This window comes from Camellia sinensis, chromosome 8 (assembly GCF_055761805.1).
Source record: "Camellia sinensis isolate YWXY chromosome 8, ASM5576180v1, whole genome shotgun sequence".
Lineage (NCBI taxonomy): Eukaryota > Viridiplantae > Streptophyta > Magnoliopsida > Ericales > Theaceae > Camellia > Camellia sinensis.
In genome coordinates, this window is record NC_138968.1 from 8,674,953 (window position 1) to 8,747,041 (window position 72,089).

General features: G+C 39.5%; 1 protein-coding gene and 1 pseudogene across 1 annotated transcript; one reads left to right on the top strand and one right to left on the bottom strand.

Moving 5' to 3' along the window:
* The first annotated feature begins 6,584 nt into the window (after positions 1–6,584).
* Positions 6,585–7,739, top strand: LOC145797475 (uncharacterized). Its single transcript, XM_082884615.1, has 3 exons — positions 6,585–6,624; positions 6,703–7,026; positions 7,312–7,739. Exons 1-3 carry the CDS (start codon positions 6,585–6,587, stop codon positions 7,737–7,739), a joined length of 792 nt encoding a protein of 263 aa, XP_082740741.1.
* A 25,346-nt stretch (positions 7,740–33,085) lies between these two features.
* LOC114308637 (pathogenesis-related thaumatin-like protein 3.5 pseudogene) lies at positions 33,086–34,635 on the bottom strand (annotated as a pseudogene).
* Positions 34,636–72,089: the final 37,454 nt, after the last annotated feature.

Below are 72,089 nucleotides of genomic sequence, written 5' to 3' on the forward strand. Positions count from 1 at the left end.
TTCAGTAGACTTTGCCATGTGTTTGTAGGACTTGGACCTTTGCCTTGATCCCGACATCCGAAGAGCTATGTGAGTGGTATTTTTAATAAAGCTATGTTATAAGGTTTTGATAAAGCTTTGCCTTGTTTTGATAAAAGTATTTGTTAAGCATGAATGATATCCCTATTTTATGTATCAAGTATAAGCTTTGTTTTGGATGACATTCTTGGAACCGTCCTTTCGTGTTAGGGGACGTTAAGCCTAAGTAACACCGTCCTTTCATGTTAGGGGACGTTAAGCCTAGGTAACATAGTCCGTACATGCCAGGGGACTTTAAACATTTGTGGCACTAGTCCGTACGTGCCAGGGGACTTTAAGCATTTGTGGCACAAGTCCGTCCGTACTAGGGGACTTTAAGCCTATGTAGCATAGTCCTTTCGTGCTAGGGGACTTTAAGCCTATGTAGCATAGTCCTTCCGTGCTAGGGGACTTTAAGCCTAGGTAGCACCGTCCTTTTTGTGCTAGGGGACGTTAAGCCTAAGTAGCACCCTTGTTAGATATCGGCCACCGACGGACTATGAACGGGTGTGCTCGATGCCAAGGTTATGCTTTTGTTTTGCCGGAATGTCATCACCCCATGTTTTAAGTTAACGTATGTTAAGTAAGTAAGTAAGTTTTGAAAGACCAAGTTCGATTGATGTTTTATTTCAAGTCAAACTAAGCTATGTTATGTATGGTTTTGATAAAGATATACTATGTATGTTTTGCAAAGATCTCGGGTATAATTTATTTAACCCCTTTATTACTTGTATCATTCACTGAGTATCCAAGCTCACCCTCCCTATGTATATATGTAGGTAACAAACAAGAAGTCGGCTACGCCGAGATGTGTGTTTTGTATGTATGTTACGTCGGCAGCGAGGATGTCGGCAATCTTGTAGATTATGTTTCTTAACCTGTAGTTCATGTGTTTTGTATACGTCGGCTTGAGAGGCCTTTGAACAAGATGTAATATGTATTTTGCTTATGTTACATTCAAGATGTAAGACCATGTTAAAGATGTATGCCAATTCATTTGACCTATGCACTGCTCTTATGGACCACTTGTATTGTAAATTATTGCTTCCGCACTTGTTAGCCCCCATATGTAATACTCTGATGGTGTGTGAATTTTGAAAGTTGACCTTCGGTAATCTCGGATTACTGGCCATCACGGCACCATTCTAATAGGGGCGGAATGGGGTCGTGATATGCCAGCAATTAGAGATGGGATAATAGAAACTCTGTTTTGAAAAACCCTCAACTCCTCCTCCCACCAAGGTCTTAATGATCATCTTAATAACTTGTCACTTACTAGCCCATTATTCCATCTTTCCACAAAACAATTCACTGAATTGTTTTTAGAGACATAGGGCATGTTTGATTAGATGGATTAGAGCATGGGATTGGGATTATTAATTCGTGAGCCCAATTATCTTATGTTTGCTTTAACATTTTGGTTTAGGATTATTAATCCAACAAATTTGTAGGATTATTAGTAATGGGGTAGGGGTAGGATTATTAATCCAATGGATAATTTATCCTATTAATCTAATTAGATAGTGAATACCACACTAATTTAATAGGATTATTAATACCTCACTATTAGTCTTGTAAATCAAACATGGCCATAGAGATTAAAAGGTCTAGGAAATTCCTCCTTCGATAAATGAGGTTGTTTGGATAAATCTTTTCAAGCACTTGACTTTTTTTTTTTCTTTTTTTTTTTTTTTTTTTTTTGAAGCAATATTTCTAACATGATCAATTCCTACACAATAGTTTCAAGAACTCGACTATCAAGAATTCAAACCCAAGTATTTCCTTCACAACCTTCAGAATTTAACCTTGCTCCGTCTCAACATGATTGCATTGGAGCTTATCATTTTAAAGAGAAAGTCCATTGAAATAACATTTAATCACAATAATGTCAGCACCATAAATAACATAATTTTTATACAAAAATTCAATCTTCACCACAAACTTCAATTCATGACATAAATCTGGGCCCAAAATCTGGATTCCCAGACTTAATGATTTTACAAACATACGATATGCCCTTGACATTCTAGCTAGTACAAATCTTGTAGAAGCTCGAAAGTAAGGGGTTACTTATTGACTTAAGTTGATCTATATCACAAAACAACATAGGATCATATGATGTACATCACAAAACAACATAGGAACATATGAATTATCAACAATGCCAGATGACCATTTTATAATTATCCTAGCATTATTAAGAAATTAGTCATATCAACGAAAGTTAGCACGGACGAATTTAATTATGGAGATACCGAAAGTAATAAAGCCAACACAGAAAGCTTTGAACGTCCATGGAGTGGTGAGGTATCTACGTCTCAGATGTGCCATAGCATCATGACAACAACGCTTGTTGTAGTCAGCTGCAGCTATGGTTGTTTTAGTGAAATAGAACTCCCCAAGAACAATTCCTTTGCAGAGATTGTTGAAGAGATCAGAGGAATCCTCACTGGCGCCTAAACAGTTTCGTATGATTCCAGCCTTTTCAAGCACTTGAACGTCTTTGGGAGTGCTTGTGAGTGTATCCATTAGGACTGCATATGATGTGAAGTAACCAGGAACACCATTGCAACACTGCTCATAAGTAATGAGATTTCTCAAGAATGGCTCGACTGACTCATAAAGGTCCAAAGTTGGGATTTTAAATTGAGTTCTATGAAAAGGACCTTGAGGTTTACAAAATTCGACTTTGTTACCCTCTTCAAACATGACTCCTGCATATTTGAGGTCTGATGCACATGGCATGACCACGCTAGGACCACCGTATCCTGGATTTGCATCGTGATGACGATAGTGGTTGTGTAGAATATCAAGGATATGATCACAGTTATTGTTTGTTGTTGTTGCCGTTGCTGTTGTTGTTCCATCGTTTTCTGATTTCCACATGTTAGGAAAATATGAAATGACATACTTACCAAGTGTATGAGTTGGAGGCGTACACGCTATATGAGCCACGGTGAGGTCAAACAACTCGTTGAGGACAAAAAAAGGAAGCTGGTTCTCAAGTAGTAGCAAGTCGTGTTGGACATAGATAGGCGTCAGAATGTTGCCGAAGATAGGATCGTTTCTGTTATCGGTCTCCTTGTGTGCAAATCTGTAGAGAAGTTCAAGTATGAAACAACCATCAATCACCAACATCTCTACATCTAGCACATCCTCAACTTCTTCCACGTAGCATTTCTTCACTTTGTCTAATGACTTTCTCATTTTCCTTACACATTCCATTAATACCTCCTTGGATTTATTAAGCTTTTCTACTTCCGATCCACCCTCCTTGGACGATATTCGACCAAAAAAGGTATATACATAACTCCTTTTGAGGTTCTGCATGAGCGAATTGAGAATGTGTTGGTCCTTGCCGTGAAGAGGCCCGATAGAGACGAAGCGAGGTGTATACGCACTTTCTTTTTGCTTACGAATCTCCTTAGGCACCCTATAAATGCAAGAGGACGAAGATTTGGATTGAGTCTTCTCTGCACCTTCTACCATTTTCTTACCAATGCCCTCTGTAAGCCTTTGAAGAGCTTCCTCACTGATACAACACTCAATGTTTTCACTCATTTTAATTGGGATTGGAAAAGAACTGTCATTGATGGAAGTCATGTGAAGAAAGTATATATATCTTCTTATATAACCATCTTAGGTAGTGATTTTGCTGAAAATGGTTTAGGAACAGCTTTATATATTGATCATCTTTATTCTTTTCTTTAACCTACGAAAGTTTTCAGCTTTAAGCCATTATTGGCATTCCCACATTGCTTGAAATTTGTGGTCAAAGTTTGATACCACTCTGTTAGAAAGAGGGACTTGATTCACACAAAAGTTCAGTTTAATTTGCCTTTGAAGTTTTATATGTATGTAATCATAGAAAAACATGGAAATTTTAGAAAATTCTTAAAAAAACAGCATTGTTGACAAATTACTCACAAGATTATCAAAAATTGAAAAAACCCCCAAATAAGAAAATCATAGCCTCCCAAAATAAGTAAATTTGTTCTACAATACATTGTCTACTAATTACCTAATTGCTAACTAGTTTGAAATTCTCAATAAAGTAAGGCAGCACTTTGCCTTGAATTGGCTATCGAAAAACTGAAAATTGTTTTGTTTTCACACCTCATGATCAATATAAACACTAGAAGGCTATTGTAAATAAATATTTCAAACTCAATTAATTCCTCCATAATCTTGTCAAGTACTCGACAACTATCCTAAAGTAAGACTTCAAAATCAAGTTTTTTTTTTTTATAAAAAAAAAAAAAAAAACTCATGCAGTTTCACTACAATCCTTTAAAGCAATTGACAAATATTTTAAAGCAATATTTAAAAATCAAGTATTAATTACTCTATAAAAGATCTTGAATCTTATTCTAAAGCAATATCACAAACTCAAGCAATTCAGCATATGGAGAGAGGGGGGTGGATACCGGTGACCCGGAAGAGAAGGCCAAGATACCAACAGATCCACTACAGGGGTGCAGGATTCATCACGGTTTTTGTCGATAATCTGTCGGAATCTATGGTGCCACGAAGTCTTTTTAATCTGTTCAGTAGCTATGGTGTGGTAAAGGACGTATTCATCCCAAATAAGAGGAGGAAAGCTACTGGTTCAAGATTTGGTTTTGTTCGGTATGACTGTGTTACAGCAGCAAGGGTAGCAGTCCAGAAAGCGAATGGAATATGGTGTGATGATAAGAGTCTGAAAGTGAGATTGGCAGAGTTTGGAAGCGATGCTCAGTATCCAAAGAAGGAAGAGGTTAGAAAAGGGAAGAGTGTACAGACGGAGCATTGGAAGCACGGTAAAACTACAACAGGGTTCAATGGTCAGAGATCTTTCGCTGATGTAGTACAAGGTACACGTAAGGAGAATACTGCGATAACCATAGATGTACAGGAAGTTGGAAATGGATGGCTTTACGAAAGTTTAGTTATTAAGCTTAAATCCTTCTTCTCTTTTAATGCTTTCAAAAAAGAATGCAGCACACGAGGCTTGACGGAGGTTTGTATAAAGGATGGTGGTGATCGTATAGCTCTTCTATCCTTCAAGTCAGTGGCACATCTGAAAGATTGGAAGGGTAGATTAGAGGAGTGGATATATGAGTGGTGCGACTCTATGGACGAATGGGTGAAGGGTAAAACCATTTAACAAGAAAGGTGTGTTTGGCTGGTTTGTCATGGCATTCCTCTTAATCTCTGGAATGTTGGCACCTTCAAGGCGGTGGGTAACATTTGGGGAGAAGTCGTTCAACTTGATGAAGCCACGAGTTCTCTGGAGTCTTTAGCGTGCGGCAAAGTAAGGATCATTACTCGCAGGTGTGAGTACATTAATCAAGTGATCATGCTAAATTGTAACGGGCAGCAGCACCCAGTAAGGGTGATTGAAGAGTTATTTTTCCCGGATAGTCTAAGATCTGGGGAATGCAGGCATCAGATTTCTGAGGGTTTACTTTCCAGTTCCGGTAGTCAGAGTGCCATGAATTCCGGCGACATAGAGGGTAGGGTGGTGGTAGGCATGGAAGGTGTTAGTAGGTCTGATGCGGCAGCTTCTAATGAGATGGTAAGTGTAGTGCAAGACACAGTTGAGGGGACTGCACACTGTATGGAAGAAAGGAACAGGAGGGTGTTTCGACCCATGGTAGGGGTGTCAGGAGCTGGCTTGGAAAATTCAAAAAAAGGGGATGGTAGTCATGATGACGCTCTGAAGTGTGTAGGCGAAGTTTCAAAAGAGGTGGCTGTGCAGCCCCAATTTCTAGTCGGAAGCAATCACATGGATGGGTTTTTGATGAGCATTAGTGGGCCTGAAACTATAAGGCCCAATTTTAATTTGGAAGTAGTGATTCCCAGAGCCCAAGGTGAAAGGCCAGCTGGGCTTTCTTTATCTAATTTGAGTGACTGCGTGGCAAGTTCATAGCTCCTTGCCGAGAGAGCCCAAGTATGTTTGCAGAATGGTGAGGGCAGGTCGGATCAGGTTAGGGGGGAAATTGCTCATATCTGTAAAGGAAAGGTTGCAGCAAGGAGGAGTGGTACCGCCAAAAAGGGTGGTACGGCTCTCCAGCAAGGTAGAATTCTACCTCAAAGCTTCAGTAGGGGGGCCATCTTCAGAGCTACAGCTGCTGCAATTTCCAGCTCACACTCGGCTATCCGTGAATCAAGCAGAAAAAAGGGCAATCTGATGAAGGAGGCTGAAGCAACAATACAACTTGGGAAAAAATTAGGCATTGATTTTGGTGGAAAGGAGGATATCGTGGCAAAACAGATTGTACAGCTGGAAACTCGAGATTTGGAAAGGATTTCAGATGGGGTTCGGGTAGATGAAGTCTGAATACCCAGTGTAGGAGTTTAGGTGTTATGAAGTCTGTCTTATGAAGATATTGTCATGGAATGTGCGTGGTCTAAGTAGGCCAGAGAAAAGGAGTAAAGTTAGAAGCATTTTAAAAGAAAGAGGGGTGGATGTGGTATTACTTCAAGAAACCAAGAGAAGTAATCTGGAGGTAAAGTTCATTAAATCTATTTGGCCTTTCGATAAAATGGAGTATATGGGAGTAGATGCCGATGGCAGGGCTGGAGGTTTACTGTGTATCTAGCACCCTGACAGATTCAAGGTTGTTGATTGTTGTGGCTCCAGAAATTTCATCATTTTAGCAGGTATTTGTGGTCAGTCCTTTGAATGCTCGGTGGTGAATGTCTATGCTCCCAACGATGTGGGTAAAAGAAGTCAATTGTGGGAATCCTTAAAGAGTCTGAAAATCTCTTACCCGACTCCCTGGTGTTTGGGTGGAGATTTTAATGAGATTAGATTCCTCAGCGAAAGGAAGGGGTGCTCCAGAAGGGAAAGAGGTATGAATGATTTTAATAAGTTGATTGATCAGTTGAATCTTGTTGATTTGCCCATGAAGGGTAGAAGATTCACGTGGTGTAATGCTCTTGACGGGGAGAGATGGAGTCGGATAGATAGGTTCCTCCTGGAGGGTAGGTGGCTTGAGCAGTTCTCCTTTAAGCAGTGGGGACTGCCCAGAACGATTTCTGATCACTGTCCTGTCATGATAAAGGAGGATGAAAGGAATTGGGGCCCTAAACCTTTCAAATTTATTAATGCTTGGCTACTTCATCCTAATTTCATATCAGCAGTGAAGAGCTCATGGGAGGTTCAAGTTCAATAGGGTTGGGCGGGGTTTAGATTGTTGAGGAAGCTTGCCTCTCTCAAAGCCAGTCTTAGAAGATGGAATGTTGAGGTGTTTGGTCATGTGGAAACAGATTTTAAGAAAGCGGAAGAGGATTTACACGCTTTGGATTTGGTGGCTGAAGAAAGAGCATTGTCAGAAACAGAAGCAAATTCAAGGAGAGTAGTCAGAGGGCTAGTTTGGAATTTGCATAGAAGGAAGGAAAGTTTGTGGCATCAAAAATCTAGAATGCTGTGGGCTAAATGTAGGGACAAGAATACTAGGTTTTTCCATTTGATGGCTAGCTCTAGGCAAAGAAGAAACCTCCTTGATTCAGTTGTGGTTGATGGGGTTAGAGTGGTGGAACCTAACCCAATGAAGCTAGCTGTGCATAGGCATTTTTTAAAATTATTCTCTGAGTCGTGGAGTTCTAGGCCTAAGCTTCTTGGCCCTTTTGCATCCATCTCTTTTGCTGGGCAGGTAGAATCCTTAGAAGCAGATTTTTCGGAACAGGAAATATGAGCGGCAGTTAAAGATTGTGATGGTAACAAGGCCCCGGGACCGGATGGTTTCAGTCTGACCTGTTTTCAGAAATGCTGGAAGATAATGAAGGGTGAAGTTCTTCAATTTATGGATGAGTTTCACTCTAATGGGAAGATTGTCTCAGGTCTTAATAGCTCTTTCATCACCCTCATTCCTAAACGGGTGGATCCTTGCGAGTTAAGTGATTTCAGACCCATTAGTCTCGTTAACTCAGTTTACAAAATTCTTGCAAAAGTGCTATCAAAAAGGTTGAAAAGAGTGCTGCCAGAAATTATTAGTGAAGTTCAAACAGCTTTTTTGGGTGGCAGATCTATTCTTGATGGTGTTCTGATCGCGAATGAAGTAGTACATTGGTAGAAAGCTACAAAAATGAGAGGCATCATTTTAAAGCTAGATTTCGAAAAGGCATATGATTCAGTTAATTGGGAGTTTCTATTTTCTATGATGAGGAATTTCGGCTTTGGGGAGAAATGGTTGGGTTGGATGAAATCATGCCTTTCATCATCCAGAGTATCCGTCCTGGTCAATGGATCTCCAACAAGAGAATTTGCTCCTTAGAGAGGGCTCAGGCAGGGAGATCCATTATCCCCTCTTTTGTTCAATATTGTAGCTGAAGGTTTGAACATTTTGATTGAAAGAGCAAAGGAGTTGGGGCTGGTTAAAGGAGCTTCTGTGGGGCCTACTGAGTTGAAATTTTCTCATCTGCAATTTACTGATGATTCAATCATATTCTGTGAGGCGGTCAGAGGTGAATTGGTGCACATTAAGAGAATTTTGCGTTGCTTTGAGGTGCTTTCCGGCTTAAAGATCAATTTCCACAAAAGCTTGTTGTGTGGTGTGGGTGTACGTGATGGTGAGGTTAACTAGTTTACCTCCATTTTCAACTGCCGTAGTCATAAGCTCCCTTTTAGTTATCTGGGTCTACCTCTAGGGGCTAACCCCAGTAGAAAAAGTACATGGCAACCTGTGATCGAGAAAGTGAAAAAGAAGCTAGCTAATTGGAAGAGGAAAGTTTTGTCTTACGCTGGCCGTTTAACTTTGATCAGGTCAGTCCTCTCTTGTATGCCCATCTATTTTCTATCAATTTTCAAAATCCCTGTGGGAGTAGCTAAACAAATTGAGAAGATTCAGGCAGCATTCTTATGGGGCAAATCTGAACTTAAGAGGAAAGTCCACTTGGTGAAATGGGCGAATTTAACAGTGGATAAGTCACAAGGGGGTCTGGGGCTTAGAAATCTAAGAGAAGTCAATGCTTGCCTCTTGTTAAAATGGTGGTGGAGGTTTGGTGTGGAGGACAGAGCTATATGGAAACAAGTAGTGAGGTGCAAATATGGTCTGGGTGCTGGTGGCTGGGTACCTTCCATTCCAGAGTCTAGTTCAGTGTCAAGAATTTGGTCTGATGTTGTTCATCTTAGGGCATCTAGTCCTGAACTGATGGAGCACTATTTATCTAATTTCAAAATTCTTGTAGGAAATGGGCAAAGAATTCTTTTTTGGGAGGATAAGTGGTTAAATAATTTATGCCTCAAGGCGGAATTTCCTAGACTATACAGGCTGTCTGTGGAAAAGGGTTGTTCACTTTTGCAGATGCATCACAATAGAGGGTCGGCACTTGAGTGGAAATTTCTGTTTAGCAGATTTCTGTTTGCTTGGGAGGAGGAGGAGGTCGCTAGGTTGCAAGGGGTTCTAAGGGGCACACTTGTTCTTACAGACCAAGCAGGGGATTCTTGTTTATGGATGGCAAATCCTTCAGGATCTTACTCCGTGGGTGTGTCTTGGAAGTGGTGGATGCTGTCAAAAGGTCCAGTCGTAAGTGTTGCTGATATGTTGTGGAAGAACTCTGCTCCACCCAAGGTGAAATTCTGCAGCTGGTTAGCTTGGAAAGAAAGACTTAAAACTTCGGTGTTTTTGAAAAGGATTGGTGTGTTGAATCCTGAAGCGAACACAGTGTGCCTGTTGTGTAAAACAGAGGAGGAGTCTTTGAATCATTTGCTGTTGTCGTGTCCTGTGGTTTGGAAACTATGGTCAGACATGGTTAAATGGTGGGATCTGGTCTGGGTGGTTCCAGGTTCAGTTGAGGGTTTGCTACATTGGTGGGCTGGCTATAAATTTAAGAAGGAGATCCAACCATTGTGGAAAGTTGTCCCTGTAGTTGTTTTGTGGTCAATTTGGAAAGCTAGGAACGATTGTCTTTTTCACCAAAAGAGTGTTGATGGGTTTGATTTGGCTGAGTTGGTGAAAGTGAGGATAGCTTTGTGGTGCAAGCATAGCTATGGTGGTTTGCAGTACTCTGTGGAGGACATTGTTTTAAATCTCGACAGTATCAAAGTCTGATTGGGGTTTGCAGGTTTGCAAGTTTTGTGTGGTTGCAGGGTCGTAGTTTGGTTTGTGTTGGTTTGCTGGGTGTAGTTTTGCAACTCTGTTTAGGTCTGGTTTTGCTGGTTTGCAGTCTGTGTTGCTGGTTTGCAGTATTCTGCACTACTGTGTTTTCTGGTTTGTCTGTTCTCCAGGTTTGCAGGTGTTGCTGTGTTGCTACAGTGTCGTTAAGTGCTGGATCTGTGGTTGTGGGCAGCAGTGAAGTTTTTGTTATGTTCTGAATTTGGGAGGATTGTATTTCAGTAGTTTGTGGGTCTCAGAAGGTTTGTTTTAGTAATTCTCAATGACAGCCATCATGTCATTGCGTGGGTGGTTCAAAATCTGGAGTCTGCTGCTAGGTAGCTCTTCTGCTGGTCTGCTTCTGATATGGTCTGCTCAGCTGTGTGTTGATCTGGATCGGCTGCTGGTTTGGTCGCTGTTTTGTTTCGAGTTTTGTCTTGCTGGGTGGTTCATTGGGTTGAATGCCAATGTGTTAGGGGGTTGGTTTTTTTTTTGGTGTCATTGGGAGGATAGTCTATGGGTTGAATGCACATGGGTTGATTGTCAATGGGTTGAATGCCCATCAGGCTCCTACCTGGTTTTTTGGTTTTTTGGCGTTCCTTTTCTCAGTTTGCTTTTGTGGCAGCATCTTTTATTTTTCTTTTTGTTGGTTCCTCACCAACAGGCACTTGGAGCTTCGTGTTAGCTCTAAGCTCCTCTTTATTGATGTTTCTAATCATACTGTGTATGTTTCATCAATAAAGATTTATTTGCCGATCAAAAAAAAACAAACTCAAGCAATTCCTGTACAATCTTTTCAAGAATGCCATGGTAAATCTAAAGTAGGATTTGAAACTTGAGCAATTCTCACACAAAAAAAATTTAGTGCTTATTCTACACAAGATTCCAAACTCTAGCAATTCCTCGACAATATTTTTAAGCAATCTATCGTATTCTGCACTAGGATTTTAAGTTTGAGCAACTCTTAAACAATTCTTCCACAATAATTTCAAGAAATCGAAAATTATTTGATCCTGGATTCCAGACTCAAGCAATTCCTAGACAATCTTTTCTAGGATTGACATTTATTTTGAAGCAAGATTTCAACCTTTTTATGGCAATTCCTGCATAATCATTTCAAGCACTTGATGATTCTGATGTAGGATTTCAAGCCCAATTGATTCCTTCATGGTCTTTCCAAGAACCCAATAGATATTCTCAAGCAAGATAATCAAGCAAGATTTCAAACTCAGCAATTCACCTATAATTTTTCAAGTAATTGATTACTATTTTGAAGCAATGCGTCGAACATGACCAATTCCTACACAATCTTTCCAAGCACTCCGGCTACTTTTTCGGAGTCCATAGCGAACTTTAAACACAAGGGCCTTTCATACATATTTAAAAATAATAATAATTATGTGCCTTTTTTTTGTTTTGGAATTTGACAGTACTCGTAAAAAGGTTATTTCCAATATATATATACATATATATATATATATATTAAATTTTAGTTAAATATGATAGAAAACTTTGCGGAACATAAACTAAAAACCATTAAGGATTCAATTCTATGCATGAAAACTATATAAATTTCTACTATATAAAATAAGTGTATACATACCTTGATCCATGATAGTATGAAAACTTCTTTTCAGAAAAAGAAATCTTGAATAGAAGACCTTGATCTTCAAGTTCTTTATTTGTCTAAGATCTTTAAACCACTTCTCTCTCTCTAGGCGATGGGAGCCTTCTTGTGGTGACAACTTGAGTTCTTGTGATGCAGAGTGTGGTTTGAGACCTTACACTATTTATAATAGTACTCTTCCCATCAAAGAATCCATTCATTCAATGAACTTCATTAAATAGATTACTGTATCTTTTACATTCATGATACATAATGCATCTTCTATGTCACACCCCAAACCCGGGTATGACCGGTCGTGACCCATAGGGCCTTAGCCCAAGGCACACGTAAGCCTAAACACGAATCCATAAACACATTGAATAACTAAACAATAGTCCAATAATAAATAACCAAAACTCAATCCAGTGACATGCCACAATTATAAATGGCAAAACCAACTGTAATCAAAACCATCCAAACTTATGGGATATAAACAGTCCACATATCAAAATAATCCTAAATGAACTCCAATAAAAATAAAAATAAATATGCACAAACTTGACATAACACTCTAAAACAAAATAAATGAACGTCCTAGAGGTCCATGTAATTGAGTCCCCGCTATGCCATGAGTCCACCCTAGGTCCTTCTAACACCTGGAATCGATAAACAACAAAGTCAGCTGATAGCTCAATGAGTAGCAACATGCATAGTATATACAATTTTGAAAACAAGGATCAATTCCAAAATAAGATATATATCACAGAAACTAGATTGGCATACAGTTTGGTAAAGACAATCTATTTCAAAAAGAAGGTTCCACAGTTCAACAGTTAAAATACTCATGTCTCTCAAGAACATGATAAATGACATTTTTTACTTAAAACGAATTACAACATGAACACCAATAATTTTCTGGGTATCAAGAATAACAAGTAACTTGCCACACAGTTCTCAAGGCTATAAGCCCGTTGGATCCAATACCGAACTAAGAGTCATCCTCAGGGTGGCAACCCAGACCTTTTCTCTAAGACGATCCGATTGAAAGTCACCTAGCCTAACCTAGGTTTTTTCCTTACAATCGTTAAGCACTAGAGTCATCACGGCCCAACCCGGATCTGTTCCCTAGTGGCCAGAGTCACCACACACAGTGAAATATTTTCCCGAGACTAAAATACACGAATGGTCCCGATAATCAATACACATCAGTTTCGCAAAGCATGGTAGTTCACCATTATAAATATGAGACAAAAAACAAATAGTTTACAGTATGCCAAGTTTACACATGTTTCATAAATAATTTAATTCCATTGATAATATAATAGATTATCAAAACAGTTTAGTCCTGAAACAACAATTTAATTTTTCCAACAGTTCAGGGTAGGTAAAAATTTATAAAAATATGTAGCATGCAACTATTCACCTGAAAACGAAATAATATAATCCTTGAATAGAGTATGAAAGTCCAACTAGTGCCTTGAACCAAGTATGAAGATTATACGTCACTACTAATTTAAAAATACTAAAGAGAATAATAAACTAAGTACCCCACACTAAAGCGTACTAACACAGCTCAACCCAACTCACCGTTACCCTTAAATATTACCTAAGCTCATGTTCTTCATGGTCTAAAATTACCCAAGACATGGGTTCAAATTGAAACTTAATTAAAAGTAACTTTAAGATAAAACAAACTTTCCCAATCTAATCGCTAACTTTGAAAATTAAAAACCCGCTCCATGTTGTTCGAAAAATTCCAAAACCCTCCAGATATCAACTAATATATCCTAAGTTTCAAACTCAATTGGTTTTACTTGATTTTCTTATCAAAATAATTATTTACAATTAATTCCGCCCAAACAGGTTGTTTTCTGCAATACTTTAAAGAAATTAATGGTTCTCTTAGTACACATGAGAAATCGACGCAAGGACAAAAATTTAAGAAACTAGACTTGTAACCGGTTCTAATGACGATGATTTGATAACTTTCAGATTTATACCCAAAGAGAACAACACTTCCGAAGTTACTGTTTTAAACCAGTTTTCTGGACAGATTTGAATGCAGCAGTTAATATAGATTTCGACTCCCAAAAATTATGAGAAAATTCAGATATGAAATTAAATATGTAATTAATCTACTGGAAAAATTTCAGTTCAAAATTCATTCGTTTGATATGGTTTCTTGATTTTTAAAGTTTGTAGCTATGTGCAGAATTTTATGCTCATAAATTGCACCCTCAACTTTGGGTACCCAATTAATTCCTCAAACTACATAAAAAAAACCATGATATTCACAAACAATGGTGGTCAAGTACTCCTACCTAACCCACGTTTCACTCACAAGGTCCACCATTACAAGCAAAAACAGTCATTGAATATAACCCACCATATACTTGTTTTTCATACATCCACAACACCCATTACACTATTCCACACCAACTGTTAACCTGATCAATCCTCCAGACACCTAATCAGTGAACCCATTACCTTTTTTCTTTTCCAATCAATACACCGAAACATCTATACACAATAATCATAGATATAATGTATTATAGAAGAACAATGCCTTAAAGTTGTAGAACCACGAGATGCTAGAAATTTCTCTCTCTCTCTCTCTCTCTCTCTCTCTCTCTCTCTCTCTCTCTCTCTCTCAATGACTCACGGTTGCTAAGGAACCTAAAGTGGCTGTTGTTGTGTTGTGAAAATAATAAGAGAGTTAGGGTTTTTCTTTTTTCTTTTTTTTTTTTGTTATCAATATATACATAACCAACAATCCACTCATTATTATTATTTAACATTATTACTATTATTTATTTTAATAGCAAATCTTGCCTCTAAATTAGAGATTTCTACCATAAATTTATTTTAGGTTTAAAATTAATTAAAAGACCCTCCAAATATTTAATTTGCACTTTAGGATTCACCATCAAAATATTTGAGATTGTAAAATTATTATTATTTAATTATTTACTTGATTTGTATATTCAGGTTCTCATATTCTATATTAATGAATTTAATAGATAGATTAATGTATTTTCTACATTCATAATAGATACATAATACATCTTTAAGATTCATTCATAATGAATCTATCACATTCAATGCATTGACACTATCTCCATTAGTCTTCTATACATTATGTATATATAGGTGCATTCATCAATGATTAGTCGCCATCTAATTGATGTACATGTATCTTACTTAATGAGATGAATCTAGTATAATCATGTATAAGCCACATTAAGCCATATTTAGGAAAAATTCTTACAATATCTCACTTGGCTTGCATGATTATATTATGTCACTAGATTATCATAATATGGCCAACGTTCTCCCACTAGCAGATTGTACCATCACCATTAGATTCTGTTCAATGAAATTATTAGCACCAAATCATTGCAGTCAGTGATTTACACATTGATCAAGATTGTACAATGGTTATAGTGTTAATATTTTCCATCAACATGAATAAGTGAATCTTAAATCACAGAGATGACATTAGCAACATAATGGTGATTAATGCTAATTCATCTATAACGGTCCCGTTGTTTACATCTTCTTCTAAATTGTGCACAAGTATGAAAAATGAAAACAACAAACATAATCATTACTAACATAAGATGATTATAACATAACATTTATCACAAACATAATACACTCATTTCAAGTCTAAACATGATAAACCTTCTACTAAGCCCATGCACGCAACATGTTCTTGAAAGAGCTTAGGTGTGAGACCTTTAGTTACAGGATCTGCTAACCTGAGTGTAGTACCAATATGAGAGATGGAAACAATCTGATTCAGAACCATTTCTTTAACAACTAGATACTTGATATCAATATGCTTTGATCCTCCTGAAGTTTTGTTATTATTGGAGAACCGCACAGTAGTATCATTATCACAGTAAATCTATAAGGGCCTCGAAATTAAATCGACAAGTTGTAATCCAGATATGAAATTCTTTAGCCATACTGCATGACATGTGGCTTCATAACATGCTATGAACTCTGCCTCCATAGTAGAAGAGACTGTCAGAGACTGCTTATGACTCTTCCATGAAATGGGTCCATTAGCAAGCATAAAAATGCACCCAGAATTGGACTTTCGAGTGTATTTACATCCAGCATAGTCTGCATCTGAATAACCAATTACTTCAAGGCTATCTGTTCTTTGATAAGTGAGCATGTAATCCTTAGTGCCTTGTAAACATCGCAATACTTCATTAACTGTTTTCCAATGATCAAGTCTGGGATTGCTTTGGTATCAACTAAGCATACCAACTACAAATGCTATATCAGGACGTGTACAAACTTGAGCATACATAATGCTCTCAACTGCAGAGGCATAAGGAATTTCTTTCATTTGTTCCCTTTCTAAATTATTTTTGGGGCACTGAAATTCACTAAATTTATCACCCTTAACTATAGGAGCAACACTACTTGAACAGTTCTGCTTGTTGAACCTTTTAAGAACCTTTTTGATATAGGCTTTTTAGGACAATCCTAAAATACCACGAGACCTATCTCGGTGAATTTCTATCCCAATGATAAAAGAGGCTTCACCAAGATCTTTCATTTCAAAATTTCTCGTAAGGAATTTCTTTGTCTCATGTAGCATTCCCAAATTATTGCTAGCAAGCAATATATCATCAACATACAAAATTATAATGCAGATATTGCTCCCACTGATTTTAAGGTAGACACATTGATCAACCACACTATCCCTAAAATCAAATTTGGTGAAAACTTCATGAAATTTAAGATACCATTGTCGAGATGCCTGCTTTAGATCATATATGGACCTCTTAAGTCTACAAACCATATTTTCCTTGTTTTCATCCTGAAAACCTTTAGGTTGGTCCATGTAGACCACTTCATGCAAGTCACCATTCAAAAAAGTTATTTTAACGTCCATTTGATATAACTCTTGCTGCCATCAAACCGGTCAAGCTTCATGAAATCTTGAGTCATTTTCTAAATAGACATCGCCATATAAAATATTGTCTTTAGATTGTTGAAACAAATCGTCTTGAATTCTTCAGTTAGTGGTCTTCGAGTCTTCAAAATTTGGCGATGATCTTGTCTATGTAGGACAGAAATTTGGTTCTTCAAGTCGCGTTACTAAGTTGTTTTCCTAAAGACAATATTTGCACCCACTAAAAGGTATGCAGGGGGTTATAGCAAATTTGCCTCCAGGATACAATGAAGCCTGATCTTAAAGATCAAATCTACCGGCATCTGCACTGATGACAATAGATCAGAATACTCTTGATATAATCAAGAAAACCAAGACACTGATAATCAAATCTGCAGAACTTGATTACCAGTAAGAAAAGTAGAAATTTGCTTAAGAACTCTTGATCGAAAATTCTAAATCAAGAGGGAGAGAGAGAGAATTGCAGAAATGAATCCTGAATTTTGGATGGATTGAAATGGCTGATTTCGCAGCCTATTTATAGACCTTGATGCACCTGATCAAATGGTCATGTCTGTTGATCGCATCCAATCAGATCTGACCATTGGATCGACGGTCTACGGTGTAAATTATTCTCACACCGAATAGACGCCTTCACAAATCACTTCTAATCACGATCGGGTGCCATCTCGTCTGTATGATTGCGCACGTCTCCAATCAACAGCTATGATCAACCCGCTCCAGATCGAACACACAACCGTTTGATCGGTTGGTTGACTCATCACCAACGAATGGCACGCCAATGTTACGTGGAGCGGACTGTATTTATAGCGATTCCGGTATTCCCTGTTGTTGTTTAACTGTAATCCGGACTCAGTTCCGCAGATTTGTTGTTGTCTTATCCTCTTTACTATCCTTTACTCTTTGTTTTAGAGTTTTGGTTTGTGTTGGGCAAGTTGGGAATAAGTTGGTTGTGTTTTAAAACTTAGAATTTTGCCCAGGTCTTGGTCTCTCCGCTCGAGCGGCGCTTTGACACTCGAGCGGGCATTTGTTGCTGCCTCTCCGCTCGAGCGGTAGTTTGGACGCTCGAGCGTGAATTTCCTTCTCTCAGCATTTTGGTCGTCTGTAGAAAATTCTGGGAGGGTGCATCCGGCGCTCGAGCGGATCTTTGGACGCTCGAGTGTGAACCTGTGTCTGACGCTCGAGCGGGGTGTTTTACGCTCGAGCGGACATGTTTTATATTAGTCCGTGAAATCACTTTTTGAATCACTTTTCACTTTTCTTTTCTCTCTTTTACTTTCCCAAAACCGATTTTTGAGAGCTCCTCACTCTAAAACCTAACTTCTCTCTAGGGTTTGATCTAGTAGGAGTGTTTTCCTCACCTTGGGCCTTTGTAAGAAGTGTGTTGATCGTCGAGGGCTTCGTTTTGATCCAAGAAATTTAGGATTTGAAGCACTTCCGAGTTTTGCTCTTCTTCTCCTTGGGTTCTATTTTTGAGGTAGGGATTTCCTTGAATCTTTTTCAATACTTCACGTATAGATAGACATGTGGTAATTTTGTATTGCATGAAAATCATATCCATGTTGGATTTGTTTGAAATCATGAGAAAGAACCTAGGGTTGGTTGTTTGAAAATGGTTGTATTATCATTGATGGTTGTTTTGGGCTAATTGAAGTGTAAATTAGCATGTTATAATTGAAAGAAGAAAAGCCCTAAATTATATTTTGATTTGGTAAATTAAAATGGAGGGTAGTTAACCTATGTTGTAAATCACTATTGTTATTGTAAGTTGGGTGAAGGTGTTAATGCCTAAGGGATTAACCATGGCTTTGGAATGGGTTTGAAATGAATATAATGGACTAATATGAGTTATGGCTTTATTATCCACAGATTTGGTTTTGTGACAACAAAAGGGACGGAGTTGGTTTTGTGAAACAAAAGGAAATGGAACTTGTTTTTGTGAAATGGGAAAAGTATTTTTGAAATACGTATGAAAATTGGATTGTTGTTTCTTGAGTGTTGAACACACACATGTGAGGGATTGTATCTTTAACTACCATGTTAATGTTGTTGTTGGGTTTGTGGTCTCATAGTAATTGAGTCTTTAATAGATGTACTAAATATTTGCATCTAGAGGTTTTGTCCTTGGTCATCGGTGGAGGATGACACGGATGTGTTGGATTGTTGTGTATGCGTTACACCACTGTTGATTGAGCATTGTATGTGATGAAATGCTGAGATACATTATATATGTATACTTGCTCGGGAGAAACTAGTTATGTGTTCATATACTTTAACACGTTGCTTGTATCTTGATGGTTTATGTATGTGTTATACATGTTAGTTATGCCCTGTTATGTTTTGGTTGGTGGTGTTATACCTTGTCCTAAAAATTAGAGGTACTGTGACCTTCCAGTTAGCGCCTGGTAAACTGGCATGTTGTTGTGAGAGGTGTATCTTTGGCTTACTACGCACATAGCTAGTAGAGCAAAGTTTTGTTGTTGATGTTTCAGTGTGTCTGGGAATATCATGGATTGTGTCGGCTACAATTTTGGAGGGCTGAGTTGCCTCATTGGTTTATCTTATGCATGTTGGTGAGTTGCTATCTCCCTTTTTATAACGGTGCATGTATAGATTTGATTGTATCGGGAAGAAGCCAAAATGTCTTTTTTGTCTTTTGGAAAGTGTGAAGGAGAACGGATTTTTTTTAAAGAAATATATGTTTTGAAAAGGCACATCTGTGTATGTTTGGAAAATGGAAGAGAGTAGTGGGCTTAGTGAATTTATTTCCTAAGGAATTGTTAATGTCATGAAAGATTGGGAACGGGGGTTAATGAAAAGAAAAAAAAAATTTAATCGCCTATGGCATTGATTGAAATGGTTGTTTTCGAGAAAAGTTCATACTTATGTATATTTTGTACAAACTGTCACATTACTATCCTAATATGAGATTGAGCATTCATGAACATAGCTATCTGTAAGTTGTTATTGTTGAGGGCCATGTTGAGATCCCTACTGGACTATATGTTCATCCCACGTTGTTGAATCTTTTTCAGGTGTTGAGCTGAATGTGCTGCAAGATTTGGATCTTCTTATTTGTTGGCCATAGGGCCTCTCTTGTATTGGCGGAATGCCATATGTGTAAAAGGGTTGCACCCTTCTTCTTGATTCGTTAATGATGTAAGCCCATGGGCAATTTATTTATTATACTCAGGTTGTATTTACTTGCATACGAATGAGAGCAATGTTATTCACTTCTACGTGAATATACGAGTTTATTTCCGCATGTTATCTCTGAAATGGAATTAAGTAAATGAAATTGGTAATACTTCGAGTAATAAAAAGTGGGGCGTGACAGTATTCCACGTCACCCATGCCACGTTGGATCCACGTCATTGCTCCAACCTATCTGATGCTAATAGGAAAGCACCCTCATGGCGCCTTGTGCCCATGCGTCCGTGCTAAGTGCAAAGTGAGCCACCAAACGTCACACAGCCCACTGCTCATGCCACACGCGAGCGCATGTGTGGATGTGTGGATGGTGCTTCGGTGTGGGTGCATGCACACTAGCTTTCATCCCATAATTCCATATTTAAAAGAATATTCCATGTAGCATTTTATTAAGTGCTCCATGTTATACTCTCTTTCAAATGTGGGACAAAGTCCCCAAGCTTATTTCATGCTTTCCAAAGAAAAACATGGAAGGTTTTTAAAACACCCAAAAATTAAACTATAAATTTTGAAAACCATTTTGAAAATTCCCCAACATATATTGTATTTACAGGTAAGAATCTGCATAGGAAACAAAAAGCGTTAGAGTTGCTTTGTGACAAAACTCTTTTCCTACAATCAATAAATGAATTTCAATAGTAGTAGTAACCACATCTTCTACCATTATACAACTATATGACTACTTTTAACTACCATTTTACATTAGAATTGCTCCTTTTAAATGGTTGGCACGTACTACAAAAACATAAAGAATAAGCTTTAAGCCCAAAACAAATATAGATGTCCTTCATCATGTAATACAAAAAAATATATATATATATTTGCAATGCAATAATCCCAATGACTAATATCCAAATATTAAGGAGCCAAATACTGATGATGTTATGACAATCAAGGATATGATAATTGTTAATTATTTTTTAGGTAGATTTTTTTTGGGTGAATATTTTTTAGGTAGATTAATACCCATATGTTATGAAATATTACAATAATGTGATTAAACAAATTTGGCAGTGCACTTCAGTATCTATTATTTGCAAGAAAATTCATATATTAGATACCAAACCATTACAATTTCTGTTATTCTTCTTTATAAAAAGATCTTTTTTATTTTTTATTTTTTATTTTTTTGGTATTCTAATGTATTCTTTTTGAAAATCAAAACATTTTTCCTAGCATCAATTATTGAATATGAATAGTAATAACCAACCACATCTTCCACCAATATGCAAATAGATGATTACAATTGTTTCTATTTCCAATATTTTACATAAAACTTTTGAAGAATAAGCTATAAGCCAAAAACATCTTAAACAATAGGGTGGAAAGAAAAGGTTCAAATAAGCTTACCTAGACTGCACATCCTCCTTTCCTCTTATTCTTTTCATGACACATGATATCGTCATTGACACCTATCATGACAGCAAAATTGCGTGCTTGTACAAAGGGACCCCCTGCTAGGGCCTATAAATAAAATAAACCATTTGTTAATTACACATCAAGTAAGTTTCTACATTAAACAGTAGTTGCATCATCAAAAAGCTGCGTTTGGGTTCCCGAAACAGGATGTTAGAATAAGAACCAGAGGCCCTAATTCCACTTCCAAAGGTTTGCACTACATGTCAACCTATTCAGGGCACGTATGCTTTGATTAGAATACCTAAAAATTCTCAATTCGACTAATAGAAGCATCCATTCCGCACTCAAAATGAGATACAATTCTAAATAACACCAAACAAATGCCTAAATGATTCTTCAACAAATGAACAGATAAATAGAAATATCCTTATCATGACCCATAAAACAAGCAACCAAAAACCAAGTTTGCTATATTTTAACAGATACAAGCACAAGACCCCAAATTATATAATCAGCAAATCAATCCAGCACTTAGCATCTCCAATCCCTGACTCAAACCTATATCAAATTTAAATTTGGGTAAAAATCACTCAAAACACCCTCCACTCATTGTCCCAAACTTATACCAAATTGAGTTTTACTCAAAATTTTACCCAAATCAAATGTTTAATCAAAAATTTCAAGGCTATTTAGTAGCTCTCTCAAATTTGCCACTCTCCAATTACTGAATCTTTTACATGGGACAGGAAGTCAAACTTGGGAACTCACCGTCCTTGGCTTGTTAATCCTCCTAGTGAGGATGGGTATCAGCTTTGATTATCATGTTACTTTTTTTTCTCTATTATTATCTATTAATTTTTTTTTCTTTTACTGAATCTTTTACTTAAATCTGAATATGTCCATTGGAGTGGTTTACACCAAATAAAGCATTTACTCAAATTTTTATTCAAATAAGTAAAATTTTGAGTAAGCTTTTACTCAAGTATTCAAGCATTGTAGGGTGTGTTTGATTCAAGAGAATAGGGGGGTTATTTATTTTTTGGATTGCTTATTCAATAGAGAGAGATGTCCATCATTTGGGGCAATTTTAGTCTGCCGGACTCCACATCCTTCATATGAGGGACTAAAAAATCCTAGGGAGGGGGTGGGATTATTTCTATGGGATTGGGTTTGGCGGAGTTGAAGGCCTTTTTGAGGGTGGGCATGAGGTGAGAAGGGAGGTCTTTGGTGGTGTGGTACGGCGAAGGGAGGTCAGGCAATGGTGGTACATGGAGTTCAATTAGTTGGATTGAGTTTGAACACTTTTCAGAGAGTTTTCTTTTGATGGAAGTGAGGTTGACTGGGGTGGAACATAGATAGATTTTGAAGTTTCTTGTTGAGAGCTTTTTGGCTAGCTCTAGGTAGGGTGAGATGTGGCCATGCGCTAGCCATGGGAACATAAAAATTGAGATGGTGCTTTGTTTGCTTCCATGATCTCTTTCTCACTCTCTCTCCCTCCGGTTCTTACAGTAACTTTGTGCTGTGATGATATGTTGGAACAATCTTTTGTGTAAAAAAATAAATTGAAACTAAATCAAACAAAATAAAATAAATAACTTATAGAATTTATTTTACTGAACCGAATGAATAATAAAAGATCAAGTCGAGTGTGAGACACTCTGTCCTAAAGACAGATTTGCCCCGCTATGGGGCTTACGGTTAAGTGACGTCTATCTCTTAGGATACAATGATCTTCACAAATTGTAGTAGCACTCCAAACAATTTGTATAGCGAACTAGAACCTGTGTTCTATACTCTTTAAATTTTTTCCTAAAATGATATGAAGAATATATGTAACAAAGCAAAGATTGGACAACAAAAAGGAATTTTTTTCAGACTATTTTTAGATCCCCAAAACTGCTGGAAAATGCTGGAATTTATAGGCCAAATGATCTGTCCGAACAAGTGCTGATTTTGAACTGAACAAGTATGAAAAACCATGAACAGACACAGTTTGAATCCTTGGACAGATCTGCAACTACTACAGTTATAAAACTGTCCAGATTTTGAATCTGCCTGGACAGTTATGAATCTGTCCAGATTTGAACAAATTGAAAAAAAATGTTTGGACTGAAAAATCTGTTTGGGCTCCAACAGATCTGAAAATTGTTTTGACTGTTTAACCTATTTGGAAAAATTGGATTGGAGGAGGAAACATTGGACCGAAAATTAAATTCAAGTGTGAATTAATTTCGTTAAGAATTTTTGAAAAAAATTCAAATAAATTTCCTTCAAAAAATTAATATAAGAACCGACTCGACCCACAACCTACACCCGCTCCCGGTACGGCTCGGCTCGGCTCAGCCGACCGGACGGTGGCGGCGGCACGCATGCGCATGTGTGGTGGTTTGGGCTAAGGTTCACTTTGTCCATAACTCCTCCCTTCTACAAACTTGGGGTGCCCCTTGGGGCCCAACCAAAGTGTTGTAATCTAGAGCTTATATACATACAAAAACTCTCTTAAAGTTTTAATGTGGGACAACACATTTCAAGGAAACCCACATTTACTTCTTTAATTGTCCATTTCACGAACCCGAAAACGACGTCAAGTTCCCATTCACTCATAAATGGTTTTGACGAACCGTCTTTACCGTGTGACTTGCCATGCGACAAGAAACACGACACTTCTTCGGACCCACCCCAAAAGACGTTTGGGGCCCACTCCATTTTGGGCTCAAAGATGGCCTAAAATAAGCCTAATAAAACCAAATTTTCCAACAATGCCCCACATGAATGGAATTTAACGGAGAGAAAATGCAGCAATATGATCTAATTACAGAGAGTACAGAAATTGGAAATATTCTACAAAGGATAGGTAGCTTTTAGCTTTGAACCTTCCCTTGTGAGACACAATCGGATTTACTAGCTAACCAATGAACATGATGTCTTGAACTGTTCAGCCGTTTGTGTAAACCAAGACAATAAAACTCACATAGTACATTAGCAGTTACAGTTTAGTTCTCACTATTGTGTTCATTTTGGCACTGAACAACCTGGTCTTTCATGAGTGCTCTAGAGAATTGTAGCCCTTCACAAATTTCATAGAACCGGCCCGGTTCACACACACATAAGTGATTCTTATGAAGAGTATCCTACCATACTCCACTAGGTTTACCTAGATATAAGAATCATTGAAAGTATTTAACCTAAAGCGTTGCAGACATCACTATTTCATCATAGAAATGGGTAAGTGTTTGACTCCCCAGTGATCCTTCTGAGTCATCCAAAACTCGGTTGTCCCTTTGAACCTAGATCTTGAGATCTCCAGTCAACTAGGTTGGGTTGCCATTGTGGTAACTCTTATTTAATAGGCTTAAGTCCCATTCCCCTCGATGAATTCTCAACTAGCTCTCTAGCTAACCCTTTGGTTAGTGGATCTGCTATGTTGTCTTTAGACTTCACATATTCAATGGAAATAATTCCATTAGAGAGTAGTTGTCTCATGGTGTTATGTCGACGACGAATGTGTCGTGACTTACCGTTATACATATGACTCTGTGCTTTACCAATTGCTGATTGACTATCACAATGTATACATATAGCAGGCACTGGTTTTGGCCATATTGAAATATCTTCAAGGAAGTGGCGAAACCATTTGGCTTCTTCCCTAGCTTTATCTAAAGCTATGAATTTTGATTCCATAGTAGACCTAGCAATGCAAGTCTGTTTGGAAGATTTCCAAGATACAGCCGCACCACCAAGAGTAAAGACATGCCCACTAGTGGACTTTGAGTCTCTAGTATCTGACATCCAATTTGCATCATAGTAACCTTCAAGTACTGCTGGATATCTAGTATAATTTAGCCCAATGTTACGAGTAAATCGGAGATATCTTAGAACCCTTATAATTGCTTTCCAGTGTTCTACTCCTAGATTACTCGTATATCTACTTAATTTACTTACTACATAAGCTATATCTGGGCAAGTGCAGTTCATCACGTACATTAAACTTCTAATAATTTGGACATACTCTAATTGAGAAATACTTTCCTATACATTCTTAGAAAGAAACAAATTAACATCCACAGGTGTTCTAGCAAGATGATCATCATCTTTGCTAAATTTGTCAAGTATTTTCTCAATGTAATGAGATTGTGATAAAGCATAACCTTCTGATGTTTTGGTAATTTTCATATCAAGAATTACATCAGCAATGCCCATGTCCTTCATGTCAAAATGTTTATTCAACATTTTCTTGGTAGTTTTAATCATGTCATTATTACTACCTATGATGAGCATATCGTTCACATAAAGACATACAATGACACTTTGTCTATGTTTTTAATATAAACACATTTGTCACACTCATTAATTTTAAATCCATTTGGCATCATTGCCTTGTCAAATTTCTCATACCATTGCTTTGGCGCTTGTTTTCAGCCATATAATGATTTAACCAATTTACACACTTTCTTTTCTTTTCCTGGAACAGAAAATCTTTCTGGTTGTTCTATGTAAATTTCTTCATCTAACTCACCATTTAAGAAAGTGGTTTTCACATCCATTTGATGAATTTCTAGATTGTACAAAGACGCAATAGCAATTAGCATTCTAATGGATATTATTCTAGTAACCGGTGAGTATTTGTCAAAGTAATCTAGACCTTCTTTTTGTCTATACCCTTTGACCACAAGTTTTGCCTTGTATTTGTCAATTGATCCATCCGCTTTCATTTTCCTCTTGAAAATCTACTTGTACCTAAGAGGTTTACAACCTAGTGGCAAATCCACCAATTCCCAAGTGTGATTTTGCAGGATGGATTCAACTTCACTATTGACAGATTATTTCCATAAAGGAGCTTCAAGACTGGACATAGCTTCTTTAAAAGTTAAAGGCTCATTTCCTAACAAAAATGTTAGAAAATTTAGACCAAAAGATTTTGAGATTCTAGCTCATTTAGTATGCCTAGGTTCCTCTTCATCAATTTGATCTTGCTCTTGTTCTTGATCATTACTAGTACTAGCATCAAAAGATCTTTTATTATTACTAGTCTCTTGTCCAATCTTATTCGGAAACACATGTTCAAAGAAAGTTGCATTCCAAGATTCAATAATAGCATTTATATGCATTTCAGAATGTTCTAATTTATGAATCAAAAACCGATATGCACTACTATTCTTGGCCTAACTAATGAAAATGCAATTAACGGTTTTAGGACCTATCTTAGTCTTTTTAGGACTAGGAATAGCCACTTTAGCCAAACACCCCCACACTTTTAAGTATTTATAGGATGGTACTCTCCCATGCCATATTTCATAAGGTGTTTGATTCACTTTCTTTCGAGGTACTTTATTAAGTATATAATTAGCAGAAAGTATTACTTCTCCCCATAAGTTTTGAGATAATCCAGAACTTATTAACATGGCATTCATCATTTCTTTCAAAGTCCTATTTTTCCTTTCAGTAATTCCATTTTACTGAGGTGAGTAAGAAGCGGTGGTTTGATGAATTATTCCATGTTCTTTACAATATTCACCAAAAGGTGATTCATATTCACCATCTCTATCACTTCTAAGTTTCTTAATTTTCTTACCAAGTTGATTTTCAACTTCATTCTTATATTGAATGAAAGTTTTCAAAGCTTTATCCTTGGTTCGAATTAAATAAACATAACTATATCTAGTATAGTCATCTATAAAAGTGATAAAATACTTTTTCCCACCTCTAGTTTGAATTGATTTAAAATCACAAATGTCACTATGAATTAATTCAAGTGGTTCCGTACTTCTTTCAATTGAATGAAAAGGAGTTTTGGATAATTTTGCCTCAACGCAATTTTCACATTTATGATTTGAATCAATGTCAAATTGAATCAATGTCAAATTTAGGTAAACATTCCATATTAATTAATCTACGCAAAGATCCATAATTAACATGTCCAAGTTTACATGCCATAAATTTGAAAACTCAAGCAAGTAAGAAGAAGATGTATTTTTATTAATAACAGAGGGTACAATAGTCATTACATTCATTTTGAAAAGGCCATCCGACATGTAATCTTTTCCTACATACATCCCGTTTTTAGTAAGTACAAACTTGTCACTTTCAAAAACTAGCCTAAACCCATTTTTACTCAACAAAGATCTGGAAACAAGATTCTTGCGAATGCCCGGTACATGCAGCACATTGTTGAGAGTGAGTTCCTTTCCAAATGCCCGATGTTCCTCTTTGTCACAGATGTAACACTTGCCATTAAACTTGTACTTCTTAGTTTCTCCTCCTTTAGATAGCATTTTCTTCTGCCATCTTTTATATTCAGTTCCTAAAAACTTCTCTGGTTTTTCACTATGATTCATTGGTACAGTCACAACAGAAGGAAGGGTTGGCGCAATTGTAGCCACCATACCAGTACTAGTTTAAACATTAGCTTGACCAGTTTCTGTAGCTATGAATTCTAAATTATAAAACAAAATTATAATTAGAATTTTATACTACACAGAAAATTAAACCATAAACACAGAATTTTTAAATTCTGTAAAATAAAAGAAACAAGAATTGTAACTTTTATTTCCAATTAATTTGAAAATAAAATAAAATTTTATTTAACTAAATTAATTCCACACAAAAAATTTAAACCAAGACCACAAAATTAAATTTTGTTAAAATAAAAGAAACAAGAATTGTAACTTTTATTTTCAATTAATTTGGAAATAAAATAAAATTTTATTTAACCAAATTAATTCCACATAGAAAATTAAATTTCTGTAACACTTCAATAATTAAAATACTAAAACAAAATTTTAATTAATGAACACTCATAAATAATTTCTGAAAATCAAAATTAATTTCTGACAAAATTCCACAAATAAATATTCTGAATTGTTAATGACACCAGTATATTACTACTAGTTGTCAAAGAAAATGGACAGTATATTACTATTATCTGTCAAATAGTATATTACTACTATTTGTTTTCCAACCAAAATAATATTTTGTAAAATCACAGAAAATAATTTCTGTAAGAAGAAGAAAGAAGAAAGGAAATAATCGAAAAATTCTGTATAAACAGAATAATTCGAATCTTTCTTAAGATTGTCGAAACAATCTTCTATGTAAAAAATAAATTGAAACTAAATCAAACAAAATAAATAACTTACAGAATTTATTTTACCGAACTGAATGAATAATAAAAGATCAAGTCGAGTGTAAGACACTTTGTCCTTAAGACAGATTCGCCCCGCTACGGTGCTTACGGTTAAGTGGTGTCTATCTCCCAGGATACAATGATCTTCACAAATTGTAGTAGCACTCCAAATAATTTGTACGGCGAACTAGAACCTGTGTTCTATACTCTCTAAATTTTATCCTAAAATGGTATGAAGAATATATGTAACAGAGCAAAGATTGGCCAGCAAAAAGGAATTTTTTTTTTCCAGATTGTTTTCGGATCCCCAAAACTGCTAGAAAATGCTAGAATTTATAGGCCAAATGATCTGTCCGAGCAAGTGCTAATTTTGAACTGAACAGGTATAAAGAAACGCTGAACAGATACAGTTTGAATCCTTGGACAAATCTACAACTGCTACAGTTATAAAACTGTCCAGATTTTGAATTTGTCTGGACAGTTATGAATCTATTCAGATTTGAACAAATTGAAAAAACTGTTTAGACTGAAAAATCTGTTTGGGTTCCAACAGATCTAAAAACTGTTTGACTATTTAACCTGTTTGGAAAAATTGGACTAGAAGAGGAAACATTAGACAGAAAATTAAATTCAAGTTTGAATTAATTTCGTTATGAATTTTGGAAAAAAGTTAAATAAATTTCCTCCAAAAAATTATTATAAGAACCGACCTGACCCACAACCCACACCCGTGCCCGGCACGGCCGGACGGCGGCGGTGCACGTGTGTGGTGGTTTGGGCGAAGGTTCACTTTGTCCATAACGCTTCCCTTCTACAAACTTGGGGTGCCCCTTGGGACCCAACCCAAATGTTGTAATCTAGAGCTTATTTACATACAAAAGCTCTCTTAAAGTTTCAATGTGGGACAACCCATTTCAAGGAAACCCACATTTACTTCTTTAATTATCCATTCCATGAACCCGAAAACGACGTCAAGTTCCCATTCACCCATAAATGGTTTTGACGAACCGTCTTCACCATGTTTGTCCATTGCAAGGAACACGTCACCTCTTCGGACCCACCTCAAAAGACGTTTGGGGCCCACTCCATTTTGGGCTCAAAGATGGCCCAAAATAAGCCTAGTAAAACCAAATTTTCCAACATGATATCCCTTACATATAGAGAGAGGAATGATCCATGAGATGCATAATAGAGATGATAAATTTATGTCACAGATATGAGATCTTCTGTTCTCAAATTCTTTGATTTTCAAATCTTTGTATTTTCTTGTCTTTGAACACTCAAAACTATTCAATTATGTTTGAAGATTTTCATATATTGAAATTCCTATATTATCCAAAGGTTGTAACTATTTTGGGACAAAAAGGCATAATGATTTTTTTGAAACTTTCTACGTTTAAGGAACAATAATCACGTAACCGTGGAAAAGATCGACAAGACAATAAATGGTAATTAAAATTGGCTTAACTTGTTGAGTTTGATTTCCGTTTTTTCATTGATAGTTCCCTAAAAGCTAGGAGAAAATCAACTCAAGGATTTTCTCGAGTTAAAAAGAAAAGAGAAATGTCTCAGACCTCTAATTCAAGAGCACTAATAGCTCTAATGTTGGTATGGGTCCCACATGATGGGATGTTTTACTCTTGTTTTTTTTTTTTTTTTTTTTTTGATTTTCCAACTCATTAGAGCTGATTTAGTGGTCCAAATTTAGTGGTACCAATCATTCTTGAAAAGAAAAATGGAATGTTTGTATGCATATTTAACCTTTCTTCATCAATAAGAGCATACACCATGCTCCTTATTTTTTCTTCCTGATGGAATTTTAACCTCCAAAAATTCTCATATAAATAATCGGGTCTCTATAGTCTTTAATATTATTTGTGGAATGATTGTATAAACCCTAAACAAACCCTAAACCTTAAAATAAAAGATAAAACAGATTTTATATGATTTTTTTACTATTTGACACAAATGTTTAGTGAAACCCATATTTTTGTGTGTTAAATAAAAAATTCATTCATATATATATGTACGTCATAGAGAGAATTAAAAGAGCATGCACAAAATCATTAAGTTAAAAAAAAAAAAAAACATGGCGGCAATTATGGCTTGAAAATATATAAGTTTCGTTTGGAGCCACTTTTCAAAATCCTTTCTAAGTATAAAAATTCTTTTGAAAAACTTTTTTATTTTTTACTTTTATGTTTGATAAAATTATCGAAAGGCATTCCTTCAAAAGTCACGAGCTGTGAAAGTCTGTTTCAAAGGTGTTACGCAGAGTGAATTTTGAAATTCTATTCAAATCCACTTCCTACAAATTGAGCCAGGTCATTAAGAGAAAATTCGAAACTACTTTTCATTTAAAAAAGAAAAAGAAAAAAGTACACTCTTTGCTTATCTAGCCTTTTTTTTTCCCATATATTTTACCATTACTTTTTATTTTACCAATTCATCCAAACAAACTATTTAAAGAGTCTCTCTTAATATTAAAATAAATATTGTATTAACTAATCTATTATAACAAATTAAATAAAATGAGACTAGTTATAATAATGAACTGCCATCTTTTAAAAACTTTGTTAAAGATGCTTTTAGTAGATTCCAATCAGTTTCTCATGCTTTTAAAGATGCTTTTAACAAGGGTGGAATGTGCAGTGGGGATGTATCAATTAAAAACTTTGTTAAAGATGCTTTTAATAGATTCCAATCAGTTTCCCATGCTTTCAAAGATGCTTTTAACAAGGGTGGAATGTGCAGTGGGGATGTATCAATTGTGATAGAGACCCCCACACATAAAAGATCTCCACAACCCCTCACTCTCATCCCAACTACACATAATGTGGGGCCACACATACATAAGTGGACCCCCACACATCAAGGGCCAAGATCAAATTGGTGATCATGAAACCCCCAAAAAAGGGGTCCAAAACATTTCTCTAGCTTCTTAAATGGAATGGGTTTTGGGGTTTAAAACTCTTAAAGAGTGGACTAAAACAGGGCAACTATGCTCAGACACCTTCGACCAATAAGTTAAAAAAAAAGGTTGATTCTTGGACTATGTCAAGAAGATTGTAAGCTATATAATGGACCTAGGTCTGCCTTTGATTAGGCATAAAATTGGTTGGATAATTGGCATCTTTATACAAAAAAATAAGACTCAACAAATTTTTTGTTAAATTATAATTTAAAATTTATTTTTTATTTTATATAGCTATCTCTTAAAATACACTATCCATTAGACTTCTATAACAAACTTCTATTCTAAATCTATTTTATTTATAAAAAAAATCTTTTATTATCTATTCTTTCAATGAATAGTACCTAAATAAATAAATAAATAAGTCAAAAGTGGAGCTAAATTTATCCCCCGAAAAAATGATAAATTATTAAATAGCCAATGAACTACCTCAACAAATTTGTTACGGTATTGCAACTATAGGAGAGTAAAAATCACAAAATTGGGTTGACTGGAATAGGTCTGAAGTTTAGGCCCAAGATCAAAACCCCAATCCCCTATCTCCTCCTCCTTTAGGCCTAAAAGGGAGAAAAATGCCCATAAAAAGTAGGTCAGAAAGGAATGACCGTATTGACAGACCAACTACACTATTGCATATTAGTTATTAATCTATTTAAAGGATGAAAAATGTTTTAAAGCACTAAAAGAAAGGTTCTAAAAGAGTTCTAATTTGTCTTTATTACTATGTTTTGTCTTTTTTCCTCTTTTTTTTTTTTTTTTGGCACTGCCAGCTTAGTAAAGCTGCTCTACTAGAGCTCTCTATCACTACTATTAAAGGATAATAAGACCCACGTTTATCACAAGACTAAATCTAACGTGGATGTTTTACGGGTTTTTGATGTTACTCTATAATCCTAAATTGTTAAGAGAGTGAGATTCTTATTGTTGGAAACAAAATTAAATTGTTTTTATATTTTATTTTTTGTTTTTTTGTTACTGCATTAAAGAAAAGAAACATAGAACAATGCACTGAGAAAATACATGTTTTAGTTGAGAAAAATGATATACAAATAGAATTTAATACCAGAATAATCTGATAATAGTATTCTTATAATTACGAACCATGACAGACATTTTAACTTACAAATGAATATAGATATAAACGTGACATATCATACTGAATGAAATTCTTATATACAAATTTTTTTTATATAACGTTACTTTTGAAAGAACAAATTCAAGAAGGGGAGTATTATAATGATTATGGACATTAATGGAATGGGCCAAAGAATGTTTGAGGAAGAAATGTTTGAGAAAGAAACCATATCTAAGATCTCTCTATTAGTAGTGTGTTGAGATTGGACCATTGGTGGAGCTGGTATTAGTATTGCACCATTTGATCTCTTCGTCCTACATTCATGCCAAGTTAAATTTTGCCCTATTAGGAAGGAAAAAAAAAAATTAGAAAGTGCAATGGTTGATTATAACTTTTGAAGTAGTAATTTACTTAAAAAAATACTCATTTAAAATTTGAAATGTGTGGATCAACAATAATGTTATGATGATAGTATTTATGTATCAAATTGTATTTACTATTACATTGGTTTAACGGGACACACCACTGTCTTTCACCAACGCAATAAAAACGCATCATATGGTAATGCACAAATGCGGTTATTATAATATTATTAGTGGATCAAATTCATTGTATTGCACCCCATCAAGTTTAAATTTATAAGATAGGTTCAAATTTCAAACATTTTTAAAAAAAAGGCTGAAGATGTATGTTCCTGGAAGCGAGACTAGGGCAAAAGATGATGGTATAATCGAAAGCCTTGCAAGTGAAAGTGTTGGTACCATCATCGAATGCATAGCTATAAGCTCTCAGACAAGTAGTCTTGAAAATGATGGAACAATAAGAGGGTCTGCAAGTAGTTGGGTTAGCAAACTCCCCACTATAGCAATATTGGTCTAGCCCAAATGTCTCACATGCACTCCTGCATCTAACCACTCCCACTCCACCATTGTCCCCATCGACCACCTGAAGCTCTTTTGGGCAACCTGCAAAGTTTTTATTTATGACAGTACTACTTGAGCATCATCAACAAGACAACCATGAAACATAGTGACTGCAAATGTAACCCTATATTGCATTGTAGTATGTGCGTGATTTACAATTTATATTTTTTATTCTTCTCTATTTTTGTGTCCCACCGATCCTAATTAAGTGTTTCACAATTTTTAACACATTTGAGGATGGTGGTCAGGTGGTTTGGAGGACAGGAGGTCGAAAGTCTATACATAGTTGTTTGAAGAAAAAGATTCATGCCCATTAAGCCAGAGGCATTGCTCCTTGCCACTATAATCTTGGTAGCAAAAATTATTCAATCTTCTCATAACACTACATAGTTGTGCCTAAACAATGTTTTGTGATTTTCCTCTTGTTTTTTTCTTTTTTTCTTGTGTGGTCATGCAAAGTTATACCCCTACTATTGGATAGGCACACTATCAACATAGTGTGCCAAGGAGATTGAATAATTAATCTAACCATGGGATTGGGATCAGACTTTGACTTAGCCTCTATAAATGGAGCACTTGCATATATCCCTAACAATAGGCCCATCTAGGCCAATCTAACCATGGGATTGGGATCAGACTTTGACTTGGCCTCTATTTAGAGAGCACTTGTATATATCCCCAGCAAATCCTATGTTTCCAGGCCCATCTAGGCCACTTTTGTCCGACTTTCAGTATATAAGAGCTCCTATTGTCACGCCCAGGAAGAGTTTTCACGCTCTAATCACCAAATCCTACTTTTTTACAAAAAATAAAAAATCATTAATTACCTGTGTTGAGGTCTGAAACACATCCGGTGGCATTGCATACTCCAAACACCCTTTGTGGGGCAGTAATGAGAGGAAGATTATAACCATCCACAGTTCTAACATCATAGAAGTCTTTTTTATTGGCACCAGTGCCCATCATGATCTCAATGAGAAACGTAGTTGGTACGGCTCCAACGCCATCACACTCCAGCCTCCCACCTCAATCCCCTATTTGGCACATGCCCACCCCTGACTTATCAAATTTGCACCCTGTCCTTGCCCATATCTAACCTGACCACCCTGGAAATGCCGGAATTCTGACACTTTGGCTAGAGTCCAATTTGAACCCTGTTGTTGAAAGTTGCGGTGTCCCTAAAGTGGCAAGTGTTCCAGGCCAGATTGTTTGTGGGCAATTGTTAGTAACAGTGAATGTGGAGGCAAATGAGTTAGTTGGGAATGATTTGACAAGAAAGAATAGCAAGAACATCCATGGTGATGTTGTAGTGAACATTTTGGGGTAGAGAGAAGCGGGTTATGGTTCCAAATTCCAATGCCCTGTTCTTTTCCAGGAATGGGTTAGTAGCAGGGTTCTAAATAAATTGGGATTTTGAAATTGCAATATCAATATTTTGACCAATACTATTTGATATAAACCAATCGAATACTATTATTTAAAGCCAAGGTTAATAATCAGTTATAGGAAAGAGACACTGCTATATATTGTATTTACAGGTAAGAATCTACATGGGAAACAAAAAGGGTTAGAGTTGCTTTGTGACATTACTTTTTTTCCTACAATCAATAAATGAATTTCAATAGTAGTAGTATCCACATCTTCCACCATTATACAAATAGATGACTACTTTTAACTACCATTTTACATTAGAATTGCTCCTTTTAAATGGTTGGCACGTACTACAAAAACATAAAGAATAAGCTTTAAGCCCAAAACAAATATAGATGTCCTTCATCACGTAGTACAAAAAAAAAATTTGCAATGCAATTATCCCAATGACTAATATCTAAATATTAAGGAGCCAAATACTGATGATGTTATGACAATCAAGGATATGATAATTGTTAATTATTTTTTAGGTAGATTTTTTTTGGGTGAATATATTTTAGGTAGATTAATGCCCATATGTTATGAAATATTGCAATAATGTGATTAAACAAATTTGGCGGTGCACTTCAATATCTATTATTTGCAAGAAAATTTATATATTAGATACCAGACCATTACAATTTCTGTTATTCTTCTTTATAAAAAGATCTATTTATTTTTTTTTGGTGTTCTGATGTATTCTTTTTGAAAATCAACACATTTTTCCTAGCATCAATCATTGAATATGAATAGTAATAACCAACCACATCTTCCACCAATATGCAAATAGATGACTACAATTGTTTTTATTTCCACTATTTTACATAAAACTTTTGAAGAATAAGTTGTAAGCCAAAAACATCCTAAACAATAGGGTGGAAAGAAAAGGTTCAAATAAGCTTACCTAGACTACACATCCTCCTTCCCTCTTATTCTTTTCATGACACTTGATATACCGGCATTGACACCTGTCATGACAGCAAAATTTCGTGCTTGTACAAAGGGACCCCCGGCTAGGGCCTATAAACAAACTAAACCATTTGTTAATTACACATCAAGTAAGTTTCTACATTAAATAGTAGTTGCATCATCAAAAAGCTGGGTTTGGGTTGCTTAAAACAGGATGTTAGAATAAGAACCAGAGGCCCTAATTCCACTTCTAAAGGCTTGCACTACGTGTCAACTTATTTCTATGGGATTGGCATTATAGCGTTTTGTGGTTGAGTGTTGTGGTTTATATCTTGTTTTCCACCCTTTCTTTCCTTATATTTAAGATTTGGGATGTGTTGAGCGAGTTTGGAACAGGTTGGTTGTGAGTTGGTGCAAGTGGTTGCTGCCCAGGTTTTTGCCTCTTCGCTCGAGCGAGGCTTCTTACGCTAGAGCAAGCCTTGAGTACTTATCTCTTCGCTTGAGTGAGCTTTCTTGCACTCGAGCAAGCCTTGTTTGGTGTGTCTCTTCGCTCGAGCGAACATCCTTGTGCTCGAGCGTGCGTCTGCGTCTCTTTTAGACCTGAAGAGTGGCATTCTTCGCTCGAGCGAGCTTTCTCACGCTTGAGCGAGCTCTGTACTCCTTCGCTCGAGCGAGCATTCTTGCGCTCGAGTGTACATCTGCTTTGGTGGGTTGTAGACCTGAAGCCTTGCTTTGTTCGCTCGAGCGAAGCTTCTTACGCTCGAGCAAGGTTCGTTCGTTGTGTCTGGTCACTCGAGCGACAACCCCTTCGCTCGAGCGAGCTTCGCATATATCATATTTCAGCAATAGGAATTTTACCCGTTTTTCATTATCTTCTTCCTCTAAAACCCTAGATCCGACTCTCTCTCTCTCTCTATCACTCCTTCTCTCTACAAACACTCCATTTCTAGGGCTTTTCTATCCTTTTCTCTTTATTAAAAAACTAGAACTTTGAGTCGGCTTTCTTTTGATCCAAGAAAATACAAGTTTGGAGCATCTTGGGGTTTCTCTCATCTCCTCCTTTGGACTTCTACTTTGAGGTAGGGATTTCTTGAGTTTTATATATATATATATATATATATGTTATACAATGTTGTTGTTAATTTAAAAGTTTCCTTGAAGGATAAATGTTGATTTTGATTTTGGTGATCTAAAATGTAGAGTTTTCAAAATGGGTTTAATCTCAATTCATTTTCATTAAATTCTAGTGGGTTTGTCTAGTTATTGAACACAAAAGGATGATTTAATGGGGTTTCTTTGAGGGAATGGGAAATGTTTGGTTTTTGATGAAAACCCTAGGAATTAGGGTTTTTGGAAAAATTAGGAAATGTTCATGGAAATTTCTTAGATAAAAAGATGAATGTGTAGACATTTCAAAATGTGATTTTCAAAAGTGGGGTAATCGTATTAAATACTATTGACAAATAAGTGATGATATGTATAATTGTGAAATGAAAGAATTCTAGCTATGTATTAAATGCATTATGATTACTTTCTGAAAGAATAATGAAGAATGGAAGTGGGATTTGTGATGGTTGATATTGTTGTGGAGTGGTTTGAAATGGAGGAATGTTATGAGATGTTATCTATATATTTCATCATGATTTCAATTGACTTATTAACATATTGCACATCCTGAAATGAGTTGGAAATATTTAATTTGAGAAAGACTCATATTGGAATGAGAACTATGGTTGAGTTACGGGGTAAATATGTTGGTAAGTCCGGATAGGGGGTATAGATGAACTTTGTTAAGTTGGCCTAAGAGTCCTTAGTGAAAGACCAGAAAACCGCGCGGATAGGTGTCGAGCCTTCCAGTTAATACCAGTAAAAATGACAGTTTGGTAGTACTCGTAGAGTCTACTTGCAGACACCAGCCTAGGGATTACCAGTGTCGTATTTACTGCCCCTTTGTCTAAAATTGGAAATTTGGAAATGTGTTGAGATTGCAAGCTTTTATTGAAAACGGAAGTCTTTGAGAAGAACATGAAATGAAATTTTCTTTAAAGGCGCATTGCATGGCATTGGCATTGGCATTGGCATTGGCATTTACATTTACATTTACATTGGAAGTTGCATAACTATATATACTTTGTGAGAATTCTCTATTGGGCTTTATGCTCACCCCTATGGGATTTGGTGCAGGGAAAGATGCGGTGATTCCGCCGAACTGAAGGCGTAGATATTTTTGTGAAGAGTAAATAGCTCTCTGTTTTTGTTGTGAATTTGTAAAGCCAAGGGCTAACATGTTTTGGGTCCAGGAGACCATTTTGGTGTAACCTGGCTATTGCCTTGGAACGTAAGCCCTTAAGGGCACTTTATTGTTTTGAGAATAGATGTTTCACATGCTATAGATTCAGGTGTTCTTTTATCTTTGAATGTGTATCCGCATATGGAACTTTTGTAAAGACTCATTTATTAATTACGCAAAGAAGGAAGAATTATTATAATTAATGTGGGTAGTCCATGTTGAATTATTTCGGGGCGTTACAACTTAGTATCAGAGTTACCGGGTTTTGAATACTTGGGGCTCACGGGGAGTGGTTGTTATACCACAATGGGTTCATTTCGCATGATTAGGAAAGTGTTTTGCTTATTTGTGATTGCATGATAACATGTTTGTGTGACTATGTGGGTATGGGATTAGACTTTTGGGATGTTATTTGCGCCTATTAGATCCCTTGAGGTCTTATTAGAAGGGTACTTGATCAATACTCATTCTACTAAGAATTTTTGGTTTCTCATGGGACGAATCTCATCACTAAAGGATGATTCGTATATGTTTATGTGACTAAGTGCTTATGTGGGATCAATTAAACTGTTTGTGTGATAGAATACGTGTGATAGTTGTAATTGACCTGTAAGGCAAGTTGCAAGCACTTTAGGAATTGTGTGCTAAGTTGTTTGTTTTGTTCCTCAATTAGGATGTCTGAAAGAATCTGAACTCGTGATGGTAGAGGTGGAAGGCGAGGTAGGGGTCGCCGAGGCGTGCATGAGGTACTGGTGCAAAAGGTTCTGGTGCAAGAAGAGGGTTTAGGCCAAGGTAACATGGCCGAACAAGTTGGGCAAGTGGAGGTACCGGGGGAAGCTGGTCAAGCCGCAATGGGGACTCTAGCCCAGGAGATGGCGAGGGCATTGAGAGAGTCCATGAATATCCTTAGGGAGGGAACCCAAGCTAGGGAGAACGCCGTGGAGACAAAGGCAAGCTTCCTTACGAGGGAGTTCCTACGGGCCAAGCCAGATGAGTTCCATGGTGGCCCTGATCCGAAGAAAGAAGATGAATGGTTAGAACAGACGGTAAAAAATTTTAAGATGTTGCATATAGAGGATAGTGAGCTTAGGGTGACCCTAGCTAGCTACTACCTTAAGGGGGACGCGGGGCAATGGTGGAAGTATGCCAATGGCCGGATAGCACCAACATGGGAGGCATCTATGGTAGCTTTCCAAGACAAGTATCTACCTCCCACTGCTAGGGAGAGGTTAAGGCAGGAATTCAAGGACCTTAAGCAACTAAACATGTCCGCGGCTAAATTTGAAGCAACCTTTTCTAGTTTGTCCCGGTTTGCACTGGAATTGGTAGCGACGGAGGAGCGTCGTTGTTATGAGTTTGAGCAGAGGTTGAGGACGAAGATCTTGTTCAAGGTTGCCGGGAACATGATCTGTGATTACGATCGCCTAGTGGAGGCGGCCGCACATGTGGAAATTATAGTGGAGGCTGAGGAGGAGAGACTTCGAAATTTGAGGTCTAGGGGCCAAGGATCATGGAGGGACTTTAGGCCTAACAAGAAGAGCAGGAGAACTTTTTCATCCCAATCCCAACCGCAGTAGTCTAGATTCACTTTCCCCTTGCCTAGTGCGGGCTCGAGGAAGAGTGCACCGGGTGGGTTTTCTTGCTTCAAATATGGCCAACCGGGTCACAAGGCCTTTGCATGTCCGTAGAAGAGCGGAGGACAGCAGATGTTGCCACCACCGCCTAACTGATCTTAGAGTCAGTCTTAGAGTAGGAGTCAGGGGCCTACTTGCTTCCAGTGTGGTCAGTCAGGGCATATGAAGAGAGCATGCCCGCAGTTAGGAGGCGCATCTGGCGCATCAGGGTCTAGGCAGACACAGAGCCACCAGCAGGCTCACTCAGCTCAGGCTTTGAGAGTTCACTAGGGAGCCGCTTCGGCTCAGTCTGTACAACAGGCTTACAGCAGGCTTAAATTTGAAGCAACCTTTTCTAGTTTGTCCCGGTTTGCACTGGAATTGGTAGCGACGGAGGAGCATCGTTGTTATGAGTTTGAGCAGAGGTTGAGGACGAAGATCTTGTTCAAGGTTGCCGGGAACATGATCTGTGATTACGATCGCCTAGTGGAAGCGGCCGCACATGTGGAAATTATAGTGGAGGCTGAGGAGGAGAGACTTCGAAATTTGAGGTCTAGGGGCCAAGGATCACGGGGGGACTTTAGGCCTAACAAGAAAAGCAGGAGAACTTTTTCATCCCAATCCCAACCGCAGCAGTCTAGATTCACTTTCCCCTTGCCTAGTGCGGGCTCGGGGAAGAGTGCACCGAGTGGGTTTTCTTGCTTCAAATATGGCCAACCGGGTCACAAGGCCTTTGCATGTCCGTAGAAGAGCGGAGGACAGCAGATGTTGCCACCACCGCCTAACCGATCTTAGAGTCAGTCTTAGAGTAGGAGTCAGGGGTCTACTTGCTTCCAGTGTGGTCAGTCGGGGCATATGAAGAGAGCATGCCCGCAATTGGGAGGCGCATCTGGCGCATCAGGGTCTAGGCAGACACAGAGCCACCAGCAGGCTCACTCAGCTTAGGCTTTGAGAGTTCACTAGGGAGCCGCTTCGGCTCAGTCTGTACAGCAAGCTTACACTCCGAGGGATGGATTGGTTGACTTCGTATCGGGCAGTGATTGATTGTTTTCATCAGAGAGTCACAGTGTGCACCTCAGGTGAGGATTGTTTTTACTTTCTGGGGGACAATAGTGTTCGGGTCCTATCGCTGGTATTTGATCCTCGTAGTAAAAATGAGCTTAGCAGTCTCCTAGCTGCTCTCTTGGATAGTGAGAGTGATGGGATTCGAGATGGGTTGCCAAGGTAGTTTGTGAGTACCCAGATGTGTTTCCCGAGAACCTTACTAGTTTGACACCTCATCGAGAGATTGAGTTCACCATCGACTTACTGCCTGGAACGGCACCGATTTCTATGGCGCCGTATAGATTTGCACCTGCGGAGTTGCATGAGTTGAAGATTCTACTCCAAGAGCTTTTAGACAAGGGCTTCATCCGCCCTGGTACATCAACTTGGGGAGCGTCGGCTCTCTTTGCAAAGAAGAATGATGGGTCATTGCGGTTGTATATCGATTACCGCAAGTTGAACCGACTTAATATTAAGAACAAATATCCTTTGCCCAGAATAGATGACTTGTTTGACCAACTTACAGGGTCTTGTTACTTCTCCAAAATAGACTTGAGGTCGGGATACCATCAGTTGAGAGTCCGGGAGGAGGACATCCAGAAAACGGCCTTCCGTACGCGTTATGGCCACTATGAGTTTCTTGTAATGCCTTTCGGGTTAACTAATGCGCCGGTTTCCTTTACGGATTTGATGAATCAGATATTTAGAGAGTTCTTGGATCGTTTTGTGGTAGTCTTCGTGGACGACATCCTAATTTATTCAACTTCCGAGGAAGAACACGAGGCTCACTTGAGAGTGATACTTGACTTGCTTAGGGAGCATCAGTTGTATGCCAAATTTGAGAAGTGCGAGTTTTGGCTCACCGAGGTGAATTTTTTGGGCCATGTTGTGTCAAGAGAGGAAGTAACTATAGACTCTTCGAAGATAGATTCGGTGCAAGACTAGGAGCAACATAAAAATATTTTTGAGATCTAGAGTTTCTTGGGATTGACGGGGTACTATCAGCATTTCGTGAGGGATTTCTCTAGACTAGCCGCGCCTTTGACTAGATTGACTAGAAAGGGGGTTAAGTTTGTATGGAGTGAAACTTGCAAAAAGTCCTTTCAAGAGCTAAAAACTAGATTGATCACAGCACCGGTATTGATCATTCCGGAGAGGGGTTTGGGTTACACCGTCTTTTGGGATGCGTCTCGGGATGGGCTTGGTTGCGTTTTAATGCAAGAGGGAAAGGTTGTGGCCTACGGTTCACGGCAATTGAAAACTCATGAGAAGAATTACCCTACCCATGATTTAGAGCTAGCCGCAGTAGTGTTTGCCTTGAAAATTTGGAGGCATTACTTGTATGGTGAGAAATTCAAAGTTTTCTCCGACCACAAGAGCTTAAAATATTTTTTTTCCCAAAAGGATTTGAATTTGTGTCAACGGAGGTGGATGGAGTTTTTAGAAGACTATGATTTTGAGTTACACTATCATCCGGGGAAGGCCAATGTAGTGGCCGACGCCTTAAGTCGAAAAACTGTGAGTAGCTTGGCAAGTGTGGCCATTCGGGAGTGGGCTATGTTGGGTGAAGTCAGAGAATTCAAAGTGCAATTGGGTGAGTCCGAAGAGGGTGCAACTTTGTTCGCCTTGAGCGCTCAACCTACCTTGATTAGCAAAGTTGTAGAAGCACAACAGGGAGACCGAGAAGTAGAGTTAATTCATGATAGAATCTCCAACGGGAAGGAAGAGAAGGGTTTGAACATTCACTCAGATTAGAGTGTACGCTACCTATACCATTTATTTGTGCCCGAATCCTGTAGAGAGGAAGTGCTTTGGGAGTTTCATCACTCACGCCTTGCGGTGCATCCGAGAGGCACCAAAATGTATCGTGACCTTAGCCGTCAGTTTTGGTGGAGGGGTATGAAGCGGGATGTCACATCTTTTGTGTCCAAGTGCCTTACTTGTCAACAAGTGAAGGCCGAACATCAGAGACCAGCGGATTTGTTACAACCCTTACCAATAGCCAAGTGGAAGTGGGAAGACATGACCATGGATTTCGTAGTTGGGCTTCCTAGAACACAGTGGGGCGATGATGCCGTTTGGGTGATTGTTGATAGGTTGACTAAGTCCACACATTTTATTCCTATGCGTACTAGCGACTCAATTGAACACTTGGCAGAGTTATATGTTAAAGAGATAGTTTGACTTCATGGGGTTCCGATAACCATTGTGTCAGATAGGGATCCTCGTTATACCGCTTGGTTGTGGCAAAGCCTTCAAGAGGCGTTGGGAACTAAGTTGACTTTTAGCACCGCTTATCACCCTCAAACGGATGGTCAGTCGGAACACACCATTCAAATTTTGGAGGATATGCTTAGAGCTTGTGTCCTAGATTTCAAGGGGTCTTGGGAAAAGCATTTACCGTTGATTGAGTTTGCCTACAACAATAGTTATCAGACTGGTATCGAGATGGCACCGTTTGAGGCCTTGTATGGCCGACCCTGTAGGTCACCAGTCTGTTGGGCCGAGGTGGGGGATGCACCATTGTTGGGTCCGAAAATTGTTAAGGAGACAACTGAGAAAGTTGCTCTCATTCGGAAGAGGTTAGCTACGGCCCAAAGCCGACAGAAAAGTTACGCCGATAAGAGGAGACAACCTTTGTCTTTTGAAGTAGGTGACCACGTTTTCCTTAAAATTTCACCAAAGCGAGGTTTGATGAGGTTTGGCAAGAGTGGGAAGTTGTCTCCGAGGTTTATTGGACCTTTCGAGATATTTGAGAGAATTGGGGAAGTGGCGTACCGGTTAGCTTTACCACCATAACTTTCGGGAGTACACAATGTGTTCCACGTGCCCATGCTTAGGAAGTACGAACCCGACCCTTCTCACACGTTGGATTGGGTTGATTTGGAGGTAGATGAAGATGTCTCCTACGAAGAGCGACCAGTTCAAATCCTATCATCCGGGAGCAAGTGTTGCGGGGTAAGACCATACCGTTAGTGAATGTGTTGTGGAAACACCATGGGATTGAGGAAGCGACTTGGGAACGAGAGGCGGAGGTCCGCTCCAAGTATCCGGACTTATTTGAGCATGCTTAATTGATTTTATTTTGAGTGAAATGTTCCTTAGTGATAAGGGGAGAATGTCAAATTATTAATCACATGTTGTTGTATATGTTGTGAAATTGAGTATGAGCTTACGGAAGAATGATATTTTGTTGTAGATGTTTTATCTCATATCTCTAATTTGAACGAATGTTGTTTTGATGACACAATAATGGAAAGGAAAGTAAATGTTGGTTGGGTGTTGTTATTTTAACTTGAAAATGTTGTTAAAATGATTACAGTTATAAAAGCACTTTGTTTAGTGGTTTGTCCAAATTTCGGGGACGAAATTCCTTAAGGGGGGAGGGTTATAGCGATCTGTGGTTGAGTGTTGTGGTTTATATCTTGTTTTCCATCCTTTGTTTCCTTATATTTGAGCTTTGGGATATGTTGAGCGAGTTTGGAACAGGTTGGTTGTGAGTTGGTGCAAGTGGTTAATGCCCAGGTTTTTGCCTCTTCGCTCGAGCGAGGCTTCTTGCGCTCGAGCGAGCCTTGGGTATTTATCTCTTCGCTTGAGCAAGCTTTCTTACGCTCGAGCGAGCCTTGTTGGGTGTGTCTCTTCGCTCGAGCGAGCATCCTTGCGCTCAAGCGTGCGTCTGCGTCACTTTTAGACATGAAAAGTGGCATTCTTCGCTCGAGCGGGCTTTCTCACGCTCGAGCGAGCTCTGTACTCCTTCACTCGAGCGAGCATTCTTGCGCTCAAGTGTGCATCTGCGTTGGTGGGTTGTAGACCTGAAGCCTTGGTTTGTTCGCTCGAGCAAAGCTTCTTGCGCTCGAGCGAGGTTCGTTCGTTGTGTCTGGTCACTCGAGTGACGACCCCTTCGCTCGAGCGAGCTTCGCATATATCAAATTTCAGCAATGGGAATTTTACCCCTTTTTCATTATCTTCTTCCTCCAAAACCCTAGATCCGACTCTCTCTCTCTCTCTCTCTATCACTCCTCTCTATAAATACTCCATTTCTAGGGCTTTTCTATCCTTTTCCCTTTATTAAAATGCTAGATCTTTGAGTGGGCTTTCTTTTGATCCAAGAAAATACAAGTTTGGAGCATCTTGGGGTTTCTCTCATCTCCTCCTTTGGACTTCTATTTTAAGGTAGGGATTTCTTGATTTATATATATATGTTATGCAATGTTGTTGTTAATTTAAAAGTTTCCTTGAAGGATAAATGTTGATTTTGATTTTTGTGATCTAAAATGTGGAGTTTTCAAAATGGGTTTAATCTCAATTCATTTTCACTAAATTCAAGTGGGTTTGTCTAGTTATTGAACACAAAAGGATGATTTAATGGGGTTTCTTTGAGGGAATGGGAAATGTTTGGTTTTTGATGAAAACCCTAGGAATTAGGGTTTTTTGAAAAATTAGGAAATGTTCATGGAAATTTCTTAGATAAAAAGATGAATGTGTAGACATTTCAAAATGTGATTTTCAAAAGTGGGGGAATCGTATTAAATACTATTGACAAATGAATGATGATATGTATAATTGTGAAATGAAAGAATTCTAGCTATGTATTAAATGCATTATGATTACTTTGTGAAAGAATAATGAAGAATTGAAGTGGGATTTGTGATGGTTGATATTGTTGTAGAGTGGTTTGAAATGGAGGAATGTTATGAGATGTCATCTATATATTGCATCATGATTTCAATTGACTTATTAACATATTGCACATCCTGAAATGAGTTGGAAATGTTTAATTTGAGAAAGACTCATGTTGGAATGAGAACTATGGTTGAGTTACGGGGTAAATATGTTGGTAAGTCCGGATAGGGGGTATAGATGAACTTTGTTAAGTTGGCCTAAGAGTCCTTAGTGAAAGACCAGAAAACCGTGCGGATAGGTGTCGAGCCTTCCGATTAATACCAGTAAAAATGACAGTTTGGTAGTACTCGTAGAGTCTACTTGCAGACACCAGCCTAGGGATTACCAGTGTCGTATTTACCGCCCCTTTGTCTAAAATTGGAAATTTGGAAATGTGTTGAGATTGCAAGCTTTTATTGAAAACGGAAGTCTTTGAGAAGAACATGAAATGAAATTTTCTTTAAAGGCGCATTGCATGGCATTGGCATTTACATTTACATTTACATTGGAAGTTGCATAACTATATATACTTTGTGAGAATTCTCTACTGGGTTTTATGCTCACCCCTATGGGATTTGGTGCAGGGAAAGATGCGGTGATTCCGCCGAACTGAAGGCGTAGATATTTTTGTGAAGAGTAAATAGCTCTCTGTTTTTGTTGTGAATTTGTAAAGCCAAAGGCTAACATGTTTTGGGTCCGGGAGACCATTTTGGTGTAACTAGGCTATTGCCTTGGAACTTGTAAGCCCTTAAGGGCACTTTATTGTTTTGAGAATAGATGCTTCACATGATATAGATTCAGGTGTTCTTTTATCTTTGAATGTGTATCCGCATATGGAACTTTTATAAAAACTCATATATTAATTATGCAAAGAAGGAAGAATTATTGTAATTAATGTGGGTAGTCCATGTTGAATTATTTCGGGCCGTTACAGGTATCCCATGGGACTAATGTGTGAAATGTCCATTTTACCCTCATTCTATTACTTAGTAAACAAATGAAAAACGATAAAATAGTCTTTTTAACATTTATAAATTATTTTTTTAGTGTTGTTAATTTAAAATTATATATTAAATAAAAAATATAAATTATAAATTATAAATAAAAAATTATGGCCTTATAAATTAAATTTTTAAAAAAATTAAATTTATATATTAAATAAAATTATTTTTTTGTCTTGTTAATTTAAAATTATATATTAAATAAAAAATATAAATTATACATTATAAATTTAATTTAATTAAAAATAATAAGTTAAAAATTATGACCTTATAAATTAAAATTTTTTAGTGCTGTTAAATTATAATTTTTAAATTATAAGGGTAAAATAGACTTTTGAATATTTATCATTATTCAGTCCGTTGAATCAAACATGGATTTACTAAAATTAGTCATTTTCAGACATCTAATTCTATGGGAAAACAAACAAAGATACACATCCAATTCAACCAAATAATCCGGAGATTAATAGTCCCAAATTCTAATCCCCTTATCTTGTTCGTCCAATCAAACACACTCGTAGTGAACCAAACCCCTCCCCCCCTTCCCAAAAAAAACAAAAAAACCCTAATTTGGCACAAAACCTAATCTGTGAAGCCAGCAATAGAATAACACACGTATAGGTATGCATGAAAAATAAGTAATATATGAATAATTAGGAGGGTAAGGGTGGGGATGGGGAAAAAAAAACCTGGGTTTGCTGGAGAGAGGCCATGGCTTAGGGATTCATAGAGGCAGCATTAGGAAGAGAAGTGGGGAAAGAAGAAGAGACGTCGTTGGTGAGGGTGCCCATGAAAGCACCTATGGTGGCATTGGTGGCGGTGACAACGGCAGCCTCTACTGGCAACGACTGCTTGGCCAACCATGCCTTGAACCCTGCCTCAAATTCCTTGAACTTGGCTTGCCAATGAGCTACTGGGTTCTGTGTTTGAGTCGTCACTAGTCCTTTTGACATCTCCCCCACCATCACTCTTTGCTCTCTATATGTTTTTTGGTTCTCGACTTATCGATGCTCTCCTCTCTCTCTCTCTCTCTCTCTCTCTCTCTCTCACACATACACACACACACACACACACACACACACACACACACACACATACTTCTCACAATTGGAATCTGGAAGCTCTAACAAGGAGCTGTTTTGGGGAGTATGGATAACAAAATACAGTAAATTACACTTTATACCCTTGCATTTCCTACCTAATTTTATTTTAGTCCTTTTGTTAATTAGTTAGTAGATATTGTCATGTGACCCTAATATAAGGTATTTTTAGTGGAAAATACAATTTCCTTTTTATTTCTTATTTTGTTATATCTATCAACTTTAATTTTTTTCTTATATTGTAACTACATTACTTTTTATGTTACTTCAATCTATTTCGCCATTTCTCCACCACCTTTTTTTTTTTATCGGTAAAGAAAACTTTATTGATTATAACAATGTGGAGCAAAGAAACAATCAATAAAGATGGGGGAAGACAGCAGCAAGCTAACAAACTAATACCAAAACAAATGGCACCCGAGAGAATGGCTCAAGGTTATCCCCAGGTTGGAGGGGAACCAACCAAAGAGAGAAGAAAAGAAAGAAATAGAAGCCCAGCAGCAAATTCAACCTCTGATTTGATTATACTAGAACACATAATCATCAACTGAGAAAGGAAAATCCTTTGTAGATGCTTTGAGCCAAAGCGTTGTTTTAAGTTTGATGCGTTCACATAGACCAAAGGAATTGGGTGGTGCCAAAGAGAAGACACACTCATTCCTATGTTTCCAAAGAGACCAAAGAACAACTAAGGGAATCGCTTTCCAAATTTTCCTTTCCACCATCCACCAATTAAAGAGACCTTCCACTGATCCTTGAATATACCAATTAAAGCCCCAGTCATGAATCACCAAAGACTAGATAAACCAGGAGAAAGGGCAGTGAAGCAAGACATGAAAAGCATATTCAATTTCAGTGCTACAAAATGGGTAAAGGGAGGAAACACTACTGCCTAATATGCCAATTCTGTGCAAAAACTCCGCAGATTTGATTCTGTTTTTCCAAGCTAGCCAACCAAAAAAGAGAACTTTGGGGGGGTAAAGCATTATACCAGACAAACTTACAGATTTTGAATTGAGGGCCAAATAGTGAACTGCTGAATGAATAAAGGGAAGAGACAGAGAAAGAACCATTAGCCCATACTTGACAGTCAACACTGTCAAGACTCAGAAGAGGTGATGAGGATAAGATATTAACAAATCTAGTTTCTTTAATCAATTCCCAGTCATATAACACTTTTCTATAAGGAAAATTCCAAACATCCGAGCTGGATTTCCTGTGGAAGAAATGATGAAGAAAACCTTCCTTGTCTGTAGAAACATTGTAAAGAAGAGGGAATTCTGACTTGAAACAGAGGCCTCCACCCACTTATCATGCCAAAATCTGATTCTGGACCCATCCCCCACTGATCCTTGAATACACCAATTTCTCCACTACCTATGGATGGCATTAGTTAATAGTAAAGAGTAAAGTTGTCGGGCAAAAGTTGTCGGGCAAAAGAAATATAGTGATAAACAATAAAAAGCATGTGGTGAAGGGATATGGGTGGCGATAATAATGAAGAGCAATAGCCATAAGTAATGTAGAAAAAAATGATTATGGAAAAATGATGGAGTTATAATTGAGAAATAGAAAAGAAAAATAAATAAATTATGTTTTTATTATAAAAAAGATACCATATGAGAGTTATATGAGAATTTTCATTAAATAATTTAATATTAAATTAATGAAAGGGTTATATTGTGATTGGACCAAAGTATAAGAGATTGACGGTTAGAATTAAAAAAGTAAAGACCAAAATAAGTTTTAATCGTCTTTGAGGTTTGAAAAATAATACAATTACCCTTATATGTTTTACATAATTATGTTGACATTTTTAAATAATGTCAAAGTGACTGAAACTAATACAAGATAAATACATTAAAATAAATAAAGTTAAATATATATTTTAATTGAAAATATATTAATATATTATTTTTTATTCAAGCGACTAACGAATTATTGATAAAAAATAACCTAATTATTATATGAATTAAAACTGTAAAAAAAAACCAATATAATTATATTAAAATTATAAAATTATTGTAGACACCCCATTTTTGACCGTCCTCAAGACTTGGACGTCACCGTTTGAACACTCGGTGATCATCCATGTTTGTGTTCGTTTGGAGTTCCCGGAGGTCTCGGCTACGCGCCTTGCCTCAAGATCTCCGAACTCGACCGTTTAGTGTCTGGTTTTGCACCAAACACTTGTGTTTTGCCTTGGAGGGGCAGGGAATGCCTTGTGAGGCATCCCCACACACCACCGGCAGCAGCTAGAGGTCACCGGCTGGCTTTTTGATGCCATCGGCACTTTTTATTGCCGGTCGGCACTGTTTGTTGCTGGTCGGCACTGTTTGTTGCCGGTCGACACTAAATTTTGTCAAAATGACATTTTTGGGCAGCCGACCACTGTTCATCCACTTTATGGAGATATTTTGTGCCAGCTGTGATAGCTGGCACCAACTCTGCCTCCCTCCATACACGTGTATGGAGGGATGTCCCTCTAAGCAAGCTTGTTGTATAAGCTTTGCAAGAGGGACCTCTATAAGAGGAGGGCTCTCCTCTTGGCTCTAGGATAGAAAGTTTAGAGGCAAAAACCAGAGCTTCCATAGATAGATACACCCTATCTCTATATTTCACTCTCTCTCTCTCCCTTTGTGTGTGTTTCTTGGCCTAAAAGTGTGATTTTACCTTACTTTTGCACCATTACACACACTATTACACCTTGCTCCGAGATTGAGGGACTTGGGGGGTTGATTCTTGAGTTTTTGGACTGATTTTGATCAAAAGAAGAGGGATGGACCATTTGTTCTTCAAAGGATCTTCAAGGGTGAGCACTTTACTTTAGATTCCCCAAACTTGCAATAGTTTTTTACCTATCTTGCTTGCTGATCTAGCTTTTGTGCATAACATAAAAAAGGCTTACATTTGCATGCTTTAGAACTTTCATTAAGGTTGTTTTGTGGTTTGAGTGCAAACTCACCTTATTAGGCCTTGTTTGGCCCCTTTTTGTACCATCTTTGTTAAGCTTTGGTCACTCTTGTGTCTTGGCCTTCTCACCACTGAAATCCAGTGGATTTTCAGTGGTGAAGAAGGGATTTTGAAGTCTTGCATAGGGGAGGGACACCCCTCTCCCTTGGTCCCTCTTTTGTCCTCATTTTTGGCTTAATATGGTAGCATGTATGCTCAGTTGTTTATGACTGCTTTTCTGAGTTTTTTTGGGTGTTTTGGATCATGTTATACCTCTGTCCTATGTTGGGTTTGTTGCCCTTTTACATGAATAACACACTTGCTTTGAAATCCCATTATTTGGTTTAAAGAGTGCCATGTTGTAACACATCATTTGAGCATGATTTTGGTTCGGCACTAAGAAGTTTTTAGCATTGTTTTTCCATGCTTAAAGTCTGTTGGTTATCAATTTGGTCATGTTTGACATGTTTGTTATGGTTGCTATGCATTTTGGCTTGTGAGCCCTCAAGTGTATGAGCCATAAGTATGCCTTAGTTGGTCTACTTTGATGAGTTGAAGTTGTTTGCCATGTCATTTCAGTCCCCAAATCATGCTAGCATGCTTGCATTCATCGTTCCTTTCATGCCTTGAGGGTGTGCCCTTTTATGCCTAAATATGAGCCTTGGTGCGCGCATCTCTTTGGAGCCATCTTTAGTTGCCATATTAGGAGGTTTTTGGAGTCCTATTTTGCCTGTAAAAATTCTGTTTCTTACTTGTCTAAATCATGCTATGATTGGTCATGTTATGGGAGTGAGGTACCTCCCTTTTGTGCCTTAACCTTAGGACCATTAGTTTGCTTGTTAGCATGAGTTTTGGTCCACCATTTAGACACCTTTTGGCCACTGTTTTGGGGTGGATCAAGGTCTGTCCCGTTACGGTTCAAGGCCCCATTGCATGCTTGTTTCATGTTTGTTGCATGGTGGCTTCATTAAGCCTTGTAGTATGTTAATCCCATGGCCAAATTGGTCCATGTTTGCATCATATTTGCACTTTGCATGCTTAGCCTTGTATATTTGTCATGGTAGTTGTGTGATATTTGCCATACTTTGCATATTTGGTATCATGTTGCATTTGAGTCATGTTTGCATAACATGCATTGCATTGCTTGGTTTGGGGTGTCAAATCAAGTGTGAGTGTTAAGGGGTGTTCATACTATAAGTGATGAAACACGCCTTAACTCTCGGTCACCGGGGCCTTTGACTTCGACATGATAAGGCCTTGGCTCTCATTTGTGTGTTGCATGCATCTTTACATCAAGTGGCAACTTTGATCCCTTGGGCTATCATGCACCATTGATGGCTCAAGGATCGAGGGTCATGCTTCCTCGAGTTCAAAGCATGATAGGAAGCATGACCATGCCCACATATGCCTGAAACCCCATGCCATGCACTGTCTGATCTCTGTTTGCTGTCAAAACTGTCTTCTGCAGGAAGTTTCTGCCGACCGGCAGAATTCAGTGCCGGCTGGCAATCTCTGAATGGCCGGTAAATCAAAGCACTGCCGGTGGAAATTCTGGGATGCCGGTAGGGATTCTGTCTAGCCGGTGGTGCTCTGTAACATGCAAGGAACCTGTTATGGAGTTTTGGCAATTTTCAGAGAGACAGGGCAGTACAAACAGAGGTGGCAGGGGTACGGTACGGGTTTTTCAGGCGAGCCGAGTTCCAAGCATGCATCATTTGCGCGTCCCGAGGCAGAGGCTGCGGCCACCCTTTCCTTTCTTTTGCATTCTTCCTTTTAATTAATTAAAATTTCTGTAATAATTTTATTTGCTTATCATTCGGACTGTAATATTTATTTGGCCTCTCCGAGCGAGGGCAAATCTGTAATAAGTGTGGGTGAGTGTGTGCGTGTCTTCCAATCCCCACTTCTTTCTTCCCTTTTATTTACCTGCTTATGATGGTAGATTAGGGCACGTTTAATTTAGCATACCTTATGCTATGCATGCGTGCATTCATGCATTTGTACTGCATGCATTAGGCTCGGTACATCACGCTAACTGCATTTGTACTTCAATTCACAAATTGAATATGTGATAGTTGATCGCATGTCATATGCCATGTTTAGGTTAGCCGAGCCTATCTAGATTGCATTTTTGCATGCGATGCATTAGCCATTCTTAACATGAACTAGGACATGCATGTTTGCTAACTAGTTTACTGTTTTGGCACGGAGTACGATGTAAGTATTTACGTTTTAGCATCCCGCATGCGTGTGAGTGATGCCATGACAGTATGCTTGCCAAGCGGCTAAATGCTTATATGATAAACTGTTTGAATGCCTGTGGGTGAAGGTTGGATTGTTTGAGTTGGAAAAACTCATTGAAATCCGTGTTTTAGTCTACTTGCGGGTAGCAAATTCCAAAGCACTTTTCAAAGCAAACGGATATGCAATGCTTGTTTCCAAATTAGGCAATCTAGTCTATACTTGTTTGCTGTGCGCATAACATAGTAATTCTAGGCTAATAACCGGAATAAGAACACATAAAGTTTTCAAAAACGGATATCACGGTTAGTAGAGGCCGGTCTTCGGACCGGGCAAAAGGGGGTGCTCGTAGCTGACCTTCCTCGATCGTACCCAAGCTCCCGAGCCGAGACAACTCCGGTGATGACGGACATGTGGCCTTCGGCACCGAGTCAGGGTTTCCTAAATTTCCCCATTTAAAAAATATTTAGGTGGCGACTCTGTATCTGACAAAGCAGTCCATCTTTGGCACTACTTTTTCAAAAATTTGTTTCTCAAAACGATTTGCCAAATTTGGACTCTTTGGTTCAAGATTAAGAACCGTGACACAAAATCGAGTCTGAACTGTAGTGGGGTCCCACGCGGACTGGTTACAGTTTCTGGCGACTCTGCTAGGGAGATTAGAGAGCTTGACTCAAACTCGTGATATCCTGTTTTGATTTCGCTTATGTGTTTCTTTGCATTGCATGTGCATTGGTGCGCCTAGGAACACAGTGTTTGCCATCTGCCATTCCTGAACGGTTTGCCGGAGGCTTGTCTTGTCAAGGCATGACCATAAGGCTGACCGGCTATGGGCTCTGACAGTATAGGAACACAAACCCCGGTTTTACCGGGGCACCCTTTTCGACCATTCGACCTAGTACATATTCGGATCCATAGTGACCATTCCAAGATAGGACAGGCTGCTTACCCGATGTTAGGTTGTTTGAAAACTGCTGCGTGCATAGTGGAACCCTAGCTCCTGACAAAATAGGACAGGGAAACCCTACCCCAACATAGGGGTGTTTTGGCTCTTTCTTACTTGCTATGTGCTTTTAGAGTATATCTCTACAGGAATGTGCATACCAGTTTGCAAGTCTGGGGCATCAGGCCTAAGGGCATGAGTATCAGAATTCGAGAATCAGTTATATCCGCGGGTATCAGATTCAGTATGTGGGGAACAGAAATTTGGGGAACAGTGATCAGTATCGGGGAACAGTGTGTTCGGCTTATCAAACTGTGCATTATGAATGCCCAACTGCGTGTTGTATGTGTTTATTTTAAGCAGTTATGCTGTCCGATTGTTTGTTTATTTACTACTTTATTTATCTTTTTGCTAGGTAGTTTAGCACCATTGCTTCTAACCCGGTAGATATTCCCCAAGCACTCTGGATTAGAGGTCGTCGGCTCCATCGATCTGAAGATCTGATAGACGGACAACCAGTGTACCGCTCCCTACCCCCAGTTACTAGACGGAGGACAACTGGGCAGAGGATATCAGTTCCACAGTCAGTTCAGAGGGCCTTATCTACCCCGCCTGAGTTCAGTAGGGATCAGGGTCCTGCTTCACCTACAGAAAGAGAACATATACCAGTAATCCAATCAGAGCAGAATAGTATGGCTAGCTTAGAGGAGATGGTGCGCCAACTCCAAGACAGTATGAAAATGATGCAGCAGGATGCTGTTCGGCAGGCAGAGTTCGCCAAACAGCAGGCCACGGTTGTGAGTGAACAAGCGGATTTAATCGTGAGATTGCAGCAGCAAACTGGGGCGTCACCTTCACAGCAAGTCCCTCCCCCACTAAGGGTTCCGATACCCAAAGAGACACCGGATACCAGGAATGTCCAAGAGGATACCGACCTTCCAACGGGGCCAGCTCTACCCCCGATCCCGCCTCAACTATCCAAAGCACCCACTCCTATCAATCAATCGGACTCTCCCTTCGAGTCCGAGGTAGACCCCATGGCATTAAAAATGAGCAAGCTTGAAAAGCTGTTTAAGAAATCTCAAGGTGTGAAGTCCATTCCGGACATTGGAGACGAATACACCGACGCAGCCGTGACGCTGCCAGATCGGTTTAAGATGCCACAAATTGATCGTTTTGATGGGTCTAGAGACCCCATGGTGCACCTAAGATTATTTTCAGACATCCTAAGGGGCATGGGCCTCACTAGACTGCAGAAGCTGTCTTTATTTGGCCGAACCCTGTCAGGTGTAGCGGCCACATGGTATGCCAAGTTGGAGGATGACGTCAAGAGAAGTTGGGACGAGATGGCTGAGGCCTTCATCCTGCAGTACTCATACAATACACAAATCGAGATCACGACCCGGGATCTCGAGACAACAAGGCAAGAACCCAAGGAGAACTTCTCAGAATTTGTAACCAGGTGGCGGGCTAAGGCTTCGATGATGACCTTAAGGCCCACGGACAAGGACCAGATTCGGATGATTGTGCGCAATCTTCAGCCGAAACTAATGCAAAAGATGATTGTACTCCCCTTTCCTACATTTTTTGATTTACATGAAATGGGAGTGCAAATTGAAGATGCCTTGAAGCAAGGATTGATTGATAATGACCGGGAGCAGCCCCGCAGAACTTTCAATCGTAGCACTAATGCAGGCCCGAGTGGCACTACAACTACCAGGACCTCCGAAGTGAGTATGGTCACCACCAACCCTCCCCCAAGAAATATGGCAGCCACACCATTCTCCGGTGCGTCCGGAAGCAACCAACGAGCAGCCAAATACCTTCCCAAAAATACCAGAACCTTCGCTCCACTTTATATGCCCCTGTCCAAAGCTTTGGGGGTTTTGATCAGAAAAGGGCATCTGAAGCCCCTAGAGCCGCGGCCCTTACCGGAAAGACTCCCCGCTGCCCACAATCCAGCCAAGTATTGTGCATTTCATCAACAGCACGGTCACGACACCGACCTGTGCTTTCGATTGCGGCATGAGATTCAAGATCTCATTGATAACGGGGTGATTTTACCTCCTGAGAAACCCAATGTTACTACAAACCCTCTCCCCACACATAACCAAGCTCCACCACCCAAAAGAATCAATTTCATCCATACTGGGGTCGTGCCCTACGATCCTAGTATCTATATCACATCTTCCTACCTGCCTAAGCCAGAAGTTTTCCTTCCTGATTGCACCGATTTTTTATGATGGACGTTTCCATAACCCAACCCAAGCCAGGGGTGGTGACCATCGGGAGCAGGGGAGAGAAGACTCCAAAGGAGAAGGGGGTTTTTGAGCCAGAGTCTGCGAAGTCTGAGAGTGATGTGGAGAATGCTTATAGTCCGAGTGACTACATTTCACCGATGGACCAGAATAGACCAGATGTGAAGTTTCCAGTAGAGGGAGAGTTGTGTGCAATCCAAGGGGACAGCCGAGGACAAGAAACGGATGATTTGACAGCTGTGGAAGAGGATCTTGCCCAGTTCCAGTTTTACAGTAACCAAAGTCCAGAAGACTCGGCCGTCAACTGGTTCGATTACGAGGAATCAGCAAAGGCCACGGGATGGTTGGACGATCAGCCAGATGTGGTAGGAGAGTTTCAGTCAGAACAAGGCCCGGCAGGGGCAGGAATGTCAGTAACAGCCAGGAACGTTGGAGAACAGAGTACATCGCCGGGGAGCGCCGGTGTCGAGAATTTCGCTCGGGAATGGAGCATTTTGAGTACAGGGATTACCGAACAATCTACTGCATTGACACAGTCAGAACGGGAAAAATTTGAAGATTCTGAGAGAATCAGGAATGCAAAAGCCCATGTAGGGGTTAAGACCGCCGCAAGTACAGAGATGGAGAATGCCGCGAGCATAGGAATAGGAGGTACTGCAAGTATCGGAGCAGTCATGCCGGAACCAGACAGGTGCCTGTCGATCGCAGATGGAATGTGGTGGGAGGATGAAGATCTGTGTCTTGCCCACACCGACGAAGATTGGGGAAATCACCAACCAAATGATACTTGGTACATCGGCGAAGTCGATCACATGACCAGGAGTGGACGGTATTTCAAGCCTCCACATCTGGATCAACCAGAGGCGTCTGGAAAGGATAGGGAGGCAGAGAAGCAAAAGGAAAAGCAACTCGAGGATGAGGCCGTATTGAGACAATTAAAGAAGATACAAGCAGACATCTCCATTTGGGGGCTGCTTATGGCTTCTCGGGTACATAGACAGGCAGTCCTCTCGGCCATGGACAAAGCCAAGCTTTCCATAGACACCATGCCCGAACAGTTGGTGGGCCTAGTTTTTTCGGGAGGGGCAGCCCCGATGTTGACTTTTTCTGATAAAGAACTGCCACCTGAGGGTGCAAACCATAACAAGCCACTCTATATCTCTGTGGAGTGCAAAGATAAATGGATACCCGTAGTGCTCGTCAACAACGGGTCCGCCATCAACGTCTGTCCGGCAAGAACAGCTTACGCGATCGGTTTGAAAATCGCGGATTTTGTGCCAACAGCCCAGGTAATTCGGGCGTATGACAACACAAGCCGGGAAGTAATGGGGACAGTTAAGATTCAAACAAAGGTTGGGCCGGGACAGCACGAGATAGATTTCCATGTCTTGGAGGTTCCTGCAACGTTCAACCTGCTTTTAGGGCGGCCGTGGCTGCATCAGGTCTCCTCTACCCTACATCAAGCGGTGAAATACCCCTATGGGAAGGGAGTAGCCATTGTTTTTGGAAATTCATCAATTCATCCGCCACCGGAGGTATCTACGCCTGTTCTAGAAATCGAGCATGGTATGGAAGATGTGTTCATATCGGGTTTTACCTTGGCTGAGGCTCGGGTTGTACAGGACATCATGGCAGCTAATGAAGGGGTATATGTCAGTGCCCAAGCAGTCTATCTCATGAACAAACTCCAGCACATCCCCGGGATGGGATTGGGGAAAAGCGGCCGGAAGGGCGTCGCGGCATTGGCCGAAGTGCCACACAACCCTCACACCTTTGGGTTGGATTACCTACCCACCAAAGAGGACTGGATAAGGAAAGGAAAGGAGATGGCCGGAAGAGCCAAAGCGAAACAGATGGGGAAGCCCTTTGACTTAATGCACCGGCCCATTCAGGGTACCCTAAACGGACGCTTCGTCCGGGAGGGGAAGGACTTTCTGTTCTGTGGCTTCCCAGAGCCGTGGCTGAACACAGAAGGGAAGCGCGTACCGGGATTTGAAATTTTCTTTGACCTGCCGTTACCTGAGAATGACACCGCCGAAGAGCAGACGGACTCATTAGCCGAGGCTGAGCAAAGTGAGGAAGTGCAGTCTGAGGACGCTGAGAATGAAATGGGGGTAGCACTGGCATGTCTACTTTCAGATCCTCCGATTGAACAGAAGTGCTTGGGGGACAACTCCTCGGTATGCATGATTGGGAATGAAGCGGTTGCGAGCCTACCATCAGCTATTTTGGATGCGTCATCGCACCTTCTCTCATCTGGCAATATGAAGAAGGATTTTTGTCCAGCAGCACCGGGTCAAGTAGTGAGCCGGAATCTGATTCCACCGAATCCTGTGAGTCGAAATCAGGTTCCAGCTCGACTGAGTCTGAGTCCGGTATTCCTGGGGGTGACAACCTGGATGCCACAGTCCTGTCTAGGTCGTCATTTTCTTTCTCTTTTGAGTCTGTTGTAACAGAAGAATCGGACGGCTTAGAAGTATTTAATGAGAATGATGTGGATGCGGTTTCTGAGTATTTTTCTGTGCCTTTGATTTATTGCTTAAATCAGGATTTTCAAAATTTTGATGAAAACGACGAGGAAGAAATTCCTCCGGTTTTGCAACGATTAATTGATCAAGAGCAGGAAAGATTTGTTAAACCCTTAATGGATGAAATCACTACTGTGAATGTTGGTACTGAGAAGGACCCGCGGCTGGTCCAGATCGGGTCCACGTTGTCTTCCGAGGAACGCGAGTGCTTAGTCGCTTTATTAAAAGATTTCAAAGATGTTTTCGCGTGGTCCTACGAAGACATGCCTGGAATCGATCCTGAGATTGTACAGCACCGAATCCCTCTTGATCCCGAGGCCCGACCTGTCAAGCAGAAACTCAGAAGGATCCGTCCTGATTGGGCCATTAAGATCAAGGAAAAAGTCACCAAGCAAATTGATGCAGGCTTTCTGTTGGTATCCGAATACCCGACTTGGTTGGCTAACATTGTTCCAGTGCCGAAGAAGGATGGTAAGATCCAAGTATGCGTGGATTTCAGGGATTTGAATAGAGCTAGTCCGAAGGACGACTTCCCCCTGCCACACATTGATGAGTTGGTAGATTTTACAACGGGGCATGCTTTGCTTTCGTTTATGGATGGCTTCTCAGGATACAACCAGATAGTGATGGCACCCGAAGACCGGGAGAAGACTGCTTTCACCACCCTGTGGGGGACATACTGTTACAGAGTGATGCCATTTGGGTTGAAGAATGCTGGGGCCACGTATCAACGGGCTGCAACCACGATACTGCATGATATGATCCACAAGGAGGTTGAGGTGTACGTGGACGACATGATTGTCAAGTCCAAAGAAAGAGAAGGCCATTACACCGCCTTGCAAAAGTTCTTCCAAAGGATCAGAGAATTTCGGCTGCGGTTGAATCCTCAGAAATGTACATTCGGTGTCACAGCGGGGAAAATGCTGGGGTTTCTGATTACACAAAGGGGCATCGAAGTCGACCCTTCCAAAATCAAGGCCATCTTAGAAATGCCACCACCAAGGACTAAAAAGGAGGTGCGAGGCTTTCTAGGTAAAGTGCAATTCATAAGACGGTTTATTTCCAAATTAACCTTGACTTGTGAACCACTCTTTGGTCTCCTGAAGAAAGGAAAGAAATTCCAATGGGACGGCCGATGTCAAGCAGCTTTTGAGCAGATCAAAGAATATTTACAGAACCCGCCCGTGTTGTCACCACCAGAGCCGGGGAGACCGTTGATATTGTACCTTTCAGTAACTGAGACTACCATGGGCTGCATGCTCGCACAAGAGTCAGAGGACAAGGTGGAAAGGGCCATCTACTATCTGAGCAAGAAGATGCTGGATTACGAGACCCGCTACACCCCACTGGAGAAGGCTTGCTTGGCCTTGGTATGGGCTACCAGGAAGCTGCGGCACTACCTGTTGGCTCACTCTGTAATGTTGGTTTCACGCTTGGATCCCATCAAATATCTTTTTGAGAAACCGGCACTTACGGGTAGGCTAGCTCGCTGGTTGCTGTTGCTCTCAGAATTTGATCTGAAGTATGTAACACGCAAGTCAGTAAAAGGAAGAGCGGTAGCGGAGTTCCTTGCCGACCACCCGGTTGAAGGGGATGAAGCGGTTGAGTACCTGTTCCCGGATGAAGCTATTCTGCATGTCGAAGATGAAACTTGGATGATGTACTTTGACGGAGCATCGAACCAGTATGGGTATAGGATAGGAGTGTTGCTGATAGCGTCTGACGATTCCCGTATCCCCTTAGCATTCAAGCTCCGGTTCAAAGTCTCGAACAATGAGGCAGAATACGAGGCATGTATTGCCGGCCTAGAAGCAGCCCTAGAACTAGGGGCAAGACGGTTGGACGTTATTGGGGACTCGAACCTTGTTGTGTCTCAAGCGAAAGGAGACTGGAAAGTCAAAGAGGAAAGGATGATAATTTACCACCAAACCTTGGATTTGTTAATTCCTCGATTTGAGAAGCTAAATTTCACCCACCTAGTAAGAGAAAACAACAGGTTCGCAGATTCACTAGCAACTCTATCTTCCATGATAGATATCCCGTCCGGAGTCCGGATGTGTCCAGTCATTATTGACTAGAAGTTTGCGCCAGCGTACGAATCAATTTCTGCCATAGATGAGGCTCAGGACGACCACCCCTGGTATTACGACATTTGGAACTTCTTGGAAAAGGAGGCGTACCCACCAGGGGCAAATGCCAAGGATAAAAGGGCGATCAGAAGAATGGCTGTTCAGTTCATCATCTGCGGGGGTAAGCTGTACAAGAGAGGTCATCTGGGGATGCATAAGCTCTGTGTAGAAGCTGAAGAATCGAAGCGCCTGATGGAGGCCATCCATGGAGGGGAGTGCGGCGCACACATGAATGGAGTAATGCTGGCCAGGAAGATCCTCAGACAGGGCTACTACTGGTCTACAATGGAAGAGGATTGTATCGGTTTTGTTCGGCGATGCCACAAATGCTAGATCCATGCGAACCGCATGAACATCCCGCCGTCAAAGCTGTATAACATGACTTCGCCATGGCCATTTTCGGTTTGGGGAATTGATGTGATCGGGGCTGTTACTCTGAAGGGATCAAACGGGCATGAGTTCATCCTGGTAGCGATAGATTATTTCACGAAATGGGTCGAGGCCCAATCATATGCGGTGTTGAAAGCGTCGCACGTTGCAAAGTTCATCAGAAACAACATCATCTGTCGCTACGGGGTTCCAAACGAAATTATTTCGGATAATGGTTCCCATTTTAAGAAGGAAGTAATTGACTTGTTGGAGAAGTATAATGTGGCTTTTCATAAGTCATCCACATACCGGCCGCAAACCAACGGAGCAGTGGAGGCCGCCAACAAGAACATCAAGCATATACTACGGAAGATGGTGGAAACCTACCGGGATTGGCCAGATAAGTTGCCATTTGCTCTGTGGGGCTATAGGACGTCAATTAGAACTTCTACCGGGGCGACTCCGTATTCATTAGTCTATGGGATGGAGGCCGTTCTACCTATTGAAATTGAGGTTCCGTCGTTACGAGTATTGGCCGAGTGTCAAATAGCCGAAGCAGATTGGCAGCAGAGCAGGTTCGAGGAACTCATGCTCTTTGATGAGAGAAGACTGAGAGCACTGTACCACGTTCAAAGTTATCAGCGCAGAATAGCCCGGGCTTTCAACAAGAAGGTTAAGTCCCGGAATCTGAAGGAAGGAGATCTGGTGCTCAAGGACAATCGAGCCCCATCCACGACCCGAGGGGCAAGTTCAGACCTAATTGGACTGGTCCTTACATCATCAAAGCTATCTGGTCAGGTGGAGCTGTGGTTCTGATGGACCTAGATGGTCTGGAGTTCTCCCAACCGATCAACATGGACAAGTTGAAGAAATATTACCCTTGAGAGGCTCGCTAGGCCGAAAACCCGGAAGGGCGACCTAGGCAAAAGTTAGAGCACAAAAAAAATTAGAAAATATAAAAACTGAGCTCGCAAGGCTGAAAACCCGCAAAGGGTGGCTTTGGCAAAAGTTAGAGCGCAAAAAGAGAGTGAAAACACTCGAGTGAACCTTAGCCTTAGCTACGTAAGGCTTGATTCCCATCTTTGGGATACGTAGGCAACTTCATCTTGGAGTTCAGCCATAACTTTTTCCCCGATCAACTTTGTCCATTTGGTCATCTCGGGCATCTTTGTTTGATCAGCATTCAAGAGTTCGGTTATGATCTCCGGTGCAGTGCTCTTCAGACTAGGGGCAACTTTCCGTTGCCATGTAGTGTCGCGGTACTATTCAGACTAGGGGCAACTTTCCAGTTGCAGGGATCCGGGGTTGTGCACCTCAGTGACAGATTTCAGGCGTGTCCAGTTCTGATCCACATTGAAAATATCTTTGAAAAGTTTTAATAAAGATGACTTTGTTCAAATTAATCTTTTTACAACTAAGACCATTTTTGGACCAAAGTGGAAAATTTCTAGTACCACAACTTTCAATTTCATTGATTTCAAAACAGAGTTCTCCTGCTCTTGCATACAATCAAAGTTGCTTTTTTATTACATTCATAAAGAAAACTTGAAAGTACTAATAAAGCAATAAATCTGGGGCATAGTCAAGTCAGGTGCTCATGCGCCCCCTCCCAGAGCTGGTCGAAGCCTCTGATGCCAAGCTGGGCCCGACCTATGCCTCCTCATTAAGCCAATCCAAGCACTCATCAGACAAAGTGCAACTGAAAGTAGGAGCGGGGGCCAGGAGCTCTCTCATCCTCCACGCGGTGGCCTGCCAAGCAAGCTGTGCGCCTCGGGCTGGGAATGCAGCAGGGTACTCTATCCCCTCTGGCGGGCAGGTCTGATCATGGCCAAATTGACGTCGAATCCGGAATGGGAAGTAGAATACACAGTGAGTAAGACCAATCAATTGAATCCCAGTCTGCCGGGGCATATTGTAACTCATTGCCGGAAGGCTCAGCCAAGGGCACCGCCAAGCAATACGGTCTGCAGACAAGTGGCACATCCAAGCGAACCACCATCCTTCGTCCAGGGCATTGACTAGACAGTGCCGGAAGAAGTAGCCGCGAGCTGAATATGCTGGGCAAGAGTCCACAACCTCCAGCTTGTCCATTAACCATACCTGGGAAGGGATAAAAAAAAATGAATGAGAGAATAAAGAATAGAGAGATGTACGAGGAGAGAAAAGTAAGAATAGGGTTTCGTGAGAAAAGACCGAGCTTGAGGGCCGAGTGATGTGAGCAGTGCATATATGTGAGATTGGGTGGGAAACATTACCTGTAGTAGTAGTGGACTCCCTGCTAATCTGGTCGTCTCATGACGATAAAAGGCGTCTAAGCCTATCAACGTCTCAACCAGAGTCATGGCAATACAGCTCTTGCCCTCCTTCAAGCCTTGGGCGACCTCGGTCAGTCGGACGCTGGATCCTCCGGTGCCTGAGATAAATAGAAAATGAGATAGCATGCACAAACAGAGGGCGTGTCGCCGGAAGCCTTGCCAGTGATGATCGTTGCGATCGCTGGCGTCAGAAAACCGATCGATCAAACTCGGAATATCCAGCATTCCGTCACAAATCAGCAACCGAGCGTCGCGCATACTGAGTCCACACATTCGCCCTAAGGATTGGGCATAGCTGAAGTTAAGTTGGGACAGGAGCTCCTCATCGCGCTCGGACTCCATTAAGGCTCGGAAATCCTCGAAGGTAGGACATATCTCTTGTCCAGCGAAGCTAAAGACATGCGTCACCGGATTCCAAAACCTTGCCGCGGCATTGAGAAACAGGAGGTGCAATGGGGTACGACCCAGAGTGAATAGTGCATTTATACCGAAACCCCGGAAATTCACTTTTTCCGAGCCATCCAAGCTAGCAATCCAAGCTGTGAGATTTTGAGCAAGAAACTCTTCCATTGGAGCAAATCAGTGTGAAAGTGAGAAAAACTACGAAGCTGGGATCTTTTGTAGGAGATAAGGTTGAGTGGAGGACAGGTGTCAACATTCTGCTGATTCCCCCATTAAGTGTCGGCCGGCCAAACTGTTTGCCGGCCGACCATTATGTTTTGCCGACCGAGCCAACTTTTGGCCGGTGGCCATTCCTAGCAGCCGGTGGCCTCCACCCCTGGCCGGTGGGCTTCCTCCTGGTTTCCTGAGCTGTTCTGCTAGGCATTGGGGCACTTCAACACCTCCCATCCCTCCCCGGCGATCGATTCTTGCGGGGGCACACCTGTCCGATTGACAAGTTATTGTGCATTTGCTTATCGAGTTGTATTTCGCTCTCTCTGAGCTCTTGATTTGTTTATCGAGTTGTACTCACGCTTGTTTGGTTATATCGTGTCTTTGTTTTGCTTATCGAGTTGTAAGTTGGTTCACTACCTGATTATTACGACGCGAATTTTCAGTGTTCAAAATAAGTTCGATTTCGTTCACATTGTGGTGTGAGACCCTGCGATGCGACACATAGAAAGTTTACAAATGCAACATCTTTTGAACAAAATGGTTGTTTCATTCCCATCACGTGTTTTGCAAAAACGTGTAATTTTGAGAAAATAAAACCTGTCCGAGGCAGTGCAATGTGCTTAAACTACCAGTAAAAAGGAAAGTAAAGCATAAAACGACAGGGTAGCAAAGTATCAGAATTGATACCAGTAAAACTCCCCTCGCAGTCAACGCACCTTCCGCACCTCTGTTCGGGTCAACCACATCGTTTGACGCCTTCACAATGCGGGAAAGCGCACCTTTGAAACGTGAACCTTCGAGTTGACCTCAGGCTACAACTTCTGCGGGCGATGCTCGATTCGTACGGAGGACGTCCCGTCCCATATCCTTTTCATGCCTTGTGGGTTCCACAAACTGTTTCAATTATGCTGTGTAACAGTACATCTCCTTACTTGCGTAGACCGCATGTTAATTACATTACCTGCGTAGACCACGTGTTTGTAATCATTTCATTACTTGCGTAGACCGCATGTTAATTACATTACCTGCATAGACCGCATGTTTGTAATCATTTCATTACTTGCGTAGACCGCATGTTAATTACAATACCTGCGTAGACCGCATGTTTGTAGTCCATTTATTACTTGCGTAGACCGCATTATTGTTCAATTTCTTTACCTGCGTAGACCGCATGTATTGCTTGCGTAGACCGCATAATTGTTCAGTTTTATTACTTGCGTAGATCGCATTTTTATCAATTTCATTACTTGCGTAGACCGCATGTTTTGACTGCGTAGACCGCATGTTTTGATTGCGTAGACCGCATGATTATCTAATTTCATTACCTGCGTAGACCGCATGTTTTGATTGCGTAGACCGCATGATTATTCAATTTCATTACCTGTGTAGACCGCATGTTTTGATTGCGTAGACCGCATAATTATCTAATTTCATTACATGCGTAGACCGCATGTCTTGATTGTGTAGACCACATTATTGTTCAATTTCTTTACCTGCGTAGACCGCATGTATTGCTTGCGTAGACCGCATAATTGTTCAAATTTCATTACCTGCGTAGACCGCATGTTCTGATTGCGTAGACCGCATTATTAATTCATTACCTGCGTAGACCGCATGTTTTGATTGCGTAGACCGCATATTCGTTAATATCATTACCTGCGTAGACTGCATGTTTTGATTGCGTAGACCGCATATTTGTTAATATCATTACCTGCGTAGACCGCATGCTTATGATCAATTCATTGCCTGCGTAGACCGCATGCTCCACTTACATGTCTGTATTTCCACAGCATTGTTATGCTTCCCACTTGCTTTGCGCTGTCACGCATTTTGAGTATACTACTATGCATGTTGTTAACAATATTGTACCTGTTAAGTTTGTCTTCTTTCCAGGCACGATATTGTATGTACGGTTCATTTGAGGCTGGTGCGACCAGGCGAGCCGCACAGGTATTGTATCCTCCGAGTGAGAAGTATCGAGAATTGCATAATTCTCTTACATCCTTTCTGCATTGTAGTGTAGTTTGGTGTATGCTAGCTTAAAAGTTGTCGCATGCGTGCTTCATTACAGCTTTCTTTGCATGATCATAAGTTATGCTCGGCTTCGTGCATTGTCTTGCATTTTGCCCCTGCCTCCGGGCGCATACCTTGTTTGTCTTGCATGTTTGTCTAAGTCTTCGGCCTTGTCAAAAATGGGTCGTCTCTGGGCTTTGACATTCACTCCCGTCATTGTTATGACTTTCGAGTTCTGTCAAAGAGGGGCAACTGTAGACACCCCATTTTTGACCGTCCTCAAGACTTGGACGTCACCGTTTGAACACTCAGTGATCATCCATGTTTGTGTTCGTTTGGAGTTCCCGGAGGTCTCGGCTACGAGCCTTGCCTCAGGATCTCCGAACTCGACCATTTAGTGTCTGGTTTTGCACCAAAACTTGTGTTTTGCCTTGGAGGGGCAGGGAATGCCTTGTGAGGCATCCCCACACACCACCGGCAGCAGCTAGAGGTCACCGGCTGGCTTTTTGATGCCATCGGCACTTTTTATTGCCGGTCGGCACTGTTTGTTGCCGGTCGGCACTAAATTTTGTGAAAATGACATTTTTGGGCAGCCGACCACTGTTCATCCACTTTATGGAGATATTTTGTGCCAGCTGTGATAGCTGGCACCAACTCTGCCTCCCTCCATACACGTGTATGGAGGGATATCCCTCTAAGCAAGCTTGTTGCATAAGCTTTGCAAGAGGGACCTCTATAAGAGGAGGGCTCTCCTCTTGGCTCTAGGTTAGAAAGTTTAGAGGCAAAAACCAGAGCTTCCATAGATAGATACACCCTATCTCTATATTTCCCTCTCTCTCTCCCTTTGTGTGTGTTTCTTGGCCTAAAAGTGTGATTTTACCTTACTTTTGCACCATTACACACACTATTACACCTTGCTCCGAGATTGAGGGACTTGGGGGGTTGATTCTTGAGTTTTTGGACTGATTTTGATCAAAAGAAGAGGGCTGGACCGTTTGTTCTTCAAAGGATCTTCAAGGGTGAGCACTTTACTTTAGATTCCCCAAACTTGCAATAGTTTTTTACCTATCTTGCTTGCTGATCTAGCTTTTGTGCATAACATAAAAAAGGCTTACATTTGCATGCTTTAGAACTTTCATTAAGGTTGTTTTGTGGTTTGAGTGCAAACTCACCTTATTAGGCCTTGTTTGGCCCCTTTTTTGTACCATCTTTGTTAAGCTTTGGTCACTCTTGTGTCTTGGCCTTCTCACCACTGAAATCCAGTGGATTTTCAGTGGTGAAGAAGGGATTTTGAAGTCTTGCATAGGGGAGGGACACCCCTCTCCCTTGGTCCCTCTTTTGTCCACATTTTTGGCTTAATATGGTAGCATGTATGCTCAGTTGTTTATGACTGCTTTTCAGAGTTTTTTTGGGTGTTTTGGATCATGTTATACCTCTGTCCTATGTTGGGTTTGTTGCCCTTTTACATGAATAACACACTTGCTTTGAAATCCCATTATTTGGTTTAAAGAGTGCCATGTTGTAACACATCATTTGAGCATGATTTTGGTTCGGCACTAAGAAGTTTTTAGCATTGTTTTTCCATGCTTAAAGTCTGTTGGTTATCAATTTGGTCATGTTTGACATGTTTGTTATGGTTGCTATGCATTTTGGCTTGTGAGCCCTCAAGTGTATGAGCCATAAGTATGCCTTAGTTGGTCTACTTTGATGAGTTGAAGTTGTTTGCCATGTCATTTCAGTCCCCAAATCATGCTAGCATGCTTGCATTCATCGTTCCTTTCATGCCTTGAGGGTGTGCCCTTTTATGCCTAAATATGAGCCTTGGTGCGCGCATCTCTTTGGAGCCATCTTTAGTTGCCATATTAGGAGGTTTTTGGAGTCCTATTTTGCCTGTAAAAATTCTGTTTCTTACTTGTCTAAATCATGCTATGATTGGTCATGTTATGGGAGTGAGGTACCTCCCTTTTGTGCCTTAACCTTAGGACCATTAGTTTGCTTGTTAGCATGAGTTTTGGTCCACCATTTAGACACCTTTTGGCCACTGTTTTGGGGTGGATCAAGGTCTGTCCCGTTACGGTTCAAGGCCCCATTGCATGCTTGTTTCATGTTTGTTGCATGGTGGCTTCATTAAGCCTTGTAGTATGTTAATCCCATGGCCAAATTGGTCCATGTTTGCATCATATTTGCACTTTGCATGCTTAGCCTTGTATATTTGTCATGGTAGTTGTGTGATATTTGCCATACTTTGCATATTTGGTATCATGTTGCATTTGAGCCATGTTTGCATAACATGCATTGCATTGCTTGGTTTGGGGTGTCAAATCAAGTGTGAGTGTTAAGGGGTGTTCATACTATAAGTGATGAAACACGCCTTAACTCTCGGTCACCGGGGCCTTTGACTTCGACATGATAAGGCCTTGGCTCTCATTTGTGTGTCGCATGCATCTTTACATCAAGTGGCAACTTTGATCCCTTGGGCTATCATGCACCATTGATGGCTCAAGGATCGAGGGTCATGCTTCCTCGAGTTCAAAGCATGATAGGAAGCATGACCATGCCCACATATGCCTGAAACCCCATGCCATGCACTGTCTGATCTCTGTTTGCTGTCAAAACTGTCTTCTGCAGGAAGTTTCTGCCGACCGGCAGAATTCAGTGCCGGCTGGCAATCTCTGAATGGCCGGTAAATCAAAGCACTGCCGGTGGAAATTCTGGGATGCCGGTAGGGATTCTGTCTAGCCGGTGGTGCTCTGTAACATGCAAGGAACCTGTTATGGAGTTTTGGCAATTTTCAGAGAGACAGGGCAGTACAAACAGAGGTGGCAGGGGTACGGTACGGGTTTTTCAGGCGAGCCGAGTTCCAAGCATGCATCATTTGCGCGTCCCGAGGCAGAGGCTGCGGCCACCCTTTCCTTTCTTTTGCATTCTTCCTTTTAATTAATTAAAATTTCTGTAATAATTTTATTTGCTTATCATTCGGACTGTAATATTTATTTGGCCTCTCCGAGCGAGGGCAAATCTGTAATAAGTGTGGGTGAGTGTGTGCGTGTCTTCCAATCCCCACTTCTTTCTTCCCTTTTATTTACCTGCTTACGATGGTAGATTAGGGCACGTTTAATTTAGCATACCTTATGCTATGCATGCGTGCATTCATGCATTTGTACTGCATGCATTAGGCTCGGTACATCACGCTAACTGCATTTGTACTTCAATTCACAAATTGAATATGTGATAGTTGATCGCATTTCATTTGCCATGTTTAGGTTAGCCGAGCCTATCTAGATTGCATTTTTGCATGCGATGCATTAGCCATTCTTAACATAAACTAGGACATGCATGTTTGCTAACTAGTTTACTGTTTTGGCACGGAGTACGATGTAAGTATTTACGTTTTAGCATCCCGCATGCGTGTGAGTGATGCCATGACAGTATGCTTGCCAAGCGGCTAAATGCTTATATGATAAACTGTTTGAATGCCTATGGGTGAAGGTTGGATTGTTTGAGTTGGAAAAACTCATTGAAATCCGTGTTTTAGTCTACTTGCGGGTAGCAAATTCCAAAGCACTTTTCAAAGCAAACGGATATGCAATGCTTGTTTCCAAATTAGGCAATCTAGTCTATACTTGTTTGCTGTGCGTATAACATAGTAATTCTAGGCTAATAACCGGAATAAGAACACATAAAGTTTTCAAAAACGGATATCACGGTTAGTAGAGGCCGGTCTTCGGACCGGGCGAAAGGGGGTGCTCGTAGCTGACCTTCCCCGATCGTACCCAAGCTCCCAAGCCGAGACAACTCCGGTGATGACGGACATGTGGCCTTCGGCACCGAGTCAGGGTTTCCTAAATTTCCCCATTTAAAAAATATTTAGGTGGCGACTCTGTATCTGGCAAAGCAGTCCATCTTTGGCACTACTTTTTCAAAAATCTGTTTCTCAAAACGATTTGCTAGATTTGGACTCTTTGGTTCAAGATTAAGAACCGTGACACAAAATCGAGTCCGAACTGTAGCGGGGTCCCACGCGGACTGGTTACAATTATCTATATTTTAAAAAAAAATTAAGAAAAACGACTATAGTTTAGCCTAAAATATTAAAGTAGAGAGTGTAATTTATTTTTATTTTTTTAATAATCATTTTACCTCGTATCGTCGTTGTCTATTGAGGCTACGACAAAAGACAAAGTAGCAAACTCATTGAGCATCTTTCCATTAATTTTGTGTTAAAAATAAAATAATTAGAAAATTTAATAAAATAAATTACAAAAAAGTCATAATGTTACATTTCCCGGCTTGACCATGTTGGGTTTTCTTACCCCATTTATATTTATTAAATATATCTAGTATCTACTATCTATTTACTACTATTATAAAAGTGTGAAAAATTGCCATATTTTCTACTTTTTGTGTATTTCAAAAGGACCCTCTCAAACTTATTAAATTAAATATCAACAAAACCACAAACAACATAGACATCTTTTGAAATTCAAACACATTCAAACATCAAACACCTTAAAATAACCAAACACTTTAAAACATCACAATCTACTATCAAATACCTTGAATGTTTTGGACTCATGGCTCATATCCAATTATACTATCAAATACCTTGAATGTTTTGAACTCATGACTCATATCCAATTATACTATCAAATACCTTGAATGTTTTGAACTCATGACTCATATCCAATTATACTATCACTTTGTCAATATATATATTTTTTTCCTTTAGTCTATGTAGAGGCTCATGGGCTTTAAGTGTTGAACCGTACTATGTTTATTATTTTATAAGGTATATGCATCTCTTTTGTTTCATATATTTGTTATTTTACAAGGTATGCATCTCTTTTGTTTCATGTTTGTCTAATGATGTTGATCCTAGGTTTTAAATCCACCAGCAACTCTGCAAAATATTTCGGTGTTTCGGATTTTGTGTGCTCTCTATTTATCAAGACCATCAAGGTATCCAATTGAATCGTACTATATTTGTTATCACATAAAGTTTGGTTAGCTGATAATAGTGAATCTTTGAAGTAGTTGAATAAAAATTGTTGCCAACGAATTCTTCAATAGAATTTTTGGAACATTGTAACATCAAAATAGTGGTGCAAAGTACCTTCATTGCATTCGTACTTTAATTTTAAAGATATATTCATTCCTAATATTCTTATGATTTTTCTATGAAAAACTATTTTTCTTTGATAAATTATCTCTTTCTTGTAAGCATGACCTTGTAGCCTTTCAGCTTGATGATAGACATCTACCTGTAGAGGTTAATTTTCCTTGCGTTCGTACTTTAATTTTAAAGATATATTCATTCCTAATATTCTTATAATTTTTCTAAGGGTGTAAAAACTATTCTTCTTTGATAAATTATCTCATTCTTGTCTATCACTTGATAATATATTAGTTGATTAACTCTTATGTGATTGTAACAAGATTTTTATTTATAAGAATTTTAGCTTTTAATGTTAAAAACACTTAAAGTTCTCATTATTACTACTCTTTGTTAAATTTTGTAATTTAAGTAAACAAACCCAAAAAGATTAAAAAAAAAAAAAAAAAAAAATTCTAACTACTCTCCTATGCAACAACAAAATTATCAAAATTGATCGTTGGAAAATATTTTTCATATCATTAAAAATCACCAATTGACTTAATAATTTATTTACAAAAACTTTAATTATTAATATTGCATAAAAAAATTAATTATTAATATTGCATACAAACAATCACAGCCATCTTTTGAAATTCAAACACTTTCAAACATCAAACACCTTAAAATAACCAAACGCCTTGAAACATTACAATCTACTATCAGACACCTTGAATGTTTTGGACTCATGACTCATATCCAATTATACTATCACTTTGTCAATATTTTTTGTTTCTTTTGTCTTTTTGATTTTGAATTTCAAACTTTTGGTGGGTGGGTTTTGTAGCAAGATCAGATCAACTTCGTAGAATCCAGAATGCCATTGGACTTATCACTCATAATCAATTATACTATTTGTCATTTTTTTTTTCTAACTGTTCTCCTATGTAACAATAAAATTATCAAAATTGTTCGTTGAAAAATATTTCTCATATCATTAAAAATCATTAATTGACTTAATAATTTATTTACAAAAAAATTAATTAGTAATATTAAATTAAACAATTAAGATGTATCATAGAATCAGATAAAATATTATGGAAAAAAAATTAACTCAAATTTTATTCGCATTATCTTTACATTTTTCCTTCTCTTTTTTAAATTATTATCCAAATTTATAATGTAAACCCAAAATATTTAAATATCACCTAATGTGAAAGAGTTGTGTCAATATTTAATTTTTTTTTTTCCAGATTATCGGTT

Bases quoted from the DNA above. Each gene is read 5' to 3' on its own strand.
- LOC145797475 (XM_082884615.1), top strand. From the start codon at position 6,585: ATGGAGTATATGGGAGTAGATGCCGATGGCAGGGCTGGAG. The intron at 6,625-6,702 runs GTTTACTGTGTA...TCATTTTAGCAG, and splicing joins TGCCGATGGCAGGGCTGGAG to GTATTTGTGGTCAGTCCTTT. The intron at 7,027-7,311 runs GTAGGTGGCTTG...ATGTGGAAACAG, and splicing joins AGATAGGTTCCTCCTGGAGG to ATTTTAAGAAAGCGGAAGAG.